General features: G+C 42.5%; 2 protein-coding genes and 1 pseudogene across 2 annotated transcripts in view; 2 read left to right on the top strand and 1 right to left on the bottom strand.

Moving 5' to 3' along the window:
* Positions 1–2,219, top strand: part of LOC130883791 (PRAME family member 8-like) — an 8,777-nt gene extending 6,558 nt beyond the window's left edge. Inside the window, exon 4 of the mRNA XM_057784567.1 lies at positions 421–2,219. Coding sequence (XP_057640550.1) covers positions 421–988 — 568 coding nt within the window. The 3' untranslated portion in view covers positions 989–2,219. The remainder of the gene's footprint in view (positions 1–420) is intronic.
* A 42,082-nt stretch (positions 2,220–44,301) lies between these two features.
* LOC130883575 (vomeronasal type-2 receptor 116-like) lies at positions 44,302–63,374 on the bottom strand. The gene is made up of 6 exons (XM_057784146.1): positions 63,178–63,374; positions 61,184–61,490; positions 60,111–60,908; positions 58,594–58,821; positions 54,309–54,432; positions 44,302–45,206 (listed from the first exon to the last, which is right to left on the bottom strand). The coding sequence occupies exons 1-6, from the start codon at positions 63,372–63,374 to the stop codon at positions 44,302–44,304; spliced, it is 2,559 nt and encodes an 852-aa protein (XP_057640129.1).
* Positions 51,920–52,629, top strand: LOC130883370 (40S ribosomal protein S5-like; annotated as a pseudogene).
* Positions 63,375–72,089: the final 8,715 nt, after the last annotated feature.

Here is a 72,089-nt window from a genome sequence, read left to right as displayed (position 1 = left end):
TTGTATATATAATAAATAAATAAATCTTTTAAAAAAAAAAAGAAAAAGAAAAAAGAAAAACTGAATAAGGGCAGAGACTGTTCCGGGGGAGGCAAAAGATGATTCAAGACTTCCAGATCTTTCATAGGTTAGTTTTTCCAGTGTGCGCCCTGGGCTAATGTGGCCAGCACAGGTTCTCTTATTCATAGTAATGGAAGCTGCTACCTATGGACTGAAGAAGTCCCATTACTGGTACTTGCAGGCCTCTCTGCGAAGAATGGTGAGACTCCCCAATAAGCAGCATCCTGGATCCTGGATATTGATCTCCGTTATATAATTGCATGACTTCTAAACAAGTGGTCACCTTTACCTCAGTGCTACCTCTAACAGCAGCTCTCTCCATCTCATTGTGCCAGAACTAATCTCTTGGTCTCTCCCTAGGTACCTGAAGACCCCTTTGGAGACCCTATCCATCACTGTGTGCAAGCTTTCACAGTTAGACTTGAATTCCTTGTCCCAGAGTCAGAGTCTCCATCAGCTGAAACACTTGAATTTGAGGCTTGTGAAATTAATTGACCTATATCCTACGCCTTTCCGTGATCTCCTAAACAGTGTTGCGGGCACTCTGCAGAGCCTAGAGTTGGAGGGCTGCTGGATGGTGGACTCTCAGCTCATTACCCTCCTGCCTGCCCTGAGCCAGTGCTCCCAACTCACTAGGGTCAATTTCTATGACAACGATATCTCGATGGCTGTCCTGAAAGACCTTCTGTATCACACAGCCAGCCTCAACCAGCTGATCCAAGAGCTGTACCCCGCCCCTCTAGAATGCTATGATGACAGGGGTGATGTCCGTGTGGGAAGATTTGCTCAACTTTGTCCTGAGCTCATGGATACACTGATTACTGTCAGGCAGCCCAAGAGAGTCTCCTTTGCTACACATGTGTGTCACAAATGTTGTCAGCGCTGTGTCTATGACCTGGAGACCAGACTTTGTCATTGTTGGCGGTAAGTGGGGAAGGTTGCTTCTTGATATTGAGAATTGAAAACCTAGCAATAGGTGTGAGTGGTTTCCTTGCACATATGCGTACTTGGTGCTTGTGGAGGTCAGACGAAGGATTGGATTCCCTGGAATTGGAGTTACAGGTGGCTGTGAACTACCGTGTGGGGCTGGGAAGCTAACCTGGGTCCTCTGTAGGAACAGAGCGCTGAGCTGCAGAGCTGTTTCCCCAGCCCCAATTTTGCATTTTCTAAAAGGGTTTTGCCAGGACATGATCGTAAGTGACTTTCTCCTACATGGTAGTTGTAGAGTAAGGGTCTGATTTTGACTGGATATTCTGGTGTCTTTCTGTGCCATTAACCTGGATTCAGTGCCACGGTTTTCCTTTGATTCTTGAGCTCGAAAGACCCTGTGTTCCCTGACCCCTTGTCCAAGATCTCTAGACGTCTCTGATGGCTAACCTGGTTTGTCAACATGGCTATGCCTGTAATCAACTAGAACCCATGCTGCTGAGCATTCCTGTGAGGTGAGATTCTTCATCACATTATTTGAGGAAACACACCCATCCTGTATTGAAACCATGCCTTCTCTTGGCAGCAGATATAAAAAGATACGGAAGAAGAAAACTGTAAGGGACTTCCAGCCTTGTGGATGGACGACTCCTACATCCTTGGTCTACTAAAGTTCATCTATTTCTACTATATATAGTTCTATCAGTTCTGTTCCTTTAACCTTGAGCGAACCCTGACTAATGAAAGGAAAGGCAGGCAGAGCTTGTCTTCTCTTCTGCCTGGGTGTCGGCTATGTCCCGCTGTGTGTCTGCTCAGTACCTCTGTGTGCAAAGTTTCCAGCCGAAAACGAGCACTGCACTCCTATGAGGTTTGGGGAATGGAATGGTCGAGGCATTCTGTCTAGTCCATTTGTACTGGGAGGTCACAGATAAGCCACAGAGCTTGCTCACTCTCCTTCTCTTTCATAGTTGTATATTGCGCAGGCTGGCCTTGAAATCCTCCTGCCTTAACCTACACGCAGAGATTTCTGAAGTATGTCACCATGGTAAATCGCATGTCTGTGGGGCACTATTTGATGCTTCCATCCCTCTGGCTGTCCCTAAACATAAAGGTCTCCAGCATATGGACAAATGTCCCTGTCTTGTCTTAAAGGATTGATAGACCTTAAGAACTGTATTGTATGTCTGGAGTAAACCTGTTTTGTTAATGAGTGCCTAAGTCTACCCATTGCACTCCCCCTGTGTTTGTATATTGTAGCAATAAAGATTTGTTTCATGCCCTCTTGTTTTCATTTCTATATGTGTTAATATATAAGGGAGGCCCGGAAGGTAGTGGCACAGGCCTATAATCCTTGCAGTCGGAGAGGCAGGTAAATCAGAGTTTGAAGCCAGCCTCATCTACAGAGCCAGTTCCAGGATATCCAGGACTGCATAAAGAAACTGTCTCAAAACACATATATGTGGAGAACTGGAGAGATGGCTTAGAAGTTAAGATCATGTCGTTTATACAACATTCTGCCTCTGGAAGAGCAACCAGCGCTCTCAACCACTGAGCATCTCTCCAGCTCTCAGTTACTTGTAGTCCCTGCCCACTACCAAGCCTAACGTGTAATCTAGAGGCTTCTCCTGAAAGTGCTGAGATAAACACACCGGCCAAGACAAGTGCTGTGTCATGCACACATATACCCAACACTAAATATTAAAAAATACTTATAACAATGCTCTCTTTATCTCAAGTTGACCTGGAACTCATGAGATTGTTTCTCTGCTGTCTCTGTGCTGGTATTAAAGGAATGTGCTAAGCACAGCCCAGTGCAAGTGGGATTCCAAAGGTCCTTCAAGCTTGTGTGAAGGCTGGGTGAGGGACAAGGCACTCCTCAGATTCCTGTACTAGGGAAGTAGAGGCAGGAGAGTCTGCAGCAAAAACAAAAGGCCTCAGGAGCCAGTGAAAAGGCCTGGAGTGGCAGCATGGAGGCTGCTGCCTGACCTGCTGGAGTCTGTTCTGCTAAGCTGGTTCCCATCTCTACAGTGACTCAATGAGAACACAATCAACCCAGCCTCAGGCAGTCTTGAAGATTGGTGTGCAGTCTGAGGTGATAGATTTTTTTTTCTGTTGATTCCCCCCATTTTTTTTTTAACTTCAAAAACTTTTAAATTTAAGTCATATTCTTTCTCTCCTACAAGTCCTTGCAGATCTTCTCCCCTCCACCCATCCAACTTTAAATTCTTTCTCAAAACACAAAAGCACCAGGGTATGGTGATGGCACACATGTTTAATTCCAGCACTCAGGAGGCAGAGAGGCGGTTCTGAGTTTGACATCAGCCTGGCCTACAGAGTGAGTTTCAGGAGGGCTCCAAAGCTACAGAGAAACCCTGTCTCTGTTTCAAAAATCAAAATCAATGGCGCACGTCTTTAATCGGGAGGCAGAGGCAGGCGAATCTCTGAGTTCGAGGCCAGCCTGGTCTACAAGAGCTAGTTCCAGGACAGGAACCAAAAAGCTATGGAGAAACCCTGTCTCAAAAATCAAAAAAATCAAAAAACAAAACCCAATACAACAAAACTCTAAAACCCAAGAAAAGAAAATATCCCTCCCCCAAACCCACCAAACTGTAACCAAATGAAAGCACTCTCTCACACACATGCACACACACACACACACACACACACACACACACACACACACGGAGGGGGCAGTTTGTACCATTTGTGTGCCTCTGGAGGTTACAAGGTTACAGAATCAAACTGGGGTTACAGGGTAAGAGAGGCCAGATTGGCTAAATAGCAAGCCTTAGCGACATACTGTGGGGTGGAGGGGTGGGGGGACTGTTGATCTCTGACCTAATTCACTGACCCCTGTATCAACAGAGCCTATGTCTCTCTGTTCATAATATTCTTCCTACCCTCACCTTCCAGGCCAGAGTCATGCACTTCCCGTTTACCTCACTCCTCAGAATAGGCCTTCACCCACAGCAGGAATTCCTTCCTGTTCACACAGATCTGAGCAAAATGCTCACTCAGGGGACCATGCAGTCGTGAGTCCTCATCTCCTTCAGTGTCTCTTATGCCTGTTCCCATCCCCTTAGCTCACAGCCCACTCTGTAGCTCTTACCCACCCAGTTAGTGTTATAGCATGATAGCCCTCTGTACGTCTGTACCTCAGTTCAGTCCTCTGATCCCTGGGTGGTCCTCTGAGACCCCAATTTAGGGAGACTGGAATTAAGACCATGCTCAGACATGCTGATGCCGCCCTCACTGTTAAATCTAGTGGCTGACCACACCTCAGGTGCACACTGCTCCCTAATGTAAAAGAGAATGGTTTGGTGTGGTAGCAAAAACAGCTTATCGGGACAGGCGGTGGTGGCCCACACCTTTAATCACAGCACTAGGGAGGCAGAAGCAGGTGGATCTCTGTGAGTTTGAGGCCAGACTGGTCTACAAGAGCTAGTTCCAAAACAGGCACCCAAACTATAGAGAAACCCTGTCTTGAAAATAAAAACAAAAAGAAACAAAAATCAGCTTCTTGGGCTGGAGAGATGACTCAGTGATGAAGAGCATTGCCTGCCCTTCCCAAAGGTCCTGAGTTCAATTCCCAGCAACCACATGGTGGCTCACAGCCATCTGTAATGAGATCTGGTGCCCTCTTCTGGCCTGCAGGCATACATGCAGACAGAATACTGAGAATACTGTACACATAATAAATAGATTTAAAAAAAAAACCAGCGTATCCCTGGGCTAACTGTGTCAGGAGGTGTACTGGAGAGTTGTATGTCAACATGACACAAGTTAGGGTCGTCAGAGAGGAGGGGCCTAAACTGAGAAAATGTCTCCATGAAATATGGCTGTAGGAAGCCAGGCTGAGGCAGTGCAGGCCTTTAATCCCAGCACTCGGGAGGCAGAGGCAGGTGGATCTCTGTGAGTTTAGACCAGTCTGGTCTACAAGAGCTAGTTTCCAGGACAGGCTCCATAGCTGCAGAGAAACCCTGTCTCAGACAAACAAAAAAACAAACAAACAAAAAAGTGGCTGTAGGCACCAGGCAGTGGTGGCACACACCTTTAGTCCTAGCACTCTAAGAGACAGAGGCAGGTGGATCTCTGAGATTGAGGTGAACCTGATCTACAGAGTGTGTTCCAGAAACTCATTATCATTGCTTACCTGGGATGAATCTTCCAGGTTAGGAGCACATCCAGTCCACCCAGCACAGCCTTGAAAGTCTCTAGGTGGGACGTCTTCATTGAAGACCCTGCAGTGAGGCAGGGAATGGGCCAAGCTGACATTGCCTCCTGGGTGTTAGTTTGTGTGTTAATGAAGGCCCCCTTGAACAGTGATGGAAAGAGCTTGTGGCAGGTACTCAGGACATAGATGGCCAAGGTTTTCATCCCTTTGTAGCACCTGCACTATGAGATCCAGCAGGGTAACTGGGGCCTGGGAGCCCACCCTCCTGGATCTTCCATCTGTAGCCTTCTTGGGAAGCATCGAGGAAGGACTTTGTTTTCTGACTGAGGCATTAGAAGCCGGTCCTCCCCATCATGGGACTCAAGTAAGCCAGAGTGACTGCTCAGGCGTTGGTGCAAACCTCGGTTTACCCCATTGCATTCTCTGTCTGTTAGTCTTGAAACCAAACTACGTTCACTAGTAGCATGGGGAACCTTTTACAAGTGGACACAAGTTTACCACCACTATGTTACTGGGCGATGGTGGCACACACCTTTAATACCAGCAATTGGGAGCCAGAGATAGGCAGTTCTTTGTGAGTTCGAGGCCAGCCTGGTTTACAAGTTCCAGGACAGGCTCCAAAGCTACAAACCCTGTCTAGAAAAAAAAAAAAAAAAGAAAAAAAAGAAAAAGAAAGAAAACAAGTTCACCATGTTCTGTCCAATTCCAACCACCACACCTATTAATCCTAGTGGTACCAATGAGCTGACCCCCATTTTTTCTGGCTAAAAGATTACAATCCTCTCCCTAGGCCCTGATAGGAAGACCATGAGAAGGTCACAAGTTCATCCTCCCCATGGAAAAGGCTGAAGAGAGTGTGCACACTGTATCCCCACTTATTGCTCTCAAAGCGTTGCTTCCTGTTTTGGTGACACTCACCCATTGCACCCTTTAAAGCCTAAAGAGGCAGAAGTGCCAGTTTAAGATGACAGGGCTACAGACCCTGTCTCAAGCCAGTGTGCAAAGACATAAACTTACATGCATGATAGAGCCATAAAATGCACTCAGCATCTGGAAAGCTTGGCCTCCGAGACAGGGATGCTCCTCTGACACCGAGGATTTCCTGTGCTTCCTTGGAGTCTAGAGGGGAAAAAAAGAGAGCACGAAGGAGAAATCTAGCTTCATTTTCATGTTTTGTCTTAAGACCTTTGGTCTTCCAGGTGGTTAAATGAACAAAGCAAGCAAAGGACAGCACTAATAGAATCCTCCCCACACCTTGAATCCCAGCACTGGGGACCCAGCACCAGGCAGATGTGTATGAGTTCAAGGCTCTCGTTGCTTTAATGGTCTGTTTGTTAAATGAAGGTTTTTATTTCACCATGATTTGGATCCACTTTCATTAATTTTACTTATTTATTTATTTATTTTTGTTTTTCGAGACAGGGTTTATAGGGTTTCTCTGTGGTTTTTTGGAGCCTGTCCTGGAACTAGCTCTTGTAGACCAGGCTGGTCTTGAACTCATAGAGGTCCACCTGCCTCTGCCTCCTGAGTGCTGGGATTAAAGTTGTACACTACCATGTCCCGGCCTCATTAATTGTTTTAAACTTTTACAAATAACAATATAAATTATATGTGAGTATAGATTATATGTACATTTTATTATCTGTGTATGAGTGTTTTGCTTGCATGTATGTAAGCTTATGTATCACATGTGTGCCTGGCACCCATGAAAGGCAGAAGAGGACACTGGAATCCCTGGAACTGGAGATACATATGGTTGTGAGCTACCATGTGGGTTTTGGGCATGAAATTTGCTTCTTCTTGAAGAGCTGTATGTACTTCCCCGCCCAGCAGTTCCCTTCCCCCATTCTCTCCCCTCTCCTCTCCTCTTCCTCAGCTCTATCTCCCATCTGTCTCCCTTCAGAAAGGAGCAGCCCTCTTAATCACTGGGCCATCTTTCCAGCACTTACATTTTTGACAAACTTTTCCAAAATCAAATTAACTTTAAGTTTTTTTTTTTTTTGACCTGGAAATTTGATGACCTGGGAAACATACGTGCAGGCAGAGCACTGTATACATAATAAATAAATAAAATTTATAAAAAAAGAAAAAGAAATAGGTGAGCTTGTAAAGGACAGAATAATTAAATGCCCTTGGTGTGCAAATTCATAATTACCAGAGAGATGTGTAACATGAGGGCCTGCTTGTGTCGGGGTTTCTGTCCTGCCCGGTTCCCACCATCATTCAGTTCCGAAGAAATCACACAGAGTTCTACATTAGTTATAAACTGATTGGCCCACTAGCTCAAGCTTCTTATTAACTCTTATAACTTATATTCACCCATTATTCTTGTCTATCTAGCCACATGGCTCGGTACCTTTTTCAGCGAGGCAGTCGCATTTTGCTTCTGTGGTGGGCTCACAACTGCCAAGGAATGGGCTTCCTCCTTCCCTGAATTCTCCCGTTCTCATTGACCCGCCTTTACCTCCTGTCCCGCCTATACTTTCTACCAGGCTACTGACCAATCAGTATTTATCTAAAATATAATTGACAGAATACAGAAAATTGTCTCATATCAGAGATGTCTGTATAAGTGACTCCTATTTGCTAGAATTTGGAACAAAAAACAAAACAGAAACTAGCATGCAAGCAGGCTCACACAGTTGCTGAGCAAGGGCACACCTGGAGACCCTGGAGATGTCAGCACCTTTCCATCTGGGCCTTCTTCCTGCTGGCTCCTTTCTCCTTAAGGGGAAATCCAAACCACCCTCTCCAGGTCTGGTCTCAGGCTGTAAACCACACCTGCTGGCGTTTTCCAGTCCATCCACAGCAGCCGGACCTGTTGGTTTGGCAGGGGTCATTCTGGCGGACTTTAGGACTGCGGTAGGTTCCCAGTCATCCATTCTGTCCCATTCCTGCACCCAAAGCACAACACATAGCGTCTCTATTTCCTGCAAGTCAGAAGGGCTTAGCTGTGGGTGGACAGCTCTCCATCCATGCCCCCTCGGTATCTTGTACAGTTTGTCTTTCTGATTGGGTCCCTGCAGGTGTCATACAGTTGTGGCGGGTCCCCTGCAGGTTTGAAGTGGCAAGAATAAACAGCCAGTGCAGATTTCCTTTGACAACTTGGATCAGAATTCTGAGAGTCTAATAACAGGTATATTGTTCCCAATTTATATACTGGGTGTTTAAACCCAGTACAGTTTTTTGTTGTTGTTGTTTAATTTTGTTTTTTCTTTCTTTCTTTCTTTCTTTCTTTCTTTCTTTCTTTCTTTCTTTCTTTCTTTCTTTCTTTCTTTTTTCTTTCTTTCTTTCTTTCTTTCTTTCTTTCTTTCTTTCTTTTTTTTTTTTTTTTTTTTTTGCCTGTCCTGGAACTAGCAATTGTAGACCAGGCTGGCCTCGAACTCACAAAGATCCCCTTTTCTCTGCTCCCGAGTGCTGGGATTAAAGTTGTGCACCACCACCGCCCAGCTGGTTTTTCTCACTTTCTTTTTTTTGTTGTTGTTTGTTTTGGTTTTTCGAGACAGGGTTTCTCTGTAGCATTGGAGCCTGTCCTGGAACTAGCTCTTGTAGACCAGGCAGGTCCACCTGCCTCTGCCTCCTGAGTGCTGGGATTAAAGGCGTGGATCTCTGTGAGTTTGAGGCCAGCCTGATCTAAAAGAGCTAGTTCCAGGACAGGCTCCAAAGCTACAGACAAACCCTATCTTGAAAAAAACAAAATAAAACAAAAAACACAATAAAAGAGAAAAGAGTTTACATCCTTCTACAGCTTACAAAAAAGACACCTCAACTTTAAGACAGACATTACCACAGAATAAGTAGTTGGGAAAAGCTTTTCTAATCAAATGGACCTAAGAAGTAAGCAGGTGTAGCTATCCTAATATTTTACAAATTAGATTTCTAACTAAAATTAATCAAAAAGATAGAAGTGACATTTCATATTCATCAAAGAAAAAATCCTACAAGATGATGCCGCAATTCTTCATCTATGCCTGCAATACAAGGGCACTCACATTTGTAAAAGAAATCTTAAATCTCATACAAATCTCATACGTTAATAGTGGGAGACTTCATTTTTACCAGTGGACAGGTCTGCCAAACAGAAACTTAATGGAGAAATAAGGGAACTAACAATGTGAGGACTCAAATGGACATAACAGATTTCTACAGAACATTTCAACTGAACACAGAAGTATATACCTACTTCTCAGCACCTGATGGAACCTTCTCTAAAACTGACCACTTACTTGGTCACAAAGCAAATCTCAACAGATTCAAAAGTATGGAATAAATAGCTGACAACTCAAGAAACTAGGCTTCAAAACACAAAATAATCTCATAAAAATTGGGGTACAGATTTAAATAGAAAATTCTCAACAGAAGAGTCTCAAATGGCCAAGATACATTTAAAGAACTGTTCAACATCTTTAGCTACCAGTGAAACGAAGATCAAAAAACCTTGAGATATCGTATCATACTTGTCAGACTGGCTAAGATAAAGCATGTTAATGACAGCCTATGTTGGAGAGGATGAGGGGTAAGAGAGACAATCCTTCAATGCTGGTGGTAGTGCAAACTTGTACAGGCACTTTGCAAATCAGTATGGCAGTTTCTCTGAAAATTGGAAATCAATCTACCTCAAGACCAAACGATTCCACTCTTGGGCATATAACCAAAGGATGTTCAACCATACCACAAGGTCACTTGCTCAGCTATGTTCATAGCAGCATTATTTGTAATAGCCAGGACCTGAAAACATCCTAGATGACCCTATGGAAGAATGGATAAAGAAAATGTGATTTATCTACACAATGGTGTATTATTCAGCAGAAAAACATTTATATCATTAAATTTGCAGGCAAATGAATGGAACTAAAAAAAAAATCCATCTTGAGTGAGGTAACCCAGACTCAGAAAGACAAATATGGTACGTATTCAATCATAGTGAACGATAGACGTAAAGCAAAGGATAACCACACTACAATCCTCAGCTCCAGAGAAGTTACATAGCAAGGAGGACCCTAATTGGGACACATGTATCTCCCTGGGAAGAGGAAACAGATGAGCTATCCTGGGTAAACTGGGGGAAGAGTAAAAGAGAGGGAATGAGGGGCTTGAAACATGAGGAATTAAGATGGTTAAGATGGGGGCGGGAAGGAGAGACAGAGTAAGGAAAGAGATGTTTTGATAGAAGAGACCATTATGGAATAGGGAGAATCCTGGTGCTAGGGAAATTTTCAAGGATCCAAAAGTCTCCTAGAAATTGTGGGGAGGGTGCCTGAACTGGCCTTCCCCTGTAATCAGATTGGTGACTACCCTAATTGTTATCATAGAACCTTCATTCAGTACCCAGTGGAAGTAGATGCAGAGATCCACAGCCAACCACTGGGCCGAGCTCTGGGAGACCAGTTGAAGAGTGGTTGGGGGATTATATGAGCAAGGGGGGGGGGTGGCAAGATCATGATGGGAAAACCCACAGAGACAGCTGACCTGAGCTTGTTGGAGGTCATGGACTTTCGATGGACCGCTAATGAGCAGGCAGAGGACCGGCCTAGGTCCTGTGCATGTGGGTGACAATTGTGTGGCTTGGTCTGTTTGTGGGGATATATGAAGGGAAAAGGGGGAGATGCAGGTAAGTTCTTGTTATGTAGTTTGTCTTCCCCAGTACTGGAAGGTGTTTTAGATATTTAGATATGTTCAGCTCAGCCCATGCTTGAAGATGTAAAATGTGAATTTAGGTTGAATTCCAGTGATAGTAGGTAGGCAGGTTGGCTGTTGGGTAGAAGGAGTCTTCTTGATTGGGACTTTTTGACATATGTAAGTGCAAAATCAATAGGGGCGTGAATAATGAAGCTTTCAGCATTGTAGGAGGGCAAGAAAGAAACAGAGGGAGGAGAATGGGGGAGGTCAACGAATAAGAGCAGAGTAAATTATGTGTATGTGTGAGAATGCCGTAGTGAAATTTCATCAGTTTGTGTGTTAACCTCAGTTGTTAAAGGAGGTTGTTCCAGTTCATGTAGGTTATGTGTGTAAGTGTGTGTATGTGTTAGGATTCACTTGTTTTTATTTTATGATTGTTTGCATTGGTGGCAGGTGAGAGTCAAGGCAAGTGAGGGACAGACAAAAGGGTTATGCAGAAAGAGTTTAAGTGATAAGTTGACTGACAGAAGGGGAGAGGGCAGGGAAGGGACCAGTCTCTGGGGACAGGATCTGCAGAAACAGGAGAGAGAGAGAGAGAGAGAGAGAGAGAGAGAGAGAGAGAGAGAGAGAGAGAGAGAGAGAGAGAGAGAAATAGGTGGAGATGCATCTTTTCAAGGGACATATCACTGTGTGCCAGGCGTACAGGCATGAAACAGGGTGTGACTCTGTCGAGAACCTAAAAAGCTGCAGCACCTGAGAGTGGGTTCAGATCTCAGCAGATGGATTGACGTTAGACTCCTATTGAATGGCCTTTGACATCTCTCTACCAGGGGATATGCTAAAGAAAGTGCTCTTCCTAGCCAGTATACAAACTCTCTGGGTGTATGAAGAAATACATATCTTGGGGTTCCAATGTGCCCGTCTCACTGTGAGATTAGGTCTCTGAATGTTGGTGTATTGTAAACAATGTCAACTTGAAATTCTAGCAAGGGTCTAATACAAGGACATTGTCCCTCTTGGTTATCACTTGGTACCCAATATTACTTGGGTGTGTAGTATCCTTGACCATTCCTTCAGTCATGGTTTAGGGAAATAAGCACATAACACCATGATGAAGGAGTGTAGGACTTCTATTCATCATTTTCTAACAACAATAAGTATGATTAAGAAAAATGTCGCACCAAATTATACAAAGGGAATAGGGTAGCATCAGGGACAGCAGCACCAAAATACAGAAAATATAGTTACAGGCCTAAAGGACACTTCTTAGAGACCAAGAAAATGAAACATGCCCAAGTAATGAATCTTTTTCAAGGATTATGATTACTATTATGTATATTATTATGATGCAGTGTTCTGCCTGTCACACAAGAAGAGGAGACCAGATCAGAGAGTTGAGCTACCATGTGGCTGCTGGGAACTGAACTCAGGTCCTCTGGAGGAGCAGTCAGTGCTCTTAACCACTGGGCCATCTCCTCAGCCCCTGTAAAGGAGGTTTTTATGTGAAAGTCACCAGCCACAACCACTGGGTAGGAGCTTTGAAGAATAAGGCCCCACTGCTATGAGGTTTACAAGCCGGGCCTACTGGTAATGATTAGCAATCTTAGAATTCAGACCAACTAGATTGAAGGGTCTGAAGTCATGTGCCCTGGGTCCCAAAGAATTTCATGGCCCATACAGCTTTGAGACATACAGGTGAGTAGGATGAAGAAAGAAAAAACAGAAACAGAGAATGCTGGGAATGAGTGGACTGTGTGCTGTGAAGCTGACACCAGCAAACCAGAATCACAGCACATTTATTTTGGGCAGTGGATAGAAGGGCACTGCTACTGATGGTAGCGGTCTCTGTGGGGAGCAGTCTAATAGTTAAATAATCCAAAGCTTTTCAACCATAGCTCATAAAAGTATTTCCTCGGCATCATGGGGCAACGTGCCGCCGCAGGATTTCCCCAGCAATGGCTGCCCTTCAGGTCATAGGCATAGCGCACATAACATGTAGGGCAGACGGCTGCGTTAAAACAGACTGCCTTGAGCTGTCTTTCAGACCTGAGTATATCCAGAAGCTCAGGACCAAGTTCATCAAATCTGTGTACAAGCACTCGGCATCCATCATAGTACTCCAGAGGGACAGGGTATGTCTCTTCGGTTAGCTTCTTCAGCTTGGCTGTGTGGTGAAGCAGTTGCTTCAGGACGGGTAGAGACAGTTCATTCATGTACAAATCGATCTTGAGGAGCTGGGAGCATTGACTCAGGGCAGGCATCAAAGCACTAAATTGAGAATCCTCTAGCCGACATCCGGCCAGGTCAAGAGTTTCCAAGGTGTCTTTCACTCTCTCAAGGAGATAGCCAAGTGGCTTAATACACCTGTCCAACATAGTGTAAGACAGGTAGAGATGTTTAAGTGAAGAAAGGTTCAGGCACCGGGGCAGGTAATCCAAGTCTCTCTGTATGATGTAACAGAGAGTGATGGACAGGGTCTCCAAGGGCTTCTTCAGGCACCTAGAGAGAGAATGAGATTTCTGTCAAATGGTGTTGACGAGGATGGTTAGAACTGACAATGTAGCAGATGGTACTTTTCCCACATTCATTTTGATGGAGGTCAACCTCCGTGACTCTCCCTTGTGGTCAGCTCACAAAAATCACAGAAATCTAGCATGGGCCAGGCTCAGGCCACAGGAGAAAAACCAGTGATTTTCCTATCAGGAGGAGGGAATATAGTGACTGTAAGGACTACCTACCCCAAGCGAGCTTCAGCGACACCATAGCGGTTTCCCTGTAGGGTCCCCTGACGTCCTTTCTCAACACCGCCATGTACTGGTCCCACAACTTCAATGCAGGTGTCACCCATTTCCCACTAACTCAGTCCCTTTCTATGCACCCAAAACCTTTCTCTAATAGGCAATTATCAGCATCCTGGTGCCTGGTCACAGGTGTCTTAGCACAGAGCTCATCTCCTTGGATGTACAAGGTTTATAGTGCATAGCCTGACATTTAAGGACGTCCTAACCTATAAGCAAAAGGTGGGTTGTTTGTCTGGAGAACCTCTCTTTATCCTTCCTTACCTGAGACAATCAGCCAGGCTGCCAACTAGAGCAGGAGAATAGTTGATATAGAGATGCTGGAGACAGTGGAATTTGGGTAATTGTGATACCAATTTGTTCATGCACTCCTCTTCCAGCTCTTCAGATCCACTGATGCTTGAATCCTTCTGAATGTACAGCAAATGGAGTGTGTGAAGGTTTCTCATCTGTCTCAGGTACGGTCCAAAAGGACCCATGGCTTTTATCCATATATATCTCATGTTCAGCTCCCTTACACAGTGGAGATCTACAGACTTTAAGAAGTCTATGGCAACTGGAAAGTATTGTGATGTCAAAATCTCAATCTTTGAACAGCACAAATGAACAGAATTTTGTCTCTGCTGGGTCCATCGCCACAAGTATGTGGTACATTCATCACACTTGCTCTCCATGATTTTTAGGTCAGTTATGACATTTAAATATTTCTTTACTCCTGAGTAAGGACACGTCTCCACTGTCTTCTTCTCTCTCGTGGACTGATGAAAGAATTCCCCTTCACAGGGTTGAGTCCGATTGACACAGGAATCCCTATTTGTCAAATCCAGCACTCTGATTTTCCCGCGGCTGTGGGAGACACAGGTAGCAATCTCAGCAAACAACACACATATTACAGTCTTCTTATCCACATCAGCTCTCCCTTCCAAAAGTTTTTCCCTTTGCTTTTTCCTGTGCATAGAATGAAGGCCAGGACCTCATGCTCAGTATAAAGAGAACTTTACCAGGGAGGCATCCTCAGCCCTGTCCCACGTCCTTCCATTCCCCTTAATCCCAGCCTCATTCCACCTGGAACTTTGAGTGACAGACACCCATGAGGGATTCCTCAGTGGCTGTTCTCGTGTTCTCCACATCATTATTGCCAAGATGGCTGAGACCAGGCCAAAGCCTCTAAAATCCTCTAAGCAGATGCTATTAGAATTCTCAACCCTCTTTGACCAAATAGTCCTTGGCACCACATGGTCTTGCTCTGTACACACAGAGCCTCCTCCAACTGAGCTGGATCTTGCTTACCCGGGGCAAGACTCCTCTGTAATCAGCACATCTAGTCCATCAAGCAGAGCTTTCAAAGTCTCCAGGTGTGGGGTCTTCATCAGGACTCCTACAGGAAGGCATGTGAATGGCCAGGCAGGCACCATGGCCCGCAGGATGTTGGTCTGATTGTTCCTGAAGGCCATCTCAAATGCTGCTGGGAACAGGAACCAGGGCCAGTCTGCCAGACCAGAAATGGCCAAGGCCTCCTTCTTCAGTAGGCTCTCGAACGCTACCTGCTGGAGTGTTGGTGGGGCTTGATCTCTCATTGTGACTGGTTTCAGGAATAATGATCCTGGGGAAGCAGGCAAAGAAAGAGACCATCAATGATTGCAAACTTAGGAAGTCCTTCTGCACACACAGGGAGCTGTCAGGGCAGTCCGTGCTGAGGGATTGTTGAGATCTCTGTTTACCAATTCTCATCTCCTTCTGCTGGATATAAAGCAATGATTCACCTCTCTGTGGTGTGCAGTCTCTCCAAAGAAAGAGGAGGACAACAGGCAAAAAAGAAAAAACTAAAAAGGAGAGGACTAGAGATGGAAACGATTATTCACATTCTGGAGGAAGGAAACTCACTAGAGCACTGCCACAGCTGTTTACTTCTAGAGCACCAGCATGGCTTCCTGAGTCCTTCTGAAACTCGTGAGACCGAAGGGGGTAGGGTTTCTAATGTCAGCTGGACACTGAATGGAAGCAGGCTGCTTTCTGCAAATTCGAGGACACTATAGGCTCCATGCATCAATCGACAGATACAATAACTTTAATTTTTTCATTTCCAATTTCAAAACAAGGTATTAACCCTGGCTGTTTGGAACTCACTGTGAACCCTGGCTGTCCTGGAAATCTCTGTAGACCAGGGTGGCCTCCAACTCGGACATCCACCTCCCTGTGACTGCTACCTGCTGGGGTGAAATAGCATTCTAACACCTCCTGGATTGGAACTCACTGTGAAGCCTAGGCTGATCTCAAACTCACAAGTAAGTATCAGCCTTCCTCTGCTTCCCTCCTGCTGGGATTTTAGGCATGCTCAAGAATATGTAGTCTCTCTCTCTCTCTCTCTCTCTCTCTCTCTCTCTCTCTCTCTCTCTCTCTTTCCCAGTCTCACTTCAGAAAATTGGCTCCTGCCTTTCTCTCCTTTCTTCTCTCTCTCTCTCTCCCTTCCCCTTTTTCCTTACATCACCCACTAATAAACTCTATATCCCCCACAACAAAGAAAAATACCTATCTTAAATTGACAAAAAGATCAGCATTGTCAATGGGAGGTTGGCGGGGTGGCACGCTCCTTTAATCCAACCTTCAGGAGGCAGAGGCAGGCAGATCTCTCAGATCAGGGCCAGCTTGGTCTACAGAGCTACTGCCAGGACAGCCTACAAAGCTCTGTAGGGAAACCTCGTCTCACAGAAACATTGAATCTAATCTCCTTTGTTCAGTTGTTTTCCTGGCCGTTATCCATAACTTGTAACCAACACACCAAACAAAGACAGACCTCCAGAATCCATTTTGGAAATGGGGGCATAGTTTTCTAGGGTGCTTCCTGCTGATTGGAGAAACTGATAATCTTATGGGGACACAAAGAACATTTAGGATTATGGTCAAGTCCTGAGGCTGGATCATCTCAGCAGCAGTCTTGAAGCTACTGTGGAGGTGGAACTCAGAGGAAATAGCAACAGAGGTGCTCTAAAACGTTGGATCATCTGGGCCATCTGTCCCTATGAGATATTTCTGTGGGTCTGTCTTGAACAATCCTTATTTTTTTTAAACACTGAATGAACCCACAGCCTCTCACTTCATGTGGAACCAAAAGCAAAACTTCTCCAAAGTAAAATATCCTTTGAATTAAAAATTTTGAACTCACGGCCTTTTTGAAATATCTAGGTTGGACCAATCCAGCAGACTTCTACTCAAATGTCTTTGAGCACTGATTTTGGCTTTTTGAGATAGGTTTTCTGTGTTTCTTTGGCTGTTCTGGATCTAACTCTAGACCAGGCTGGTCTTGAACTCAATTCTCCCTACCTCTGCTTCCCAAGTGCTAGGATTAAAGGCGTGTGCCACACCCATTTTTTTTTTAAGGACTTCATCCTTTTTCTCTCGCAAGCCTACATATATTTTTGAACCCATTGTAAACCATTTATAGCCTTCCCCCACCCACACACCTGAATCTGTCTTTCCTGCATCTCTATCTTGTTCTGACCACAGAGTCTCTAATCTGCTAGAGAGCACGGCTAGGATTAGAGCTGCGGCTTTGGCAGCTGGTTCTGCTCCGTTCCTTGGCTTCCTAATAATAGTCTAGCTTCATGGTGGCACTAGCGGTAGCCATGTTTTTGTTACAAGTCTGGCGTTAAGGTCCTAGCCACTACCAAGAAGCCCGTGTACTGCTCATTAGCACCATTACAGTGTAGGTGACAGAGAATCTCAAAAGAGCTGGGAGGAAACCAGAACATGAAAAAACCTAAATGTCCCTCAATTGAAGAATGGGTAAGGAAAATGTGGTACATTTACACAATGGAGTACTACACAGCAAAAAAAAAAAAAATAGAAGCACCTTGAATTTTGCAGGCAAATGAATGGATCTAGAAAACATTATTTTGAGTGAGGTAACACAGAAACAGAAAGACAATTATCACATGTACTTACTCATAGGTGTTTTTTAAGCATAAAACAAAGACAGCCAGCCTACAAACCACAAACCCAGAGAACCTTGACAACAGTGAGGACACCAAGAGAGTCTTACATAGATCTAATCTACATGGGAAGTAGAAAGTAGAAAAAGACAAGATCTCCTGAGTAAATTGGGAGCATGGGGACCTTGTGGGAGAATTAAAGGGAGAAGGGGAAAGGCAGGGAGGGGAGCAGAGAAAGATGTAGAGCTCAATAAATATCAATTAAAAACAAAACACCTCCAAAAGCAAAAGAAACAGAATTCCCCACAAACTAAAAGAACACACATAGTATTTGAAGCGCAGACAAGGCCAGCCTGTGCTGCATAGACGGTGGAGCTGAGAGACTTACCTGAGTCGACACTGGTGAGAGGCCTCCAAATCCAGGCAGGGAAACGTTGTGTCTCCAGGTTTCAGAGACTCTGAGGGTTTCTCTGGCTGCTCTGACTCTTTATAACCCTTTCCACTGAACCCGCCCCTTTGTAGTCACACCCTCCCAGACTAATTCCCTAGTCTGATTCTAAGCCTGAGTCTAATCTTACTCCATCTGGGATTTTGTTGCTGTTGGATCAGATCTAAACACAGGAAAAAACTTAGACTATAACTATGATTAACTTATTCACTGCAAACAGCCAGAAGTGGTACACACCTTTAATCTCAATCCTTAGGTGGCAGAGGCAGGCATGTTGGAGTTCAAGGCCACCCTAGACTAGAGTCTAGAGTCTAGAATACACAGAGAATCTTTCTTTCTTTTCCTTTCTTTCTTTCTTTCTTTCTTTCTTTCTTTCTTTCTTTCTTTCTTTCTTTCTGTTCTTTCCTTTTTTTCTGAGACAGTGTTTTTCTGTAGATTTGGAGCCTGTCCTAGAACTATATCTTGTAGACCATACTGGCTTCAAACTCACAGAGATCTGTCTGCCTCTGTCTCCCAAATGCTGAGATCAAAAACATGAGCCACTACTGCCCAGCTGAGGATCTGTTTTTTGAAGAACATGAACAAACACATAAATAAATAACTCATCCATTGTTCCAGTCCAGAAATACTGAACTGTTAATTTTGCATCTATATATCTGACATTTGAATTTTTTGAGACAGGATTTCATCATGAATCAAAGATTAACTGGCACTCTTTATTTTGCCCAAGACGGACTCCAACTGTCAACAATAGTCCTGTGTCACCCTTGTGTTAGAGTGTGAGAGCTGCCACACATGTCTGAGATCTCTTTTCACAGGAACAGTTAGTTCTGAGGCAAGGCTGGCCTTGAACTAGGAGATCCACCTGTCTCTACCTCCCCAGTGCTGGAGTTAAATTCTTGTGCTACCTTGCCTGGATGCAGGTGACTTTTTTCTTTCTTTTATTCTAGATATTTTAATATTTTGTCAAATATTGATTCCTTTCTTCTTTTGGATATTTTTTAAAAATAATTTTTTCAATTTACATTTCCACTACACGTCTCATTTCCACCGCTCTTCTCATCCCTCCCGTCGCTTCCCCTCCCACCCATTCCTCATTCACTTCATATGGGTGAGGCTCCTATGCGGAGTCAATGAAGGTCAGCACGCTAAATTGGGGCAGGATCGAAATTCTCCCAGCTGCGTTAGTGCTGAACATGGCATCCTACCATATGGAATAGACTCCAACAAGCTAGCTCAAGCACCAGGGATAGATCCTGGTCTCACTGTCAGGGGCCCCTCAGATAGTTCAAGCTTCACCACTGTGTGGCCAAACGGAAGGCCTAGTTCAGTCCCATGGAGGAGGCACAACTGTTGGCCCAGAGTTCATGGAATTAAATGCAGGAGCCACCACTGACTGGCAGCTCCGTCATGATCTGGACCTCACTTGCCATTTATTCCTTCCTCCATCTTAACTGTATTTCTTTTATTTCTATTTTTTCAGTTTTTGGTTTCTTTGAGACAGGGTTACTCTGTACAGCCTTGGCCATCCTGGAATTTCTTTGTAACCAGACTGTCCTTGAAGTCACCAAGAAATGCCTTCCTGCTGGGCGTGGTGGCGCTCGGGAGGCAGAGGCAGGCGGATCTCTGTGAGTTCGAGACCAGCCTGGTCTACAGAGCTAGTTCCAGGACAGGCTCCAAAGCCACAGAGAAACCCTGTCTCAAAAAACCAAAAAAAAAAAAAAAAAAAAAAAAAGAAATGCCTTCCTCAGGCTCCCAGGTGCTGGGATTAAAGATGTGTGGGGTAACACCCAACTACTCTGTTTCTTTTATTAAGAACTTTAACCTTTTTCTTTTATCTCCTAAGTGTGTATATATATATTTAAAGATAATGTAAACTATTTAGAGGCTTTTTGTTCTCTGAATCTGTCTTTACTGTACATATCTCTCTTTTTCTGAGCACGTTAGATTTTAATCTGCTAAAAGATATGGCTAGGGTTAAAGCTGCAGCTATAGCAGCTGACTCCACCCCATTCCCTAGCTTCCTGGGAGTCTGACTTCCTAGCAGAAGTACAAGCAGTAGCCAGATTAATTACCACAACCCTGTGGAGTTTCTAGGTCCATGCCACTTAGAACAGATTCTCAGCTGGGCAGTAGTGGCTCATGTTTTTGATCTCAGCATTTGGGAGACAGAGGAAGACAGATCTCTGTGAGTTTGAAGCCAGTATGGTCTACAAGATATAGTTCTAGGACAGGCTCCAAATCTACAGAGAAACACTGTCTCAGAAAAAAAGGAAAGAACAGAAAGAAAGAAAGAAAGAAAGAAAGAAAGAAAGAAAGAAAGAAAGAAAGAAAGAAAGGAAAAGAAAGAAAGATTCTCTGTGTATTCTAGACTCTAGACTCTAGTCTAGGGTGGCCTTGAACTCCAACCTGCCTGCCTCTGCCTCAGCCACCTAAGGGTTGAGATTAAAGGTGTGTACCACTTCTGGCTGTTTGCAGTGAATAAGTTAATCATAGTTATAGTCTAAGTTTTTTCCTGTGTTTAGATCTGATCCAACAGCAACAAAATCCCAGATGGAGTAAGATTAGACTCAGGCTTAGAATCAGACTAGGGAATTAGTCTGGGAGGGTGTGACTACAAAGGGGCGGGTTCAGTGGAAAGGGTTATAAAGAGTCAGAGCAGCCAGAGAAACCCTCAGAGTCTCTGAAACCTGGAGACACAACGTTTCCCTGCCTGGATTTGGAGGCCTCTCACCAGTGTCGACTCAGGTAAGTCTCTCAGCTCCACCGTCTATGCAGCCCAGTCTAGCCTTGTCTGTGCTTCAAATACTATGTGTGTTCTTTTAGTTTGCAGGGAATTCTGTTTCTTTTGCTTTTGGAGGTGTTTTGTTTTTAATTGATATTTATTGAGCTCTACATCTTTCTCTGCTCCCCTCCCTGCCTTTCTCCTTCTCCCTTTAATTCTCCCACAAGGTCCCCATGCTCCCAATTTACTCAGGAGATCTTGTCTTTTTCTACTTTCTACTTCCCATGTAGATTAGATCTATGTAAGACTCTCTTGGTATCCTCACTGTTGTCAAGGTTCTCTGGGTTTGTGGTTTGTAGGCTGGCTTTCTTTGTTTTATGCTTAAAAAACACCTACGAGTGAGTACATGTGATAATTGTCTTTCTGTTTCTGTGTTACCTCACTCAAAATAATGTTTTTTAGATCCATTCAGTTGCCTGCAAAATTCAAGGTGCTATTTTTTTTTGGCTGTGTAGTACTCCATTGTGTAAATGTACCACATTTTCCTTATCCATTCTTCGATTGAGGGGCATTTAGGTTTTTTCCAGGTTTTGGCTATGATAAACAAAGCTGCTATGAACAGCGTTGAGCACATGTCCTTGTGGCATGATGGAGCATTCTTTTAATATATACCCCAAAATGGTATTATTTGGTCTTGAGGAAGGTTGTTTCCTAATTTTCTGAGAAATCACCACACTGACATCCAAAGGGGTTGTACAGCGTGCGTTCCTGCCAGCAATGCAGAAGTGTTCTCTTTCCCCTACAAGCTCTCCAGCATAAGTTGCCATTGGTGTTTTTGATCTTGGCCACTCTTTCAGGTGTAAGATAGTATATCAGAGTTTGGATTTGCATCTCTCTATTGACTAAGGGTGTTGAACGTTTCCTTAAGTGTCTTCCAGCCATTTCAGATTCCTCTGAAAGTTGTCTGTTTAGGTCTGTACTCTATTTTTTTTATTGTATTATGTGTTCTTTGGGTGACCAGTTTCTTGAGTTCTTTGTATATTTTGGAGATCAGACTTATCTGTGTGGTTAGTGAAGATCTTTTCCCATTCTGTAGGCTGTCGTTTCTTCTTGTTGACCTTTGTCTTGTTCTTGCTTTGCAGAAGTTTTCAGTTTCAGGAGGTCCTGTCTGTGCTGCTGGGATTATATTTAGGAAGTGGTCTCCTGTGCCAATGCTTCCAAGTGTGCTTCCCACTTTCTCTTTTTTCTTTTTCTTTTTGGTCTTTTCGAGACAGGGTTTCTCTGGTTTCTGGAGCCTGTTCTGGAACTAGCTCTTGTAGACCAGACTAGCCTGGAACTCACAGATCCGCCTGCCTCTGCCGCCTCCCAAGTGCTTGGATTAAAGGCGTGTGCCACCACAGCCCGGCTATAGAAAGGTGTGCAGGATTAAGGCCATGTGCCACTTCGGCCTCATAAGCCATGCATTCTTATTCATGCCTTAAATCCCAGTACAAGAAGTCAGAGGGAGGGTGATCTCTGAGTTTGAGATCAGCATAGTCAACACAGTGAGTTCCATTCCAGCAGGTGTTGGCATGCTATTTGAGCCCAGCATGGAACAGACAGAGGGAGGTGGAGGCTAACCTGGTCTCCAGAGGGATCTCCAGGAGAGCAAGGGTTCACAGTGAGTTCCACAATGGCAGGGTTACTACCTTGTATCTAAATAGAAAACGAAACAAAGTAATTTGCATCTGCTGATTGATGCAGAGACTCCTCTTTCTGGAGCCTATACTGTCCTCAGACTTGAGGAAAGCAGCCTGCTTCCATCTATTCGGTGTCCGAATGAAAAGGCTGAGCTATCCGCTGACATTTCATTAGAAATCCTGCCCCTTCCAGTCTTCCTAGTTTCAGAAACTCAGGAAGCTGCTCTGGTGCTCTAGAAGTATTAACAGTTGTGGTATTTATTGTTCTAGTGAGTTTCCTTCCTCTAGAATGTGAATTTTCCTTCCCATCTCTAGTCTTTTCTGTAGTGGCATTTTAGTTGGATTTTTTGTTTTTTTCGAGACAGGGTTTCTCTGGCTTTGGGTCCTGTTCTGGAACAAGCTCTTGTAGACCAGGCTGGCCTCGAACGCACAGATCCACCTGCCTCTGCCTCCCAAGTGCTTGGATTAAAGGCGTGCGCCACCACAGACCAGCTTCAATTGTATTTTAATAAATAAAACTTGCCTCTGGAGAGTAAAATTGCCACATTTGTCAGTCTTACAGCCAAGCAGGGGTAACACAGCCCTTTAATCCCAATAGCATCACTAGTTGCCATAGAAACCAGCAGTGCATGACTTTAATCCCAGCCCTAGAGAGGATTATAAAATGGAAGGAGACAGCTCTCACAGTCTCATTCTGAGATTCCTGGAGGCAAGATCACCATTTTCAGTTTGAGCTTTAGGTAAGAGACAGAGACTGGCTGCATTGCTATCCAGATCTTCAGGTTGAACTCCAATTTCTCTGAGTTTTTACTAATCCTGCTTCATTTAGCACCCAATTGTTTTGTATGCGAGTTTATTAAAAAGTTGCTTGCCTGAGTCTTTTTGGCCTCCATCCCAGGGAGATTGGGACTGGAATTCTAGCTCCAGGAATTTGAGCCCACCTGTTTTTTTTTTTTTTTTTTTTTTTTTAAAGGAGCTTCCTGACTAAGCCTTAGCAGCAATAAACTCCCAGAGGGTTTCTCTGTATTTTTGGCTGTCCACAAACTCAGTGACACCCTGGCTTCGAACTCACAGGGATCTGCCTGTCTATGCCTCCCTAGTGCTGGGATTTAAGGCTTGTGCCACTATGCCTGGTTTCCTCCCAGCTCTTTTGAGATTCTCTGTCACCTACACTGTAATGGTGCTAATGAGCAGTACACGGGCTTCTTGGTAGTGGCTAGGACCTTAACGCCAGACTTGTAACAAAAACATGGCTACCGCTAGTGCCACCATGAAGCTAGACTATTATTAGGAAGCCAAGGAACGGAGCAGAACCAGCTGCCAAAGCCGCAGCTCTAATCCTAGCCGTGCTCTCTAGCAGATTAGAGACTCTGTGGTCAGAACAAGATAGAGATGCAGGAAAGACAGATTCAGGTGTGGGGGGGAGGCTATAAATGGTTTACAATGGCTTCAAAAATATATGTAGGCTTGCGAGAGAAAAAGGATGAAGTCCTTAAAAAACATGGGTGTGGCACACGCCTTTAATCCTAGCACTTGGGAAGCAGAGGTAGGGAGAACTGAGTTCAAAACCAGCCTGGTCTAGAGTTAGATCCAGGACAGCCAAAGAAACACAGAAAACCTATCTCAAAAAGCCAAAATCAGTGCTCAAAGACATTTGAGTAGAAGTCTGCTGGATTGGTCCAACCTAGATATTTCAAAAAGGCCGTGAGTTCAAAATTTTTAATTCAAAGGATATTTTACTTTGGAGAAGTTTTGCTTTTGGTTCCACATGAAGTGAGAGGCTGTGGGTTCATTCAGTGTTTAAAAAAAATAAGGATTGTTCAAGACAGACACCCCTGAAATATCTCATAGGGACAGATGGCCCAGATGATCCAACGTTTTAGAGCACCTCTGTTGCTATTTCCTCTGAGTTCCACCTCCACAGTAGTTTCTAGACTGCTGCTGAGATGATCCAGCCTCAGGACTTGACCATAATCCTAAATGTTCTTTGTGTCCCCATAAGATTATCAGTTTCTCCAATCAGCAGGAAGCACCCTAGAAAACTATGCCCCCATTTCCAAAATGGATTCTGGAGGTCTGTCTTTGTTTGGTGTGTTGGTTACAAGTTATGGATAACGGCCAGGAAAACAACTGAACAAAGGAGATTAGATTCAATGTTTCTGTGAGACTAGGTTTCCCTACAGAGCTTTGTAGGCTGTCCTGGCAGTAGCTCTGTAGACCAAGCTGGCCCTGATCTGAGAGATCTGCCTGCCTCTGCCTCCTGAAGGTTGGATTAAAGGTGCGTGCCACCCCGCCAACCTCCCATTGACAATACTGATCTTTTTGTCAATATAAGATAGGTATTTTTCTTTGGTGTGGGGGATGTAGAGTTTATTAGTGGGTGATGTAAGGAAAAGGGAAGGGAGAGAGGGAGAGAGAAGAAAGGAGAGAGAGGCAGGAGCCAATTTTCTGAAGTGAGACTGGGAGAGAGAGAGAGAGAGAGAGAGAGAGAGAGACTACATATTCTTGAGCATGCCTAAAATCCCAGGAGTAGAGCAGCAGAGGAAGGCTGATACTTACTTGTGAGTTTGAGATCAGCCTAGGCTTCACAGTGAGTTCCAATCCAGGAGGTGTTAGAATGCTATTTCATCCCAGGAGACACAGGGAGGTGGATGTCTGAGTTTTAGGCCACCCTGGTCTACAGAGATTTCCAGGAAAGCCAGGGTTCACAGTGAGTTCCAAATAGCCAGGGTTAATACCTTGATTTGAAATTGAAAATGAAAAAAAAAAAGTTTTTGAATCTGTCGATTGATGCATGGAGCCTATAGTGTCCTCGAATTTGCAGAAAGCAGCCTGCTTCCATTCTGTGTCCAGCTGACATTAGAAACCCTACCCCCTTCGGTCTCACGAGTTTCAGAAGGACTCAGGAAGCCATGCTGGTGCTCTAGAAGTAAACAGCTGTGGCAGTGCTCTAGTGAGTTTCCTTCCTCCAGAATGTGAATAATCGTTTCCATCTCTAGTCCTCTCCTTTTTAGTTTTTTCTTTTTTGCCTGTTGTCCTCCTCTTTCTTTGGGGAGACTGCACACCACAGAGAGGTGAATCATTGCTTTATATCCAGCAGAAGGAGATGAGAATTGGTAAACAGAGATCTCAACAATCCCTCAGCACGGACTGCCCTGACAGCTCCCTGTGTGTGCAGAAGGACTTCCTAAGTTTGCAATCATTGATGGTCTCTTTCTTTGCCTGCTTCCCCAGGATCATTATTCCTGAAACCAGTCACAATGAGAGATCAAGCCCCACCAACACTCCAGCAGGTAGCGTTCGAGAGCCTACTGAAGAAGGAGGCCTTGGCCATTTCTGGTCTGGCAGACTGGCCCTGGTTCCTGTTCCCAGCAGCATTTGAGATGGCCTTCAGGAACAATCAGACCAACATCCTGCGGGCCATGGTGCCTGCCTGGCCATTCACATGCCTTCCTGTAGGAGTCCTGATGAAGACCCCACACCTGGAGACTTTGAAAGCTCTGCTTGATGGACTAGATGTGCTGATTACAGAGGAGCCTTGCCCCGGGTAAGCAAGATCCAGCTCAGTTGGAGGAGGCTCTGTGTGTACAGAGCAAGACCATGTGGTGCCAAGGACTATTTGGTCAAAGAGGGTTGAGAATTCTAATAGCATCTGCTTAGAGGATTTTAGAGGCTTTGGCCTGGTCTCAGCCATCTTGGCAATAATGATGTGGAGAACACGAGAACAGCCACTGAGGAATCCCTCATGGGTGTCTGTCACTCAAAGTTCCAGGTGGAATGAGGCTGGGATTAAGGGGAATGGAAGGACGTGGGACAGGGCTGAGGATGCCTCCCTGGTAAAGTTCTCTTTATACTGAGCATGAGGTCCTGGCCTTCATTCTATGCACAGGAAAAAGCAAAGGGAAAAACTTTTGGAAGGGAGAGCTGATGTGGATAAGAAGACTGTAATATGTGTGTTGTTTGCTGAGATTGCTACCTGTGTCTCCCACAGCCGCGGGAAAATCAGAGTGCTGGATTTGACAAATAGGGATTCCTGTGTCAATCGGACTCAACCCTGTGAAGGGGAATTCTTTCATCAGTCCACGAGAGAGAAGAAGACAGTGGAGACGTGTCCTTACTCAGGAGTAAAGAAATATTTAAATGTCATAACTGACCTAAAAATCATGGAGCGCAAGTGTGATGAATGTACCACATACTTGTGGCGATGGGCCCAGCAGAGACAAAATTCTGTTCATTTGTGCTGTTCAAAGATTGAGATTTTGACATCACAATACTTTCCAGTTGCCATAGACTTCTTAAAGTCTGTAGATCTCCACTGTGTAAGGGAGCTGAACATGAGATATATATGGATAAAAGCCATGGGTCCTTTTGGACCGTACCTGAGACAGATGAGAAACCTTCACACACTCCATTTGCTGTACATTCAGAAGGATTCAAGCATCAGTGGATCTGAAGAGCTGGAAGAGGAGTGCATGAACAAATTGGTATCACAATTACCCAAATTCCACTGTCTCCAGCATCTCTATATCAACTATTCTCCTGCTCTAGTTGGCAGCCTGGCTGATTGTCTCAGGTAAGGAAGGATAAAGAGAGGTTCTCCAGACAAACAACCCACCTTTTGCTTATAGGTTAGGACGTCCTTAAATGTCAGGCTATGCACTATAAACCTTGTACATCCAAGGAGATGAGCTCTGTGCTAAGACACCTGTGACCAGGCACCAGGATGCTGATAATTGCCTATTAGAGAAAGGTTTTGGGTGCATAGAAAGGGACTGAGTTAGTGGGAAATGGGTGACACCTGCATTGAAGTTGTGGGACCAGTACATGGCGGTGTTGAGAAAGGACGTCAGGGGACCCTACAGGGAAACCGCTATGGTGTCGCTGAAGCTCGCTTGGGGTAGGTAGTCCTTACAGTCACTATATTCCCTCCTCCTGATAGGAAAATCACTGGTTTTTCTCCTGTGGCCTGAGCCTGGCCCATGCTAGATTTCTGTGATTTTTGTGAGCTGACCACAAGGGAGAGTCACGGAGGTTGACCTCCATCAAAATGAATGTGGGAAAAGTACCATCTGCTACATTGTCAGTTCTAACCATCCTCGTCAACACCATTTGACAGAAATCTCATTCTCTCTCTAGGTGCCTGAAGAAGCCCTTGGAGACCCTGTCCATCACTCTCTGTTACATCATACAGAGAGACTTGGATTACCTGCCCCGGTGCCTGAACCTTTCTTCACTTAAACATCTCTACCTGTCTTACACTATGTTGGACAGGTGTATTAAGCCACTTGGCTATCTCCTTGAGAGAGTGAAAGACACCTTGGAAACTCTTGACCTGGCCGGATGTCGGCTAGAGGATTCTCAATTTAGTGCTTTGATGCCTGCCCTGAGTCAATGCTCCCAGCTCCTCAAGATCGATTTGTACATGAATGAACTGTCTCTACCCGTCCTGAAGCAACTGCTTCACCACACAGCCAAGCTGAAGAAGCTAACCGAAGAGACATACCCTGTCCCTCTGGAGTACTATGATGGATGCCGAGTGCTTGTACACAGATTTGATGAACTTGGTCCTGAGCTTCTGGATATACTCAGGTCTGAAAGACAGCTCAAGGCAGTCTGTTTTAACGCAGCCGTCTGCCCTACATGTTATGTGCGCTATGCCTATGACCTGAAGGGCAGCCATTGCTGGGGAAATCCTGCGGCGGCACGTTGCCCCATGATGCCGAGGAAATACTTTTATGAGCTATGGTTGAAAAGCTTTGGATTATTTAACTATTAGACTGCTCCCCACAGAGACCCCTACCATCAGTAGCAGTGCCCTTCTATCCACTGCCCAAAATAAATGTGCTGTGATTCTGGTTTGCTGGTGTCAGCTTCACAGCACACAGTCCACTCATTCCCAGCATTCTCTGTTTCTGTTTTTTCTTTCTTCATCCTACTCACCTGTATGTCTCAAAGCTGTATGGGCCATGAAATTCTTTGGGACCCAGGGCACATGACTTCAGACCCTTCAATCTAGTTGGTCTGAATTCTAAGATTGCTAATCATTACCAGTAGGCCCGGCTTGTAAACCTCATAGCAGTGGGGCCTTATTCTTCAAAGCTCCTACCCAGTGGTTGTGGCTGGTGACTTTCACATAAAAACCTCCTTTACAGGGGCTGAGGAGATGGCCCAGTGGTTAAGAGCACTGACTGCTCCTCCAGAGGACCTGAGTTCAGTTCCCAGCAGCCACATGGTAGCTCAACTCTCTGATCTGGTCTCCTCTTCTTGTGTGACAGGCAGAACACTGCATCATAATAATATACATAATAGTAATCATAATCCTTGAAAAAGATTCATTACTTGGGCATGTTTCATTTTCTTGGTCTCTAAGAAGTGTCCTTTAGGCCTGTAACTATATTTTCTGTATTTTGGTGCTGCTGTCCCTGATGCTACCCTATTCCCTTTGTATAATTTGGTGCGACATTTTTCTTAATCATACTTATTGTTGTTAGAAAATGATGAATAGAAGTCCTACACTCCTTCATCATGGTGTTATGTGCTTATTTCCCTAAACCATGACTGAAGGAATGGTCAAGGATACTACACACCCAAGTAATATTGGGTACCAAGTGATAACCAAGAGGGACAATGTCCTTGTATTAGACCCTTGCTAGAATTTCAAGTTGACATTGTTTACAATACACCAACATTCAGAGACCTAATCTCACAGTGAGACGGGCACATTGGAACCCCAAGATATGTATTTCTTCATACACCCAGAGAGTTTGTATACTGGCTAGGAAGAGCACTTTCTTTAGCATATCCCCTGGTAGAGAGATGTCAAAGGCCATTCAATAGGAGTCTAACGTCAATCCATCTGCTGAGATCTGAACCCACTCTCAGGTGCTGCAGCTTTTTAGGTTCTCGACAGAGTCACACCCTGTTTCATGCCTGTACGCCTGGCACACAGTGATATGTCCCTTGAAAAGATGCATCTCCACCTATTTCTCTCTCTCTCTCTCTCTCTCTCTCTCTCTCTCTCTCTCTCTCTCTCTCTCTCTCTCTCCTGTTTCTGCAGATCCTGTCCCCAGAGACTGGTCCCTTCCCTGCCCTCTCCCCTTCTGTCAGTCAACTTATCACTTAAACTCTTTCTGCATAACCCTTTTGTCTGTCCCTCACTTGCCTTGACTCTCACCTGCCACCAATGCAAACAATCATAAAATAAAAACAAGTGAATCCTAACACATACACACACTTACACACATAACCTACATGAACTGGAACAACCTCCTTTAACAACTGAGGTTAACACACAAACTGATGAAATTTCACTACGGCATTCTCACACATACACATAATTTACTCTGCTCTTATTCGTTGACCTCCCCCATTCTCCTCCCTCTGTTTCTTTCTTGCCCTCCTACAATGCTGAAAGCTTCATTATTCACGCCCCTATTGATTTTGCACTTACATATGTCAAAAAGTCCCAATCAAGAAGACTCCTTCTACCCAACAGCCAACCTGCCTACCTACTATCACTGGAATTCAACCTAAATTCACATTTTACATCTTCAAGCATGGGCTGAGCTGAACATATCTAAATATCTAAAACACCTTCCAGTACTGGGGAAGACAAACTACATAACAAGAACTTACCTGCATCTCCCCCTTTTCCCTTCATATATCCCCACAAACAGACCAAGCCACACAATTGTCACCCACATGCACAGGACCTAGGCCGGTCCTCTGCCTGCTCATTAGCGGTCCATCGAAAGTCCATGACCTCCAACAAGCTCAGGTCAGCTGTCTCTGTGGGTTTTCCCATCATGATCTTGCCACCCCCCCCCCTTGCTCATATAATCCCCCAACCACTCTTCAACTGGTCTCCCAGAGCTCGGCCCAGTGGTTGGCTGTGGATCTCTGCATCTACTTCCACTGGGTACTGAATGAAGGTTCTATGATAACAATTAGGGTAGTCACCAATCTGATTACAGGGGAAGGCCAGTTCAGGCACCCTCCCCACAATTTCTAGGAGACTTTTGGATCCTTGAAAATTTCCCTAGCACCAGGATTCTCCCTATTCCATAATGGTCTCTTCTATCAAAACATCTCTTTCCTTACTCTGTCTCTCCTTCCCGCCCCCATCTTAACCATCTTAATTCCTCATGTTTCAAGCCCCTCATTCCCTCTCTTTTACTCTTCCCCCAGTTTACCCAGGATAGCTCATCTGTTTCCTCTTCCCAGGGAGATACATGTGTCCCAATTAGGGTCCTCCTTGCTATGTAACTTCTCTGGAGCTGAGGATTGTAGTGTGGTTATCCTTTGCTTTACGTCTATCGTTCACTATGATTGAATACGTACCATATTTGTCTTTCTGAGTCTGGGTTACCTCACTCAAGATGGATTTTTTTTTTAGTTCCATTCATTTGCCTGCAAATTTAATGATATAAATGTTTTTCTGCTGAATAATACACCATTGTGTAGATAAATCACATTTTCTTTATCCATTCTTCCATAGGGTCATCTAGGATGTTTTCAGGTCCTGGCTATTACAAATAATGCTGCTATGAACATAGCTGAGCAAGTGACCTTGTGGTATGGTTGAACATCCTTTGGTTATATGCCCAAGAGTGGAATCGTTTGGTCTTGAGGTAGATTGATTTCCAATTTTCAGAGAAACTGCCATACTGATTTGCAAAGTGCCTGTACAAGTTTGCACTACCACCAGCATTGAAGGATTGTCTCTCTTACCCCTCATCCTCTCCAACATAGGCTGTCATTAACATGCTTTATCTTAGCCAGTCTGACAAGTATGATACGATATCTCAAGGTTTTTTGATCTTCGTTTCACTGGTAGCTAAAGATGTTGAACAGTTCTTTAAATGTATCTTGGCCATTTGAGACTCTTCTGTTGAGAATTTTCTATTTAAATCTGTACCCCAATTTTTATGAGATTATTTTGTGTTTTGAAGCCTAGTTTCTTGAGTTGTCAGCTATTTATTCCATACTTTTGAATCTGTTGAGATTTGCTTTGTGACCAAGTAAGTGGTCAGTTTTAGAGAAGGTTCCATCAGGTGCTGAGAAGTAGGTATATACTTCTGTGTTCAGTTGAAATGTTCTGTAGAAATCTGTTATGTCCATTTGAGTCCTCACATTGTTAGTTCCCTTATTTCTCCATTAAGTTTCTGTTTGGCAGACCTGTCCACTGGTAAAAATGAAGTCTCCCACTATTAACGTATGAGATTTGTATGAGATTTAAGATTTCTTTTACAAATGTGAGTGCCCTTGTATTGCAGGCATAGATGAAGAATTGCGGCATCATCTTGTAGGATTTTTTCTTTGATGAATATGAAATGTCACTTCTATCTTTTTGATTAATTTTAGTTAGAAATCTAATTTGTAAAATATTAGGATAGCTACACCTGCTTACTTCTTAGGTCCATTTGATTAGAAAAGCTTTTCCCAACTACTTATTCTGTGGTAATGTCTGTCTTAAAGTTGAGGTGTCTTTTTTGTAAGCTGTAGAAGGATGTAAACTCTTTTCTCTTTTATTGTGTTTTTTGTTTTATTTTGTTTTTTTCAAGATAGGGTTTGTCTGTAGCTTTGGAGCCTGTCCTGGAACTAGCTCTTTTAGATCAGGCTGGCCTCAAACTCACAGAGATCCACGCCTTTAATCCCAGCACTCAGGAGGCAGAGGCAGGTGGACCTGCCTGGTCTACAAGAGCTAGTTCCAGGACAGGCTCCAATGCTACAGAGAAACCCTGTCTCGAAAAACCAAAACAAACAACAACAAAAAAAAGAAAGTGAGAAAAACCAGCTGGGCGGTGGTGGTGCACAACTTTAATCCCAGCACTCGGGAGCAGAGAAAAGGGGATCTTTGTGAGTTCGAGGCCAGCCTGGTCTACAATTGCTAGTTCCAGGACAGGCTCAAAAAAAAAAAAAAAAAAAAAAAGAAAGAAAGAAAGAAAGAAAGAAAGAACAAAATTAAACAACAACAACAACAAAAAACTGTACTGGGTTTAAACACCCAGTATATAAATTGGGAACAATATACCTGTTATTAGACTCTCAGAATTCTGATCCAAGTTGTCAAAGGAAATCTGCACTGGCTGTTTATTCTTGCCACTTCAAACCTGCAGGGGACCCGCCACAACTGTATGACACCTGCAGGGACCCAATCAGAAAGACAAACTGTACAAGATACCGAGGGGGCATGGATGGAGAGCTGTCCACCCACAGCTAAGCCCTTCTGACTTGCAGGAAATAGAGACGCTATGTGTTGTGCTTTGGGTGCAGGAATGGGACAGAATGGATGACTGGGAACCTACCGCAGTCCTAAAGTCCGCCAGAATGACCCCTGCCAAACCAACAGGTCCGGCTGCTGTGGATGGACTGGAAAACGCCAGCAGGTGTGGTTTACAGCCTGAGACCAGACCTGGAGAGGGTGGTTTGGATTTCCCCTTAAGGAGAAAGGAGCCAGCAGGAAGAAGGCCCAGATGGAAAGGTGCTGACATCTCCAGGGTCTCCAGGTGTGCCCTTGCTCAGCAACTGTGTGAGCCTGCTTGCATGCTAGTTTCTGTTTTGTTTTTTGTTCCAAATTCTAGCAAATAGGAGTCACTTATACAGACATCTCTGATATGAGACAATTTTCTGTATTCTGTCAATTATATTTTAGATAAATGCTGATTGGTCAGTAGCCTGGTAGAAAGTATAGGCGGGACAGGAGGTAAAGGCGGGTCGATGAGAACGGGAGAATTCAGGGAAGGAGGAAGCCCATTCCTTGGCAGTTGTGAGCCCACCACAGAAGCAAAATGCGACTGCCTCGCTGAAAAAGGTACCGAGCCATGTGGCTAGATAGACAAGAATAATGGGTGAATATAAGTTATAAGAGTTAATAAGAAGCTTGAGCTAATGGGCCAATCAGTTTATAACTAATGTAGAACTCTGTGTGATTTCTTCGGAACTGAATGATGGTGGGAACCGGGCAGGACAGAAACCCCGACACAAGCAGGCCCTCATGTTACACATCTCTCTGGTAATTATGAATTTGCACACCAAGGGCATTTAATTATTCTGTCCTTTACAAGCTCACCTATTTCTTTTTCTTTTTTTATAAATTTTATTTATTTATTATGTATACAGTGCTCTGCCTGCACGTATGTTTCCCAGGTCATCAAATTTCCAGGTCAAAAAAAAACTTAAAGTTAATTTGATTTTGGAAAAGTTTGTCAAAAATGTAAGTGCTGGAAAGATGGCCCAGTGATTAAGAGGGCTGCTCCTTTCTGAAGGGAGACAGATGGGAGATAGAGCTGAGGAAGAGGAGAGGAGAGGGGAGAGAATGGGGGAAGGGAACTGCTGGGCGGGGAAGTACATACAGCTCTTCAAGAAGAAGCAAATTTCATGCCCAAAACCCACATGGTAGCTCACAACCATATGTATCTCCAGTTCCAGGGATTCCAGTGTCGTCCTCTTCTGCCTTTCATTGGTGCCAGGCACACATGTGATACATAAGCTTACATACATGCAAGCAAAACACTCATACACAGATAATAAAATGTACATATAATCTATACTCACATATAATTTATATTGTTATTTGTAAAAGTTTAAAACAATTAATGAGGCCGGGACATGGTAGTGCATAACTTTAATCCCAGCACTCAGGAGGCAGAGGCAGGTGGACCTCTATGAGTTCAAGACCAGCCTGGTCTACAAGAGCTAGTTCCAGGACAGGCTCCAAAAAACCACAGAGAAACCCTATAAACCCTGTCTCGAAAAACAAAAATAAATAAATAAATAAGTAAAATTAATGAAAGTGGATCCAAATCATGGTGAAATAAAAACCTTCATTTAACAAACAGACCATTAAAGCAATGAGAGCCTTGAACTCATACACATCTGCCTGGTGCTGGGTCCCCAGTGCTGGGATTCAAGGTGTGGGGAGGATTCTATTAGTGCTGTCCTTTGCTTGCTTTGTTCATTTAACCACCTGGAAGACCAAAGGTCTTAAGACAAAACATGAAAATGAAGCTAGATTTCTCCTTCGTGCTCTCTTTTTTTTCCCTCTAGACTCCAAGGAAGCACAGGAAATCCTCGGTGTCAGAGGAGCATCCCTGTCTCGGAGGCCAAGCTTTCCAGATGCTGAGTGCATTTTATGGCTCTATCATGCATGTAAGTTTATGTCTTTGCACACTGGCTTGAGACAGGGTCTGTAGCCCTGTCATCTTAAACTGGCACTTCTGCCTCTTTAGGCTTTAAAGGGTGCAATGGGTGAGTGTCACCAAAACAGGAAGCAACGCTTTGAGAGCAATAAGTGGGGATACAGTGTGCACACTCTCTTCAGCCTTTTCCATGGGGAGGATGAACTTGTGACCTTCTCATGGTCTTCCTATCAGGGCCTAGGGAGAGGATTGTAATCCTTTAGCCAGAAAATATGGGGGTCAGCTTTCAGACTCATTGGTACCACTAGGATTAATAGGTGTAGTGATTGGAATTGGACAGAACATGGTGAACTTGTTTTCTTTCTTTTTCTTTTCTTTTCTTTTCTTTTTTTTCTAGACAGGGTTTTCTGTAGCTTTGGAGCCTGTCCTGGAACTTGTAAACCAGGCTGGCCTCGAACTCACAAAGATCTGCCTATCTCTGGCTCCCAATTGCTGGTATTAAAGGCGTGTGCCACCATCGCCCAGTAACATAGTGGTGGTAAACTTGTGTCCACTTGTAAAAGGTTCCCCATGCTACTAGTGAACGTAGTTTGGTTTCAAGACTAACAGACAGAGAATGCAATGGGGTAAACCGAGGTTTACACCAATGCCTGAGCAGTCACTCTGGCTGACTTGAGTCCCATGATGGGGAGGACCGGCTTCTAATGCCTCAGTCAGAAAACAAAGTCTTTCCTTGATGCTTCCTAAGAAGGCTGCAGATGGAAGATCCAGGAAGATGGGCTCCCAGGCCCCAGTTACCCTGCTGGATCTCATAGTGCAGGTGCTACAAAGGGATGAAAACCTTGGCCATCTATGTCCTGAGTACCTGCCACAAGCTCTTTCCATCACTGTTCAAGGGGGCCTTCATTAACACACAAACTAACACCCAGGAGGCAATGTCAGCTTGGCCCATCCCCTGCCTCACTGCGGGGTCTTCAATGAAGACGTCCCACCTAGAGACTTTCAAGGCTGTGCTGGGTGGACTGGATGTGCTCCTAACCTGGAAGATTCATCCCAGGTAAGCAATGATAATGAGTTTCTGGAACACACTCTGTAGATCAGGTTCACCTCAATCTCAGAGATCCACCTGCCTCTGTCTCTTAGAGTGCTAGGACTAAAGGTGTGTGCCACCACTGCCTGGTGCCTACAGCCACTTTTTTGTTTGTTTGTTTTTTTGTTTGTCTGAGACAGGGTTTCTCTGCAGCTATGGAGCCTGTCCTGGAAACTAGCTCTTGTAGACCAGACTGGTCTAAACTCACAGAGATCCACCTGCCTCTGCCTCCCGAGTGCTGGGATTAAAGGCCTGCACTGCCTCAGCCTGGCTTCCTACAGCCATATTTCATGGAGACATTTTCTCAGTTTAGGCCCCTCCTCTCTGACGACCCTAACTTGTGTCATGTTGACATACAACTCTCCAGTACACCTCCTGACACAGTTAGCCCAGGGATACGCTGATTTTTTTTAAATCTATTTATTATGTGTACAGTTTTCTCAGTATTCTGTCTGCATGCCTGCCCGCAGGCCAGAAGAGGGCACCAGATCTCATTACAGATGGTTGTGAGCCACCATGTGGTTGCTGGGAATTGAACTCAGGACCTTTGAAAGGGCAGGCAATGCTCTTCATCACTGAGTCATCTCTCCAGCCCAAGAAGCTGATTTTTGTTTCTTTTTGTTTTTATTTTCAAGACAGGGTTTCTCTATAGTTTGGGTGCCTGTTTTGGAACTAGCTCTTGTAGACCAGTCTGGCCTCAAACTCACGGAGATCCACCTGCCTCTGCCTCCCTAGTGCTGTGATTAAAGGTGTGGGCCACCACTGCCTGTCCCGATAAGCTGTTTTTGCTACCACACCAAACCATTCTCTTTTACATTAGGGAGCAGTGTGCACCTGAGGTGTGGTCAGCCACTAGATTTAACAGTGAGGGCGGCATCAGCATGTCTGAGCATGGTCTTAATTCCAGTCTCCCTAAATTGGGGTCTCAGAGGACCACCCAGGGATCAGAGGACTGAACTGAGGTACAGACGTACAGAGGGCTATCATGCTATAACACTAACTGGGTGGGTAAGAGCTACAGAGTGGGCTGTGAGCTAAGGGGATGGGAACAGGCATAAGAGACACTGAAGGAGATGAGGACTCACGACTGCATGGTCCCCTGAGTGAGCATTTTGCTCAGATCTGTGTGAACAGGAAGGAATTCCTGCTGTGGGTGAAGGCCTATTCTGAGGAGTGAGGTAAACGGGAAGTGCATGACTCTGGCCTGGAAGGTGAGGGTAGGAAGAATATTATGAACAGAGACATAGGCTCTGTTGATACAGGGGTCAGTGAGTTAGGTCAGAGATCAGCAGCCCCCGCCTCCAACCCGCTGTATGTCGCTAAGGCTTGGTATTTAGCCAGTCTGGTCTCTCTTACCCTGTAACCCCAGTTTGATTCTGTAACCTTGTAACCTCCAGAGGCACACAAATGGTACAAACTGCCCCCTCCCTGTGTGTGTGTATGTGCATGTGTGTGAGAGAGTGCTTTCATTTGGTTACAGTTTGGTGGGTTTGGGGGAGGGATATTTTCTTTTCTTGGGTTTTAGAGTTTTGTTGTATTGGGTTTTGTTTTTTGATTTTTGAGACAGGGTTTTTACATAGCTTTTTGGTTCCTGTCCTGGAACTAGCTCTTATAGACCAGGCTGGCCTCGAACTCAGAGATTCGCCTGCCTCTGTCTCCCGAGTGCTGTGATTAAAGATGTGCGCCATTGTTTTTTGATTTTTGAAACAGAGACAGGGTTTCTTTGTAGCTTTGGAGCCCTCCTGAAACTCACTCTGTAGGCCAGGGTGATGTCAAACTCAGATCTGCCTCCTGAGTGCTGGAATTAAACATGTGTGCCATCACCATACCCTGGTGCTTTTGTTTTTTGAGAAAGAATTTAAAGTTGGATGGGTGGAGGGGAGAAGATCTGGAAGGACTTGTAGGAGAGAAAGAATATGATTTAAAGTTAAAAGTTTTTGAAGTTAAAAAAAATGGGGGGAATGGACAGAAAAAAAAAATCTATCACCTCAGACTGCACACCAACCTTCAAGACTGCCTGAGGCTGGGTTGATTGTGTTCTCATTGAGTCACTGTAGAGATGGGAACCAGCTTAGCAGAACAGACTCCAGCAGGTCAGGCAGCAGCCTCCATGCTGCCACTCCAGGCCTTTTCACTGGCTCCTGAGGCCTTTTGTTTTTGCTGCAGACTCTCCTGCCTCTACTTCCCAAGTACAGGAATCTGAGGAGTGCCTTGTCTCTCACTCAGCCTTCACAGAAGCTTGAAGGACCTTTGGAATCCCACTTGCACTGGGCTGTGGTAGCACATTCCTTTAATACCGGCACAGAGACAGCAGAGAAACAATCTCATGAGTTCCAGGTTAACGTGAGATAAAGAGAGCATTGTTATAAGTATTTTTTAATATTTAGTGTTGGGTATATGTGTGCATGACACAGCACTTGTCTTGGCCGGTGTGTTTATCTCAGCACTTTCAGGAGAAGCCTCTAGATTACACTACATAAGACCTATGTTTTCCATCAATGGAGATGTCACAAATGCAGAATTTCCATGGACAGCATCATCTAAACTTCATAATACTGCAAGAGAGCAAGTTAATTAGCTGTTCTTCCCTTATCAATTCCTCAACTGTGTCTATATAGTACACTTAGTGTTGTAGAGTCTTATGTCATATACATGAACAGAGCCTCAGTCATCTCTTCTCACACCTCATTTCTCTCCTGTAGATTGTTGAAATTCTCACACATTAAGATCACAATGAAACTCAGAATCACAGTGCCCAAGGCTATTAATGACACAGCCACCCCATACGGTTCTTCCTAGTTCATAAAGGTTGCAGCATTGTGAATGCACTTGTTCTGCCATGTTGGCTCACTGCTCCTCTGGATGCTTCACAACCTGGTGCACATCGTATGGAGAAAGGAAAATATGATTAGTGCTGCTTCAGCATTTTTTACTTGCAGGACATTTTAATTAAATATGTTGAAGAAGCATTGCAATATCTGCAGTTTGTTGCTGAGAATGTAATTGAAGAACATGGTTGCACAGAAATGCTTCAGTTCATTATCATTATGGGGAACAAAAGCAAACCACCATTTCGTTGCCTTTTAAACTGTATTAATGAGATCATTTATAATGTTTTCAGAAAACACAGATTTCACAGTACATTCTAGATGCTCTGACAAAATGACTTAGATTGGTGAATGCACAGAAGTTGAATTCATTAATCACAGTTCATCTGAATGTTTTGAAAATCAGATCACATGGACCAGTGCCCCCTGAGGTCATTGTCTCTTTTATGAATGAAGCCCTCAAGAGAGATGAAGACTGTTTCTTCTACTTGGAGAAGGTATGTTGTAAGTTTTCTAGTTTGAATTTGCCAGGCAATATAATTTATCATAGACACAATACTAAATGTAATAAATAGATTGTTGTGGAATATTATTTTAACTACACAAAGATGTGTTACATTTGGTTATTCTGCAGAATATTGCTGCGACTATGTAAGATGTGTTACTTTTGTTTGTGCTGTGTTTGATTAACGATAAAAAGATGTGCTGCGTTTGTTTCACATTGCCTGTCTACAGCATCTGATTGGTCCGATAGAGAACTGAACAGCCAGTAGCTAGGTAGAGCAAAGATAGGTAAGGCTGGTGGGCAGACAGAATAAATAAAAGAAGGCTAGGCTGAAAAGGCAAAGACAGGAAGAATGAGAGAAGAAGGTGGAGAGAGCATAGGACATGCCCAGGGCAAGAAGCCTGGCAGTCGACAGCCAGCCCGAGATAAGGGAGCAGCGAAAGGAAGAGGGACAGAAGGGAGAAAGATAATGAGCCCCGAGGCAAAGGGAGATAGAAGAAAACAGGTCCCCAATCACCACTGGACCCAGCCTCTGATTTGGGCTATGGTATTCTACCAAGCCTTTGGCTAAAACAGGGCAGACAGGTATCAACAATCTGATATGCTAATTGTAACATTTCAAGGGCTATGCAAATAACCTTTGAGCTGTTTCACCACATAAGAGGCATTAGCAATATTAACATGTCACACAAATGGAATGATAAAAGTGTGAACAAGACATTTGTTCTACTAGCCACAAGTCCTCCTGCTCCTTCGGGAAATCCTACCAGCGTGCGCCACAAGAACTGGCCCAGGCAGCATGCAGGCTCAGAGACCTTCTGCAGCTACTACACGGATTTCTCGGTGCTGCCAGAAAGCCTAACACTAGCCCTGCAGACTCTTGAGCTTGCAGAGCCTGGAACGGCCACCGCCTTCTTCTTTCCCTGCTGCTGCCTTCTCAGTCAGCCCAACCCAGTCAGTGCTCCAGCTTGTCTCGGCTCCAGCACTTGTTGCCACATTTGCTGATACTCCTGGCACCGCTGTGGCATCCTACAGGCTGGGCACTGACTGGGCAGAGGCAACGAGCCTTCTGCCACAGCCGCCTAGCAAAGCTCCGCTCCAGCTGCCTTCCAGCCCCAGCTGCATTGTTAGGTAGGGCCTTCCAAGCTTTAGTGGTAGCTGCAGGTATTTGGGCGAATACTCCTGGATCATACAGAATTTGTTGCTGCAAATCAGCATAAGCCCCAGCCTCCAATTGCAATGCCTGCATGGCCTGGAACCGAAACCCGGGCAAAGAACTTCAGGATTAACACATACTCCAATCCACCCTCACCTTCTGAGGGCAACCTCTCAGCATTCCCTAGTTTCTAATATCTCAGCAGAACCTCCGATTACAGTGCACTGCGCCCCCTTCTGCACTCTATGCACTACAATACAGTTTGCGAGCTTCCGGCAAGGGCCTGGAGGTTAAGAAAACACATACAGAAACAGACAGACAAAAGACGTCTCATCACTGGTAAGAAGCCCTTTATTTCATAGCCCCATGGAGGCTCATATACCCAGCAGTCAAGTGGGCCAACAGGTGAGAACCCATCCTCTGATCTTTTAGGCAAGGCACAGCTTTTTGTAACTCCGATCAGAAGGCTCTAACAGGGAAGAGCAGCTGAAGGCCAGGAGTCCAATTGGTCTCAATATTTTATCTTTGTCATAATTTGTATTTCCTAATTCTTATTCCTGTTATTACGTTTTGTCATCTTGTGTTCAACCTGAAAGAATCTCTAGGTGAGACTTTTCACTGATATTTGTATTCATTTGGATTTACTGTTTCTTTAGATATTTTAGTTTGAAATTATTCGGTATTTATCTTTATTGTTATTGAATTCCTTTGTTACATGCTCACTCAGTATTTTTCTGCATGATCTCATTTTATTATCAGTGCATATTTTTGTCCTCTGATTTTTTTTAGTACATTCTTATAATTATTGTTTGAATTTTTTTTAGTATGTCATTAAACATACTCTTATTTAAGGCCATAACTGTGACATTAGAATTCATTTAGCTTTAATATATTCTGTTTTTAATTCTGTGAAATCTTTCAGTGGATGTTTTTTCTCTGCTCACCCAAGATGTAGGTAGAACAGATACAAGATTTCATTGCTGCACTCTGAATAGATATTCAGCTCAGTACCTAGAGCTTACACAATACATTCTTTCACACGAAAATCACTCTGCTCATCACTCTGAGGAAGAATATTAACTCTACATTTCGTACTATTTGAGTAACCTGAGATAACTTCAGATCAAGCTTGAAGACTTTCCTGAAGTTAACTACCTTAAAATCCACTCACTTTGTATTTGTAGTTCATCAGTCCCCCCCCCCCCCCCCCCACTATCTTTTTGTGCAAATCACTGCTGTAGCAATGGTGGAGGGCTCAGGTCACATGTATTTTTTAAGATTTATTTATTTATTTATTTATTTATTTATTTATTTTACCCTCCCCATAAAAACCTTTTCTTTTCTTGTTTTTTGAGACAGGGTTTCTCTGTAGCTTTGGAGCCTATCATAGAACTAGCTCTTGTAGACCAGGCTGGCCTCAGACTCACAAAGATCCGCCTGCCTCTGCCTCCTAAGTGCTGGGATTAAAGACATGCACCACCACTGCCTGGCAAGACTTCTTTATTTATTATATATACAGTGTTCTCCTGCATGCATGACTGCCGGAAGAGGGCACCAGCTCTCACTACACATGGTTTTGAAACATTTTGTCGTTACTGGAAATTGAACTTAGGACCTCTTAAAGAACAGTCAGTGCTCTTAATCTCTTAACTCTGAATCATCTCTCTTGTCCCATGTCATACATTTATAATCACAATCTTTTATTTTCAAATTTATATTTTTCCCTCTCTGGTGTCTGAAACTCCTCTAACACGTCCTTATTTATTTATTTATTTATTTATTTATTTATTTTGGTTGTCTAAGACAGGGTTCCTCTGTAACTTTGGAGCATGATGTCCTGGAACCTGCTCTGTAGGCCAGGCTGGCCTCAAACTCACAGAAATCTGCCTCCCACTGCCCCACTAGTGCTGGGATTAATCGGCCTGCACCACCACCACCCAGCAAAAACATGTTAATTTTTAAATAGCCCATCCAATTCCAAACATGATTCATGTCAATTCATCCCACTGAGAAGGGGTCACCAGGAAGCCTGGAGGTTAAAGCCTGTCATTTGATGGTGAATAAAGTGTGTCGAGCTCTCCTGGACCTCAAAGAAAGTGGAGGAAACACCTTATTCCCAAATTCCTCCAATCTGCATTCTCTCGCTGACCCTGGCTAGAAGAACTGAAGGAATCTGTGAAATGGGCATCATGAGTTATTGACTTCAATTGATAATTATTTTCTGCAAAGGCATTTGGGAAAAGGAGGTAGGATGGGTTTAAGCTCATGCCATTCAAGCTACAGAGATAAACAGCATGGAAAACAAACACTAAACAGAGTCAACAAATCTTCGAAAGCCATTGCCAATGTCTGTATCTCTATATAAACCATCAGAAAGAGGAGACCATGAGGTTGGAGATGATAGTTCACACGTTGGGAGCAAGAATCTCACTACAGTGCCATCCTAGATTCCTCCTAGAGATCCTGAATAGCCTTCCAGAGGACTCCCAATATTAATTGAAGACTCACATGCCCTCCATAAAAAGCAAGAAATTTCAATCTTACTATCATATACAGGTTCATACTTTTATTTGAACATTAAATAAATGGAAGTAGGCTGCCTTCGCCAAGTTTAAAGACATCCTGGGCTCCATGGCTAGACCTTGTTTCAATCAGCAGAGAAAAAATAAATTTTATTTTGTTTTGTAAGAAAGGGTCTCAGGGGGGGGCTGGATAAATGGCTCAGTGTTTTAAGAGCACCGACTGTTCTTCCTGAGGACCTAGGCTCCATTCCTAGCACCCTCATGGCAGCTCACAACTGGATCTCATAGCTTCAAAATAATACACATAAAAGAAAGATAAATAAATTATTAAAAATGAATGGTCTTAGTTCTAGTTGTCCTTGAGCTCACTATGTAAACCAGGCTGGTCTCAAACTCTAATCACTTTGCCTGTGCTTCTGAAGTGCTGGGATTAAAGGTGTGCACAAGCATACCCTGACAAATTAAGATCACAATAGTAAAGACATTTGTGTGTTTCTCCTGTTGTTTGTACAAGGATAACTTCAGGTCATGGTTATTCTGGGGTTCAGAATGAGACTCTGCCTCACAAAATGAACACAGAAACCACAGAAGCTGTTAAAGAAAAAATATTTGGTATTAAAAATACACAATGAAATTTCTGGTTGCCCAAGCCTCAGGTAGCTAAGAGGAGTATGTCTGTGAGTTCCAGGGCAGGCTAGGATCTGTAGAGAGACCTAGTTTTGAAAAAAATAGACTCCTCAAAGTAAAGAACTATTTAAGTTACATTGAGATGACAAGGCTAGAGAAGGCTGAATGAGATGGGGTGTCCTGGTAGTGCTGAGGGACTTACCTGATCTGGACCTTGACAACAGGTCTTCACATCCCAGCAGTGGCATGCAGTTGCTCCAGACTCCAAAACTCTGAGCAGTTCTCTGGCTTAGTTCTTTCTATAACTTTCCACTGATCCCTCCCCTTTGTAGCCACACCAACTCCAACAAAATCTACAGTCTGATTCAAGAAGTGAATCTCTGCCCTCTTCCTTCTTCTGGTTTTAGCGAGTATCTAGGTAGTCTGGATCAGATTGAGACCCAATAAAAGAGTTTAGAATAGAGTAATAGTTACAAACACACTCATTAAAGCAACCACAATCACTGAGTTCTTAGTTATGGGTCTATGTGCTGAGTGTTTTAATATTTTGAGCTGGGATTTCACAATGTACCTAAGGCTAGCTGGAACTCATGATGTCCCCCACACTTAGCTTAATTTTTCTGTATCAATTGGTCATGTGCTGTGATGTGAGCTGCCACGTTTAAGCAAGTTTTCTTCCTTTTTTTAAAGATCAGAAACTCTGCTTTTTAATTAAATTAGCAATCCAATAAATGTTATTGATTTACATCCGTTCTCACTGGCAGTTAAAGACACAAATTCACTCAGACATCAGTAGATGGACTTTTAGTTTATTTTAAATCTGTTTGTATATTAACGAAAGAAAACGTCTTCTACAATGCAGCAATGTCCAATAGGCAGGTCTTGTAAATTAAGTGGTTAAATGGAAGATTACAAGAGATTACATTCAGAACAGTAGTATATATGTCAGTTCTTGGCTTCTTCATTAGAAGAAACAGTGAGAATCACTAGCTAATGCATACATCTTCATTGTATCATAACAGGTGGTTTTGTACCAAAACTACAGCTTTCACTTTCAAATTAGGAAATGGTAGTTTAGGAAGATGCTTTCTCCTTTAACTTTTTAAGAGAATTTCTTTCTGGTCTTAACAAAATTATATAGCACTTGGGGATAAAGATACACCCCAGCAAGCCTGCACTGGAGGCCAAGATGGAGAAGACCTCCACAGCCACCATGACCTTGCCCTTGGTGCTATGGTAGACAGGAAGAAAGGTGACCCAGACACTAAAGAATATCAGCATACTGAATGTCAACAACTTGGCTTCATTGAATGTGTCAGGGAGATTCCTGGCCAAGAAAGCCACAATGAAGCTCCCTAATGCAAGGGAGCCATGGTATCCTAAGACACAATAAAATGCAATCATTGAGCCCTTGCTACATACAATGATGATGTGGCCTTGTTCACTCTTGGCATCAATTTCAATAAATGGAGGAGAAACTCCCAGCCAAATTGCACAGAGAATAATCTGGATGAGGGTACAGATGACAATGATGAAGTTGGATGCCCTTGGAATCAGGTAGTACCTCATCCTTCTTCCAGGGGTTGTGACTTTGAAAGCCAGAAGCACAGTCACTGTTTTTGCTAACACAGTAGAAACAGCCACACTGAATACTACTCCAAATGTGATTTGCTGCAGCATGCACGTAGCTGCATTGGGATGACCAATAAAGAGCAAGGGACACAGGAAACAAAAGATGAGTGAGACAAGCAAGGTGTAGCTGAGATTCCGGTTATTGGCCTTCACAAGTGGAGTGTCATGGTGCTTTATGAAGATTCCAAGAACCACAGCTGTGAACACAGTGAAGCAAAAGGCCATTAAGGTCAGAGCCATTCCCAAGGGGTCTTCATAGGTCAGAGAGATCACAGTTTTGTCAATGCAATGGATGTGTTCTGCATTGGCATACTGATCCTCTGGACACTTTACACACTGATCCACATCTGATGGAGAAAAAAAAAAACCTAAGATTAGTGAATCTTTTCTTGTTTTTGTTTTTTTTTTTTTTTTTTGTTTTTTGTTTTTCAAGACAGGGTTTCTCTGTAGCTTTGGTGCCTGTCCAGGCTGGCCTCGAACTCCTAGAGATCCGCCTGCCTCTGCTTCCCGAGTGCTGGGATTAAAGGCGTGCGCCACCACCGCCCGGCAAGATTAGTGAATCTTGAGCATTTTTCTTGACAAGACATTTCATTTATGAGTGTTGAAATTAGCATTGCAATATCTGCACTTGTGTTGAGGATGACATTGAAAGATAATGCTGCATGGCAATACTTCCATTTCACAATACTCGTTCATTATCCTTTAGTGGAATGAATCCAAACAATCACTAGTTTGTCTATTAAATGTGTGTTAATGTCATAATTTGTCACATTATAAGGAAAGATTTTTTTTAGTAGAAAGACAGGAGATAGGGAATGAGGGAGAAGGGAACAGAACAAAGAGTAAAGGAGTGGATATTTGGGCCAAGATGACAAAGCTTTCTCTGATACAGTTGAAATAGGTATCACCTGTGGGAAAATGGCAATTTATAAAGGTAAAAGGGTTACCCCATTTTAGGATGAAGTGTTAAATTGGATTATCAGGATAATTAGGACAGTCATGAGGAAGTTTTGCTAGCTTGACCTCACATTTTGATATCTGGACAATGATAGTCAATCTCAGGTGGAGGAAGTGGATGACTAAGGCAATAGATCTTGGTGGCTAGCTTTGAGAATGATACTGTCTTAGGTTTTATATTGCTTTGAAGAGAAATGATGACCATGGCAACTCTTTTAAAGAAAAACATTTAATCGGGTGTCTTATAGTTAGAAGTTCAGTTTATTATCATCATGTTGGGATATGGTTGTATGCAGATGGACCTGGAATTATAGAAGGGGCTTTGAATTCTGTTCTTATCCATTGGCAACAGGAAGTAAACAGACTCACTGTGTGTTTCTTGAGCATATATGAACCCTCATACTCTGCTGCCACAGTGAAACACTTCATCCAATATGACCATATCTTCTACAAAAAGACCAAATATCCTAATAGGATCACTCCTCATGATGTCATGGGAGCAAATTTTATTCAAGCTACCATAGTAATCTAATGGTTTATAGTAAGGCAAATGGAATGTGAGAAAAGGACAGAGTTTTTTAGAGAGATATTTAACATGCTTGGGATCACTACAGTCCTGTCAGAATCACTAATTTGTATGTGTTTACATGTAAAGTCTCAAAAGAGATGGTGAAAATGATGTCAGTTGGGTTTATATGGGATAAGTAGGAGGGGAAAATGAGAAAGGAAGGTTATGTAAATATAATTTTGATGTTGGAAAATGCAAACATAATGAAATAAATAAGTATGCCCTTAGCTGTGTCCTCATCTGATAGTAAGGATGCTCTACTCCTCAGTATTGTTCATAACAAGCAGCAACATGGCAGTTCGCATGAGTGGCAAGCAGTTGAGAGACCTGCCTCCAGGCTGCGTCCCCACTCCTGGTATGAAACAATGGTTTGTATTCTGTCAATTATATTTTAAATAAATGCTGATTGGCCAGTAGCCAGGCAGAAAGTATAGGTGGGACAACCAGACAGGAAGTAGAGGCAGGTCAATGAGAACAGGATAATTCTGGGAAGAAAAAATCCCTTCCTCTGCAGTCCTGGCCCAGCCACAGGCAGCAAGCAGACACCTGAACATCCTCTCCATGGCCAGTAATCCCATGTAACCTTAGAAGACTACATAGGAACAAGTGCAAACTCAGCAGTTGAAGATCATGCATAGACAAGAGCCATACTAGATGGAAGCACAGACTACTTAGACACTGCCATGACCCACACCTGTTAAAAAAACAGACGAGTAAATGCCAGCACAAGAATACATTCAACACGTGAAAGAGCATTATGGGGCTGATAGTGATCCTACAACAGTAAGACCTGAGCATTCCAATACAGCTGAAACCCCCCCAAAAACAGTCTTAATAAGAACTTAAGGAAAATGGTAGTGGCTATTAAAGAGGAAATAAAAAATTCCCTTAAGAAATCAAAAAAAGGATAAAGAAAGTCTTGGAAAATATCAATAAATCCCTTAAAGAAACAAAGAAAGTCAAGAACAAACAGTCAAATAGGTAAAGGAAACCGTTCAAGACTTGAAAATTGAAATAGAAACTATATACAAAACATAAACTGATGGAATTCAGGAAATGAAAAATATGACTAAGTGAACAGGAACTACTGATTCAATCATTATGGACAGAATACAAGAGATGGAAGAGACAATCACAGATGTTAAAGATACAATGGAGGAAATAGATTCATAAGTCAAAGGAAATGTTAAATCCAATCAATTCCAATCATAATATATCCAGGAAATCTGTGGGACAATGAAAAGACCAACCCTAAGGATAATCAGGGTAGAAGGAGAAGAATCTCAGCTCAGAGACACAGAAAATATATTTAACAAAATCAAAACAAAATCCCAACGAAGGACATGTGTATGAAAGCACAAGAAGCTTACATAATACCAAATAGGCTACACCAAAGACAGTCCCCTCACCCCACAATAATCAATCACTAGGTAAACAGAATGAAGAAAGAATTTTTTTCTGACTTAAATAAGTTTATTTTAAAAAAGGAAAATGTGGTTATGGAGATAAAGCTGCCTCTTTATCCTACAACCATGAAGAAAGAATTTTAAGAGCTACAGATGAGCTGGGCAGTGGTGGCGCACACCTTTAATCCCAGCACTCAGAGGCAGAGGCAGAGGCAGGCAGATCTCTGTGAGTTCGAGGCCAGCCCGGTCTACAAAGGGAATTCCAGGACAGGCTCCAAAGCTACAGAGAAACCCTGTCTCGAACCGCCCCCACAAAAAAAAAAAAAACAAGAGCTACAGATGAAAAAGGCCAATAAACATATAAAGACAGATCTATCAGAATAACACCTGACTTCTCAAAGGAGGCCCTACAAACTAGACAGTCCTGGACTGATGTTTTACAGACAATAAAGGACCACAGATGCTAGCGCAGAATACTATGCCCAGAAAAACACTCAATCACCATAGACAAGATAAGCAATGTATTTCAAGACAAAACGAGTTTTAAACAATACCCATCCACAAACCCAGCAACACAGAAATGCTATAAGAAAAATTCCAACCCATGGAAGCTTGCTAAATCCATGAAAACACAGATAATAAATAACTTACAACCGCAAAACTCAAAAGAAGGGAAACTCAAACACTAACACCACCAAGTCCAAAAAAACGCCAAGAATTAATCATTTTTGATCATTAACATTTCATAATATCAATGGATTCAATTTGCCAATAAAAAGAGAGAGGCTAAGAGAATGGATTTGAAACCAGAATTTATCCTTCTGTGGGTTACAAGAAACACACCTCAACCTCAAAGACAGACATTACCTCAGAATAAAAGGTTGGGAACAAAATTTCCAATCAAATGAATCTAAGAAGCAAGGTGATAAAACTATCATAATATCTACAAAAAAACCTTCACAGTAAAATTATTAAAAAGAGATGGAGAAGAACAGTTTATATTCATCACAGGAAAATCCATCAAGATGAAGTCTTAATTCTGAACATCTATTCCCTAAACACAAGAGCGCCAACTTTTTTTTTTTTTTTTTTTTGGTTTTTCGAGACAGGGTTTCTCTGTGGTTTTGGTTCCTGTCCTGGAACTAGCTCTTGTAGACCAGGCTGGTCTCGAACTCACAGAGATCCGCCTACCTCTGCCTCCCGAGTGCTGGGATTAAAGGCGTTCGCCACCACCGCCCGGCAAGAGCGCCAACATTTTAAAAGAAACATTACTAAAGCTTAAAGCACACATCAGACTCAAATGGATTTATGAGACTACTATGAAATATATTTACCAAAACACAAAAGAACGTACTTTTTTCAGCACCTCATGGAACCTTATCTAAAACTGACACACACTTGGTCACAAATAGAATCTCACCAGATATAAAGAAATTTGAATAACTCCTTGTATTATATGGAACCAGTATGGGTTAGAGTTCAGCAGCAACACAAACAAAAAAATGGACAAACTCATGGAAATGCTCTCAACTGAACCACCACTGGGTCAAGGAAAAAATATAGAAAGAAATTAAAGACATCCTAGCATTCAATGAAAATAAATCCACAACATACCCAAACTAATGGAACACTAGGAAAGTATAAACTTAGAGGAAAGTTCATAGCACTAAGTGGCTACAGAAAGAATTTGGAAAACCTTGTGCTGTGGTGAAGATTCTACTGCAGGAAGATGATGAACTGAGAGCTTTGGCAAGCTGGGAAACCACAACATTACGCAGTAAAAGGAGTTATTTTTTGCATGTGACTCCTTTTTTGATGAAGAACTCCCCAGAGTCAGAAACTCAGTGAAGATCCTGTGAGAGTTCACTGAATGCATCTGTGAAGATGAAGTCACATTTGTATTTTGAGATGATAGGATGTGGAGATTCCCAAGCTGTGAGATATATGCCATGGAAAGCTGCATACAGGGAGTGGAGCTAGCAAAAGAGAGACATGAATAAAAATTTTCAGGAATAGAACTAAGTAAGCTCAGCTTAGTTTATGGTGTCCCAGCCTTGGTAGAGGAATTGATCTAGACCAGGGACATTTGCAGAGGCAGAACTGAGCCAGCAACTTGGTTCTGAGCAGAGCTGAGACAGCAAACTCCACAGGAGCAGGTACAGGGGAACAACCACGAGCGAGTGGGCCAGAGCCAGAGACCACTGCATATCCGGGCATAAATCTGGGACCTTCCAGGGAGTAGACATAACCCAGAACCCCTACAGGTCTGTGTGTGAGTCTGGGACCTCTGAGGGAGTAGGCCTGAGACAGGTCCTCTGTGGGTCCAGGCAGACCCAAGTCTGGTATCTCTGAAGGGGTAGAAAGAAACCAGAGACCTTTGCAGGACGAACCCTGAGCCAGGGTCATTTGCAGAAGCAGATCCAGACCAGGAGCATTTACAGAAACAGGTCTGAGTTGGCAGCCTAGGCCTGAACAAGGCTGAGACAGCAAAAATCCATGGGAGAGGGGATAACCCCAGAAGCGCTAGTGACCTCCAGGAACACTGAGTGACCAATGGGGTAACTAGATCCATGGTAATGACTGTCCCACAAGGAACAACCATCCTAGCCTTGGATCCACTGGCACCTAGATTAATAACCAGAGTCACAGGCAGCCCAAACCATACCATTTAGAATAAAAGATGAGTAGACAAGGTGAGAACACACGCAACACCACAAAGCACAATACACCAGTAAAATCTAAAAACCCTTCAACAGCAAGACTTGATCTACCAAATATAGATGAAACAGAAGAAAAGGACATAAAAAATAACTTCATTGGAATGTTTGAGACTCTTAAAGAGGACATGAGATATTCCCTCAAAAAATGGAGGAAAAGACAGATAAAAATTTGGAAGACATTAGCAAATCCCTTAAGAAAACCAGGAAAAAACAATAAAAAATATGTAAGAAACTATTCAAGACTTAATAACTGAAATATATACAATAAATAAAAGCACTCAGATTCAAACTACCTCTGTGTTTGCTTCTGTTTGTCACCGCCAAATCATATCCCACCTGGTCTTACAGCAACCATGTCCCACAAGAACCCCATCCCAGGCTGGGTTGGTTGGTGCAGGAGACTGCCAATAAGATAAAATGGCAGTGTACAGAAACCAGGTGAAGATAGGGAGGCGAGATTATATGAGCAAGGGAAGTGTTGTGGGGCAATGGTCTGTACCCTGTCAATTATATTTTAAATAAACACTGATTGGCCAGTAGCCAGGCAGGAAGTGTAGGTGGGGTGCAGAAAGTAGAGGCACAGCAACAAGAATTCAGGGAAGAAGGAATTCTCAGTCTGCAGTCATAACATGATGCAGAGCAAGCAAGATGGGACTGTCTTGCCAAAAAAGGCACTAAGCCATATGGTTAACATAGAAAAGAATAATGGGTTAATATAAGTTATAAGAGTTAGTTAATAAGAAGAGCATTAGACACTGAGACAATAGGTTAAGAACTAATGTAGACCTCTGTGTATTTCTTTAGGAATTAATGACCAAGGGAACTTGTCAGGACAGAAACCTCAGTCAACAGGGGATGATGAAGATCATGACAGGGAAACCCAGAGAAATAGCTGACCTGAGCTCGAGGGAGTTCATGGAATCTGTACCAACACCTAGGGAGCTAGCATAGGACTCTCCTGGCACTCTGCATGTCTAACAGTTGTGTAGGCTGGTCTGTTTACGGGATTCCTAGCAGTGGAGCCAGGGTCTATTCATGCACATGAACTGGCCTTTTGGAACACATTCCCTGTAGTGGGATGGATTGTCCAATAAAAAAGGAAGGGTCTAGTTTCATGCCATGCTTTGTTGGCTCCCATGGAAGGCCTTATCATTTCTGAATGGAGACAGGAATGAATGTGGGGGAAAGAAGGGATTGCAAAGAGAGGAGGAAGGAGAAACTATGGTTGCTGTATGAAATAAATAAATGAAAAATGCCCACCATCCTATGAGCTTACTTAAAACAGGCTAACAAATAAATAACAATGAAAACAAATGCAGAAAAGGAGCAGTAAGTCTATCACTGAAGGTAGAAACCTCTCTACATATTTAGCATTAAAAAGCCCTACATCGCTTCCTGTCTGTGCTAGGACGGCGCGTGGTCCACGCCGAGCGACCGAGAAGCCAGGTCTGCGCCCTCAGAATGACTGAGTGGGAGACAGCCACACCTGCCGTGGCAGAGACCCCAGACATCAAGCTCTTCGGGAAATGGAGCACTGATGATGTGCAAATCAACGATATTTCTCTGCAGGATTACATTGCTATGAAGGAGAAGTATGCCAAGTACCTGCCCCACAGTGCCGGACGGTATGCCGCCAAGCGCTTCCGCAAAGCCCAGTGCCCCATTGTGGAGCGCCTTACTAACTCCATGATGATGCACGGCCGCAACAACGGCAAGAAGCTCATGACTGTACGAATTGTGAAGCATGCCTTTGAGATCATCCACCTGCTCACTGGTGAGAACCCTCTGCAGGTCCTGGTGAATGCCATCATCAACAGTGGCCCCCGGGAAGACTCAACACGCATTGGGTGAGCCGGGACAGTGAGACAGCAGGCTGTGGATGTGTCGCCACTGCGCAGAGTGAATCAGGCCATCTGGCTGCTGTGCACAGGAGCTCGTGAGGCTGCTTTCCGCAACATCAAGACCATTGCTGAGTGCCTTGCAGATGAGCTCATCAATGCTGCCAAGGGCTCCTCCAACTCCTATGCCATCAAGAAGAAGGATGAACTGGAGCGTGTGGCCAAGTCTAACCGCTGATTTCCCAGCTGCTGCCTAATAAACTGTGTGCCCTTTGGGAAAGTTTCAAGAAAAAAAAAAAAGCCCTACATCTTGATGTCATCAATTTGTGAACAGATAAGCTCCTTCCTTCTTCCTTTTCTGTGAGATACAAACCCAGAGTTTACTCAAGGGGTAAAAATAGATACAGATATAGCACCATATAGGACAATAACAGAAGAATACTCAAGTAAGGGTGATAGCACAGTCAATGCCATTTAGTCTTATAAATCTTTTCATTTAAAGCCATTTCATTAGATGCTGTTTATTACTTTGGTGTATCTTGTATGTCTGAGTGCATAGAGGCCAGATGGTTTGGGAGGTCCTTCTGTTGTGTGTTGCTTTTATTAGATAATGAATGAAGGACTGCTTTGGGCCTGCGCAGGGAATAGAGGTAGGCAGGTAAAGTGAGGCAGAATGCTGGGAGAAAGGAAGTAGAAGGAGAGAGAAGCAATGGAGCTGCTGCTAGGGACAGATGGTTGAAAACTTTACCCAGTAAGCCACAGCCATATAAATATGGCTTTATATTTATAATAATAGTATTTATATTCTACATACAAATAGAAATAGGTTAAATTATTATGTAAGAGTCACTCAATTAGAAGCTAAACGTAATGGACCAAATAGTGATTGAATGAATACAGTTTCTATGAAATTATTTCAATTCTGAGCAGTTGGGATGAACATGCAGTCTCCCCCAACAGTCAGAAGACAATCTCTAGGAGTTCATTACCTCTATTTATTACATGAGTCCTGGGGTTGAACTCATAATTAGCTGTAGTAGCAAGGGAATTAATTACTTTGCCATATTATTGGCCATTAATATGCTTTAAAGACTTTTATTTTATTACATGGGGTGAGAACCATAGAGAAAAACAATGTCTGTCATCTGTATATACCCAACACTAAACAAATATCATTTGACTAATAAGAGCTTGTACGTGACAACACCATTCAGATAATTGTGACTAAGGTACTTTCATACCAAACTGTTTTAATATGATATTTGTGACATTATTAAATGGGTGCTATACATAAAAATATTGAATGTAGGACTACTCATATGTTCTATATCATGTGTCAGTACTTATCAATATTCCGTAGAGTTCAAATCACATTGATCCTTTGAAAAGGGGGGTCTTTTGCTATTGCTTAAAGTCTTCTGCCTCATATTTAACTGTTTCTGATTTAACTGTACAAGTAATTATTCCTGTTCTCATTAACCATACAGAGAACTTGCAATTGGTTCCTAACATCCAAATAACAGAGTTCTGTAGTGAGAGGCTGTTAGAAGAACTTCCCAGACCAGAGGTTAGTGGATCTGATATCCTATTCTGATCCTCATTGATTCTTCAACGTACATGGTGCCTATAAGTGTCAGTAGGAACACATACATGCATGCAGTTAGATTAAACAATCACTAGGAAAGACCTTGTTCAAATTTCTCTTACACTGCAGTTTGAATATCAAAACTGTTTCTTTGAGAAACTGACATATGCCATGAATTTTCAGTGAATCAAAGATCTATGTCATAGCAAACAGTGTCACTTAAAGGGAGATTGGTATTGATCACATTCCAATAAATCTAACTTAGGAAAGGGGTATATTCTATCTGTGTAGCAGCTTTTAGACCCTTTGATCATCCGTGTCTATGTTAGAGAGGATGATCAATGTGAAGGGTTTATCTTGGCAGTGAATACTCACTTGTCTCATTAGAAATTTCATTTTCTGGGCAAGGACTGCAATCAAAACAGCAGGCTGCCATTCCCTCCTGCCTGAACTTTCTGAATCCAGGACCACAATCAGCACTGCACACAGAGGGCGGCATCTGAGGAAAATTAGACACATGTTGATATGAGGAGACCTGCCTGTTCATTCCATAACTACTTTAAATTACCTCAATAAAATATCAATAAGTTTATTTTATATACACCAAAGAGTGACCATATCTCACTTAGCATATTATAGAATGACAATTTATGTGAAAGTGTAGAAACAATTTAAATATAAAATTGATAGCGTTACATTGCTGGAAATTTAGGAAGAAGAATGAGTTGTTCACTCTGGACAAATAAACATGACAGAGCATGCAAAGGGTTTTTTTCTAATTAATTTTTGCAACTTGACACAAAGTACATTTAAAATATAGAGGGAACCTTAACCAAAAAATCATTCCATTGGATTAACCTGTCATCGTAACTGGAAAACATTTTACTCATTGGTATTTGATGTAGGAGTGCTCAGTCCACTGTGGGCAGTGCTGTCCCCTAGGCAGGCTGTATGAGAATTCAAGCAGAAGAAGCCAGTAAGAGGTATTCCTTCAGGATCTGTACTTTAGTTGCAGTCTTCAGATTCCTGCCCTGTCTTCCCTCAACTATAACCCATGAGTCAAACCAACCTCCCCTTCTCACTTTGCTTATGGTCTGTTTAATCACAGCAATAGCATAGCAAGCTAGGATGAATGGAGAAATCAACTCTGAGATAGCACACATGAATTTCACTAAAATCACCCTGCAAAACATGACATAGTGTAAAAACAATAGATAAATAGGCAGAGCCTGGCACATTTCTAGTGATGAATTGCTGCGTTGATATTCACTGAGCTGGAAGGTGAAGTGTTTCCTGAGAATAAAGTGCCTGACACAGGCTGCAAGACACTGCAGAACATGGATAAAAGTTAAATAACTTGAGGTTAATTGAATGATTTCTTAAAGTTTAAAATAAAAAAATCTTCGTATCATTAAAACCCTTGATAGGGCTCTTTATGCTGCTTCGGAAAGCTGCTAATACTGCAGCCTCACATTGCATGTTCTGTTCAGTGCTGAGTTCAGTGTTGAAACTGCAGTGTCTCCTATGCACAGGCTCTTTCATATTCTCCACAATATGGTTAGGGACAAACATTCCTTTGTTTTCTGCCTCCTTGAATGAGGGTTTCACAGTGTACTGGTGATAGACCTCCCTCACTCCTTCTATAGACTAGGCTGACTTAGATCCTACAAGGATATGCCTCTTCCTTACAGGGTTGGTGAAGATCTTCTCCCAGTCAGTGGGTTGCCTTTTTGTCTTAGTGACAGTGTCCTTTGATTTACAGAAGCTTCTCAGTTTCAGGAGGTTCCATTTATTCAATGATGCCCTTAATATCTGTACTGCTGGGGTTATACGTAGGAAGTGATCTCCTGTGCCCATGTGTTGTAAAGTAGTTCTCACTTTCTCTTCTATCAGGTTCAGTGTGTTTGGACTGATACTGAGGTCTTTAATCCATTTGGACTTGAGTTTTGTGCATGGTGATAGATACGGATCTATTTTCATTTTTCTACAGATTGACATCCAGTTATGCCAGCACTATTTGTTGAAGATGCTCTATTTTTTCCATTGTATACTTTTAGCTCCTTTATCGAAAATCAGGTGTTCATAGGTTTACAACTGCATATGTTGAACCAAACTTGTATCTCTGAAATGCAGTCATCTTTACCAGAGGAGCAGATATTTCTGTTGTCCTGTTGAGCTTTTGTCCTTTTTTTGTTTAATTTTCTTTTTTGCAGAATGAGATTGGATATTTGTTTAGTGGGTTATGGAAGGGTTATTGCCATTCTTGATGTTTATGTATTTTGACTAGAGAATGGGAAGATTAACAGTAAATTGGTATTGAAAATTATTAACTAATTGTTATTGCTCATTGTTGTTATTACAATATTTGATACTTTTAATAGTTGTTTATCTGTGTGGTGTTCTAGTGCTGTCTTTATATACTTTGATCACTTGTATTTATCTTATTTTTGAGGTTCTATTCGTTCTTCAGGCATCTTCCATAATAGTGTTAGAATGGTTGTGAATTACAATAATTTATGTTCATCATTGAATTTTGCTCTATGTCTGTATTAGTTATGGTTTTTAGGAATAACAAACTTACAGAACAAAACTGTCTCTGTTTCTGTCTCTATCTCTGGCTCTCTCCTCTATATATACACATATGCAATTTATTAGAATGTCGTGTGGTCTAGCTAGCCCAATAATTGCTGGATATGAATGGAAAGTTCAAGAATCCTACAACTTCTCAGTCCATGAAGCTTAATGCCATTATACACTGGAATAGCAAAGAAATACCCTTAATTCCAGTGAAATAATGAACTTGGGAACAAGTTCTGGAGAGTCACTGTTACATACTATTGGATGTACTGTGGATGCTTATGGTGTGTCCTTCTTCTCTTCTGGCATAAGTTCAAAATTGGATCCTTGAATTTTATCCTCTTGGTCTCACACATCTTTTATTTTTCTTCTTTTTATCTTCATCATCGTTTCAGATCTATTTTCAGCCTGGTCTTCGAGTCTTGCCACCCTGTCATCATCTTGAAGTATTCTGTTAGTGAGACTTTTCACTGATATTTCTAAATGATTTCATTTGTCTTTCCTTTCCATCTTTTAATTTGAATTTTTTCATTATTTTGTACCTTTTGGGATGTATCTGTCACATGCTCACACAGTTCCATATTGTGTGCAAGTTTTTGTGAAATCCTTGCTTTCTTCTGGAGGTTGTTTGACTTTCAAGGTCATCTTTGAATTCTTTGTTCAGTACATCATGAACACAGTCTTGTTTAAACTTCTGACTCTAATATTCGTTGCATGGATGTCTTCATAGTTTCTTCACTTGTTTGTGTATTGAAATTTGCATATCTAGGAGTATAGATTGCATTGTTTGTAATCCTCTGGATTTCTGCAGTGGATCTTTTCATAATGCTCAAGGGAGGCTAGCTTACAACACATGTGAAATTCCATTGCTGCTCTGTGGATGGACCTGTAGTTCAGTAGTTAAACCTTCAGATCAAATGTCCTTTTCCCTGAGAATGACTCTCGTCATCACTCTGAGAAAGGATAGTAACTGTAGATCTCATACTGCCTGGGCAACCTGAGATATAACTTCAGATACAGCTTGAAGTCTCTCTTGAAGTCAACTCCTTTAAAATTCTAGCCACTTTGTAGTTTGGGAGTTTGAATGAGATATCTTAAAATCACCTTCATGAGAATTCTTATTGATAATGTACATAAAACCCATAGTGGAATATATCATTTATAAATTTTCAAAAGCAATTTTTTTTACTACCAATACCTCCACACAAAGAGATAAGAAAACTAGATACACACTTGTTTGTTTTGGGTGAACTATGAAAGAATTCATGAGATCAAGCAATGTTCCTCTAGTGAGAAATTTCTTTCACAGTATAAGCTACAGTGCTAGAGACATGGCTCAGCTGTCAATAACAATTGCTCTTCATGAGCAGATGCAAGATTCATTTATAGTTCACCCTGTGTGGAACAAAGTTGTCTCCAGTTTCATGGAAATCAAAAACATTTTTCTGACATGCATATGCACCACAAATTCCAGTATTGCACAGAAAAATGCGAAAACACTCATACCAACAGAAAAGAAAAAGGCAGAAAGATAAAACAAGATTACAATTCACAAGGTTTCTAAATGGGTCAAAAAATGTTATGTCAATGCATGCCTAAAGATATTGGCAATTTAGAATCTGTTGGCAAAAATTCTTAAAGAAAATTATATAATAAAAGTGAATGATTGGCATATGTTTAGTTTACTCCTCCCTTACAATTAGCCTCAGACTTTCAGCATCTGTGTCAGAGGTGCAGCAGAAAAGAGGAAAACCACTATGTAGTAATTAAAATGGGAACAACAAAATATTTCTGAATTGCAGGAAATAATATTAAATAGTGGTAACCACCAGTTTGCTATTTATTTTAAAAGCTTGAAACATGTTCTTGTCTGATAAAAATCACAGTATGCATGTATGAAATCCTGAAACAATTCATAAAATATCACATCAAAAAAGTGAAAAGAAGAAACATTTTGTAGGAGGCTCGAAAATGGCACCTAATGTGACAACCTACTTTTCCTAAGTTACATGGAAACACAAGTGGACCCACGTGACAGTGTTACTGCTGTGTAATGTGAATCAGCACATCAGGTCAGACCTACCTGTCTACTTCCTGTGGCCCACTCTAGAATGTCTTCAGATATTTGGAGCTGTTGGCCATGTGGAAAATACGGGCTAAACATTCCTATCTTCACCCTCAGTCCAAGACCATTTGGGAAATTCCAAATCTGGAAAATGTCATACTCTGGCTGCAGTTTTTCTTTCTGGTTCATATTCACTCTGTCCCCACCTGGATTAGTGAAGTGGGTCTTCCTAAGTAAGGAGTACATCTGAAAGACAGGCAGCATTCTTTAGTGAGTGTGCCCTTCCTTGAAGTCAGAAAATATATTCTGATTTCATCTTCAACACAACTTTCCTGAATGTGCCCATGTGAGAAATCTCAATGAAAGCAAGTAGGTAAATGGAAATATAATAACAGTCCTAAAATTTTATTTTTTTCAGAGGAACTAGCAAACATAAGCACAGCCATATATGACAACACCAATTGTAAGTATTAAATATTCATAAACACATACACACAGACTCATATTCATACATAGATACATACATAATATAGACACATACTATATACACATACATACACCTGAAGCCAAGAAAGGATATGAACATACAGAGACAGACTTATGCACTCAGACACAGAGAAAGAGAAACTCACAAAAACATACACAGGCCCATACACATGCTCACAAATTTGTGGATAAATATGCACAAGGAGACATACACAGATATAAACAGCCATGCAGGGAGACATTGACGGAGACAAATTTATCCTCAAATGCAAAGACAGATACACATACAGAGGAGCAGAAACACAGATATACATATGTACAACACATTCACCATACACACCCATACACAGTAACACAAATATGCATAAGTGCAAGCACAACCACAAAAACAGACAAATCACACACATGGACACTTGTAGACACATGCACTGACAAATACATATAGGGAGAGACACACAGAAACACACCCATAGAGAAAGACATTGGCAAAAGGCCAATTTATTCCCACTTATACACACAGGTAAATATGCAGATAGATGGGAACACATATTTAACATCTAAACAGATATATCCAGAAGTACAGAGAAACACATAAGCATCCACCCTTACACAAAAAGAACCATCCATTCACACACACGTGAGTTTTCCAGAGCCCAGAGTTGGGGCAGATTCAGTTTAGAACACCTGTGCAAAATATCCCCTACACTGATTACCACATATCTGACAATTAATGAACAAAAGCTCATGTTTTAATCATGGAGAGGATTAATGAAGAAGACTCCTATGTTCCCAGTATCACAACAGGGGTGAAGATATTCAGGTGCTCTATAACAGAATCACTGATTTTCATTGAGAAATTGTGTCTCCCACCCCACAACATTTGCATTTGAGATTTTCCCAACCTCTAAATTTAATTCCTTAAGAGGAAAAAAATGTTCAAAAATCTTTCTATTTGGGGAAATATATCCTAACCCACTAGAATGGGATAGCTGAGACTCTAATAAAGACTGATATAGAAAACAATGAATATCATCAAATAGAAATATCACCTTCATGCACTTAGACAGGCGTACTTCCTCATTGTCCATTGGCTGAAGAAGTACCTCATGGGTAACATGGGCCATAGTATACACAGCATTGTATATGTCATAGCTGTCATCACTAAAAGCCATGTCGAATGTCTGTGCAATCAGCTGTTCCAATGAGCTGTTGGATGAGCAGTTCCTCAGTGTCTTACACATAGAAGCCGAGATTCCACAGTTAAAGTTCATCCACTCCACCCCTGCCAGGTATTCATCTGAGTATTTGAGAGGGTTTACTGTCTGGATAAAATTTTTAAAACCAGAAATCTCAGCATGGTGGTGTGCAAATACTAGAGTCCCATGGAACAATTCAGGCAAGGAGTCACTCTTACTTGTAGTGACATCGAACTGTGAGGTGGTGACCCAGATTCTCTGTAAACCTTGAGATGTCCACATTCTAAAGATTAAAGAGAGAGTGCTATCTGTTTCACCATAAATGATAACAACATTTGAGGATGACGTCAAGATTTGGTTATAATACACTAGAATTCTTGACAGGAACAAATCAAAGTTGTGTGGAATCATGTTTACAAAGGCAAAGCAGAGTATATTTTTTTCCATCTCTGTTCTCAAATATGAGAGAATTTGCATACCCTGATCATTGTCTGAGATGGTCAGTCCAACCCAATTCCAGCTGAAGTGAAGTATGAGGGAGACCATGGCCAGAGGTAGAGATGTGTCCTCAGGGGCCATTTGATACAGAAAAGGAAACTGTTCACTATCATTCAGAGTAGGATGGAAGGGTCCATAGGTAAGCTGAAAAAACTAGGAAACAGGGAACGGCGTGTGGTAGCATGCACTCCTAAGGACTCGTTAAAGACACTTTTCTGCCAAGAGTTCTAAATCACACCCTTGCCTGTTAGTCTTCCCTCACCTCTATTTCAAAAAGGTAAATACAGAAGTCCCCTGAATAGTACCCATGGACTAAACAGTTTGAAATAAGTGTAGGCCAGTCTCCTCCTCACACTTTTCTTAGCCCCTGAGAGTGGCACCAATGGAGACAGGATTTCTTGCCAACCCATGACCACACAAAATCTCACCTGATAAGGATAGAGGCTGTGCATGGCTGTTGCATCCATAGAAGATACTACCCAGCTTGGTCCTGAAAGCATAACTGTACACGTGTTCCAGTTTTTACAGTGATAATTAGGATACGCACCACCAGTATGTTTAGTACGTATAGTATAATAATAATGCTCGCAAATATGTAATTGTAGCACAGTCCTACACCCACTTGGCAAAATTTCAAATAGTAAAGTCATATTTGGTAAAAGATCAGGGTTCCTGTTGACTTCATTCACGGAAAAAATTAAGGCCAATACAAAGCGATAGTTTTCATTACGTTTTCTGTAAAATGATACAGTGTTTAATAAGACAAATACCTACAGAATCATGTGCTATGAATACAAGGAGTACTGAATGGTATTTCCAACCACACCCAATGTTTGAAATGAATCTTTTGTGCTGTGATGTTCAGATGATATAAGAAGCTGGAAGCTTGAAAAAACTTTAATATTTCATGAGAGTGCGTCTCCAATGAAAAAAGTTGTGCCATCGTCATCTTTCATAGAGAACCTTGTCCGCCTCTGGTTTTTGAGTGCCTTATCTTTACCTTTTGAACAAGCATTCAAAAACCAGAGGTGGAAGAATAATTGCTGTTTCTTCCTAACTCATTGTATATAATCTAACCATTAAATATGAAACATACATTATAATTTTGAATAATTCATTCAAGTTAAATACAATCACTTTACCACTTAGAAATTGTACCACTGTGTTGTTTTATGTATGAAAATAAGTATTTATCTATATTTTTATGAAATAAAAAATTTAGAATATTATTTATTACCACACAGAAAATATAACATTGAAAATTTTGGTAATTTCAACGGGAATCTGAGATTAGAACTTGGGAAACTCAAACACTAAATCCTTTTATCTAAGTATTAAGAAACATCTATGATTTGAGACAATAGAGTGACCTAGTGGATGAAAGTTCTGTGTTTGAAACCAGCTCTCAACAATTGATAAAATCAAAATATGTATATTTCAAAAGTTGGTAAAACGGGCAGAAATATTTAATAAAGTAACTTACGAAAAACAAGAGAGGTCAATGCGATATGAGGGTCAGAGAATAAACAACTTAGACATGGAAAGAAAGGACACATGCCTCTTATATAAGGACAGAGGTGAACCTGGTAGGTACCTCCTCTATCCCTGTTATCAGGTAGTAACAACTATCAAATGCCACAGCTGTCACTAAAGCAAGTGACAGCAGAAGTGAGCAGTCACCACTATTAGTGTCAGTTTCATTTTTCAAAGAATGCAAACCTATCATTTACATTCTATAATTCCTTCTTTACGCTAATGTTTCAGTGAAGAAATGGACTTTGAAATTGAAGCCCAGTGGTTGTCCATGTATATATGTGAATTATCGAGATCAGGAACTCATAGGAAGTTCAGAGTGGACTGACTTCCTACTTCCTGTCCTGATGAATCTTTAAAAGTTTTAGTGTGACCACAGGCAGAGCATCTGAGAGAGTAACTGAAAATCTATGTGAAAGCTCTCCACAGCTAGCAGGACCACAAATGTTAGTTGTCCTAGCATTGAACATAGGACCCACACATTGATGGAATGTCCATCAGGAGACTCCATTGCCATTTACTTATATCCAGTTAGGATGACACTAATTGAAACAGAATGGGCTTTCTTTAGATGAGGCATCCCCTGCTACTGTGCTGTGGAAACTGAGAAGAGGCAGGCTCTATGTGATGGAGAAGGTATAGAGTCCTTCTTCACACAGCACCCAGTCTGGTAATATGGAGGGTGTCTGGGAGAAAAATAGAACATTCTCTGGAAATTTAAACATAGAAAAATAACATGTAGTCTCTAAAAGAATATGGTGTTTTTTTATTTGGGTGCAGGTTGGGAGAAGAGGGCAGCAGATTCAAGGCATTGTTCAGGTGTTCATCCTCCTGACCCCTCATGAAATATCCATGATGACATTTACATAGAAAATACAAAGGCACTTACTCTTTATGCAAATGGCCTTCCAAATACTCCACAGCATCTATTTTATTTATTGGAAAAACATAGAAGGTATAATATCTCAATATGTCGTCATAATTCTCTTCATTCTGCTTCTTTCTCCAGAAGCACCTGGGATGAATGAAACTGGGCTCCTGAGGTAAAATGTTCAGGAACAAGAAGAACAAAACCAAAGTAAGCATGTTTGTCTGCTCTAAGCCTGGGCAGTTGAATTATGAACTTCCATGCAGCTAGCACATCCAGTCGGCACCTGGTTATCATCACTTGCTTTTATTTCTGTGGCCATATGAGAAGCTACTTATGCGTTAACAAATCCTTTCTTTTTGTGTGTGCAGATGTTTTCTTATTCATTGAGAAAACTTTGGCACTCTCTTCCCTGAGGCTCTGCATCTGATTTCCAGAAAACATGTGATGAAATTTGGTTTATAAATAGATACAAGGTCAGTTATGCTGGTTTCATGACATCACTCATTTTGTGGAAATTATGCCCCTGGGAAGATGCCAATTGAGAAAATTTGTTCCCATGGCTACGGTATCAATGTGTTTATGTTAACAACTTTAGAAATGATGTCAGTGGATTTCGTTAGATGATCCACAGTGAGACGCATCATTAGTTCAGGAGGACTCACAAAGTCAGAATTCATGGCTCCACACTGGGAATTGTTTCACCAAGTCCATGTCAAGGAAAAGCAGCTTCATGTTTAGAGCAATTGAGCACCACACAGCACACACAGTGGGGCCTATTCTACTCAAGAGACAGGTTCAAAATAGCTAACCAAAGACTATGCTTCCATTGTCTTGAAATCCATTAATCAGGCCTAACCCAGAAATTTTCTGACCTACTGCTCCAACACCACCCAGCTCATCATAGAACCACAGTTCATTTCCATGTTGAATGCTGATTTTAAGTATTCAAAAGATTCAGAGAGAAAACCAGACCTCTGTACCTCATTACTAATACTACACAAGACCTATCACCCCTCCTCCAAGCCAATCATTATTAATGAGAAGCTGAGTATTAGATTTCTAAACATGATCTTGCTCTGTGGTCCTCCGTTCAAGCAGATCAATACTGTGTTTTGACCCATTTCTTCTGGTTTATCTCTGATTTCCTACATTATTTTACTCATTTTATAATCTCAATGAGCCTATAAAGAAGTCTTGTTCAGTATCTTTTTTTTTTTTTTTTTTTTTGGTTTTTCGAGACAGGGTTTCTCTGTGGTTTTGGAGCCTGTCCTGGAACTAGCTCTTGTAGACCAGGCTGGTCTCGAACTCACAGAGATCCGCCTGCCTCTGCCTCCCAAGTGCTGGGATTAAAGGCGTGCGCCACCACCGCCCGGCTTGTTCAGTATCTTTGAAGTAAAAAGAAACTGGGAATTGACGCTGTGTTTATGTGTAAATTCTTTTACCATTTTCCTAGTATTCGATTTAGTTTGCACTTGAAACCTGTACTGTCAGTGTGGGAGTGTTCTCCTGAGTGCGGGCTGGAAAGCATAATTTAGAGGAAATGGACTACAGAGAAAGTAAGACAAACCTAGGGCAAGTGTTTTGTTGTGGGTTATGACATGACTAATCTAGTATTTGAGATGAGGCAAAACAGAACTAGTGTTCTCCTCAGATCTCAATGTATATTTCAACATAAACATGGACTGGGCAGTAGTGGCGCACGCCTTTAATTCCAGCAATCGGGAGGCAGAGGCAGGCGGATCTCTGTGAGTTTGAGGCCAGCCTGGTCTACAGAGTGAGTTCCACGACAGCTAGAGCTGTTACACAGAGAAACTCTGTCTCACCCTTCCCCCACGAAATCCCCCCAAACCAAAACAACAACAACAAAAGAAAAAATAGAAAGGCTAGAAGCGAAGAATAGTGGTACATACCTTTAAGGCTAACACTTGGGTGTCAGAGGCAGGTCAATCTCTTTGAGTTCCCGGCTAACCAGGGCTACACAGCGAGTCCCTGTGAAAATCAATTTAAAATAAAAATAATCGTAAAAACGAACACACTAGAGAGGCAGTCTAGTTGTAAGGTGATAGTCTATACTGATAGGTTCAATCCCCAGCACTAAGAAAACCAATAATAGAGAAACTTCTCATTAGCCACTTTAGGAGCCTGGTGAGCCTAACTCACTGCACCTGGAAAATGGCTCTGCAATGGAGACGCTGTCAAGAGGCTCTTTCGGCTTCATTGTCAGTAGGACCCCTGCACCAGAATTGGCCCCGCTAGGGGAAGAAAAGGATGAGAAGCAGGGACCACTTTCACCACTGTTCAGTGAGTGAGCATAGATCAGGGACACCGTTTTATAGAACCCTAGAGACACTGCCTTGAGTAGTAGGAAAGCAGAACTAAAAGAGTACATCGCGGAGGCAGAGGCAGGGGGATCTCTGTGAGTTCAAGGCCAGCCTGGTCTACAGAGTGAGTTCCAGGACAGGCTCCAAAGCTACACAGAGAGACCCTGACTCAGAAAATCAACAAAGAAAATGTAGAAGTTGGGTGGGGCATCGTGCTGCCTTAGTCCTAACACTGAGGCCTGAGTGTGCTACACAAAAAGGCCCTGTGTCCAAAAAATAAAAATCTTGAACAGTACTCAGGGGTTCTTTTCTTTAATCCTAGTACTCAGGTGACAGGGTCTTGGGGATCTTTATGAGATACCGGTCACCTACAAATCAAAAATCTAGTGACCAACTACCCATTAGAATTGCTTCATAAATAAGAAAAACAAAAGCTGGCATGGGAAATATTGTGCAGAAAGCATTTGCTTGTCTTTGACAGGCTTTCCTGTAGCTTGGAGGACACTTAGCAGATCCAGGTGCATGAAACCCGGGCTCCCACATTCAGTTTTATGCTGTGTTAAGAATTCAACATGCCTCCTAGGCAGGCATTCTCCAAAGTGAAAAACCAGGCCCAGCCCAGTAAGCTTGTATTTTTTACACTGTAGACATTTATTGTCAAGTCCAATTTATGCCTCCAAGTACTGTGTTTTCCTTGAGACAGATTTATGTATCAAGATGGGATTGCATCATGTATCCTTTGACCTCACATCATGCCATGATTGTCAATGCTTATCACAGTGCCCAGTCCCAATTCAGCTTTTAAGCTTTGACTGAAAAGAAAGTCATAAGGCCATGTAATAAGGCCTGTGTTCCCAGTACTTCAGAGGCAGTGCCAAGGGGATCAGGAGTTCAAGGCCAGGCGTGCCAGCCCATTGAGTTTGAGGCTAGTGGGTTTCATTAGGCCTTTCCTCAAAACACCAGACCAAAACAACAACAGGAACCAAAAGGCTAAGCGAACATCTCTGGGTTGAACATGAAGCTGAATTTGAGTAAAATTGATTGTGAGAGGTAGAAGGCAATCTCCCCCGATCCAGATGCGTCAGACAGTAGCCGACTCCCAGCAGATCCAGGCAGTGCCTCTTGGCCCCAAAGACCCCAGCTCTCAGCTGGGGTCCTCTGCAACTTTTAGTGACCTTCACTGCTCCCCATGTCAAATCCAGAAGCAGGAACCGGTAAGATTTTGGAATCCCACCAACTTTATCATGATTGCGCTTTAGCTTTCTCCTGTTTGATGGAATTGGACATCTGATTTGGAAGGAAAGAAATGAGAGAGTGTGAAGATCAAGCCCTGCTCAACCGCTGCAGAGCTGTGAGTGTCCCTCAGGAGGGACTGTCAGAGTTCTGTGTATAAGAAGAGCAAGGTTTAACATGATGCCTACATTAGAAAAGCCATCCCTGAAGATGTAAGGGGGATATTTCAACACATCGAGATATGAATGAAGCCTGGTGGGTGGATGCACCTGTAATCTCAACACTGATGGCAGAGGCAGGGGCATCAACACAAGTTTGCTGGCAGCCTGGTCTGCATAGTGAGTTCTAGGCCAACTGGACTATAATTAGCCCCTGTTTACGAAAATGCACACAGAGTCTGGACATCATTCATGGCTTAGTTTTTTTTATCTTTTGAGTCTTGCTTGTCCAATTTGGACAGCATACTGTCAGCAGCTGACTATTAAAGCAAACTCCATATGGAATATCTTCAATGCCCATTATCCTTTTTTGAAATAATTTGGTGCTCCAATGAGTAGACCTGTCTCACTTTTATGAAATGTCTCATGTGACTTAAACATCTTAAATGCCATATTTTGTAAGTCTCTGAAGTGTTTGTACACCAGCCATTTAAAATATATCTCAGTCTGATCTTAAGAAACAAGGCTAACAAGGCCACACATTTGTCTGTTACATGACTAACTACTAACCTGTGTTTTTTAATTATCCAAAATAGTTTTACTAATAACTTTCAAGGACTAGAAATTTACATCACATCATTAAATGAGCTGCATAGGTATAATACCTTAAACATGAGTACAAACATAATACAGTATAATAAAAATAAACTTAAAATTGTGTCAATATACAAAAATATCTTAGACAAGAGTAGAAACATAATAGAGTATAACAAAATAAACCTAAATTTGTATCCATAAACAAAAATCCATACCGTTGTAAAACATTTAATACTCATAGTTGCTTTTTTAGTTTCAAGGTAGATTTAATAATCTACCTTTTTCTACGATTCTCCCTATTTACCTCTGTTTTCTTTTCAGAATGAGTTTCGTGAATTTAATCCCCTTTTCTTAGTTTCTTCCTTGCCTATGACCAGTAAGAACTTATAACCAGCCCCGCTAAACAATCACCAACATACATAATCCACCAAAAGACTACTGGCTGCACCTCTTGCGAGTGTGGGCATCCTGTTCCTAAAATTACTTGCTATTGTCTGGGGGTGATGGAATCTTTAGGGTACCCTGAGAAAATCAAGATAATGGTCAAGTCCTGGGAGAACTAGCTGAAGTCTAGTCTCAGTGTGATGGGGAGTGGAGCGTATCTTAAGTCCTGACTGGAGTAGTCTATGAGGTTGAACCTTCTTTGCTAACCATTTTGAAGTTGTCATGAGAAGTTTGTCATCTAAAGTGATCTTTGCGTGATGTTTGGCAGCTTATTGTCATTGCCACAATCCAGGTGGAATCATCATTGTGGGGCCCCTTCATCTTCTTAGAGACTTCAAACGTCATTGCCAGGAATGGTCATGGGTCACTCACTGCAGAAAACTCAAACATTTTAAATGTCATATGCAATAGATCTCAGAGATATTAAAGGACCAACATTTACTAAATACATCTGGGGTACATGAGCTTAATTCCCAGTTATCTGCTTCAGAATCAGCCCAAAATCATGCATAGGAAGCTAGATGAAACCTATTTGTAAAATTAGTACCCAGGCTAGCCAGTGGTGGCGCATGCCTTTAATCCCAGCACTTGGGAGGCAGAGGCAGGCGGATCTCTGAATTCGAGGCCAGCCTGGTCTATAAGAACTAGTTCCAGAGCAGGTTTGAACGCTACAGAGAAACCCTGTCTCGAAAAGCCAAAAAAAAAAAAAAAAATTGGGGTACAGATTTAAATAGAAAATTCTCAACAGAACAGTCTCAAATGGCCAGGCTGGCCTCGAACTCACAGAGTTCCGCCTGCCTCTGCCTCCGCGTCCTGAGAGTAAAGGTGTGCGCCGCCAGTGCCCAGCTGCAGGTGTCATTTCTTTTGGTCATCTTTATAACAGACGTGTTTGTGGCACTGAAGCGAGCACTGGATGTGGGCTAGAGAAACGGAAGAAACAGGGAAATTGTGGCGGCTTGAAAGAAAATGGCTCCCAAAGGAAGTGGAAATATTAGGAGGAGAGGCCTTGTTGGAGGTGGTGTGGCCTTCCTGGAGGAATTGTACCACTGCTGAGTTGGGCTTTGAGGCTGCCTATGCTCAAGCTCCTCCCATTGTCACAGACCACTTCCTATTGCATGTAAGATGTAGGACCCTCAACTACCTCTCTAGCATTATGTCTGCCTGCACAGCACCATGTTCCACCATGGTGACCATGCACTGAACCTCTGAATTGTAAATGACCTGCTCAAATTAAATATTTTCCTTTATGATAGTTGTCACAGGAAAGGCACAGCCTAATAAACCAGTTGGGAGAAGAGATGAGTGACTGGCCTCCTAGCTGAACTACCCCAACCTCTAGGCCTCAAGACCCAGAAAACCATCCCTGCTTCTCCCACTCCTGTCTCAGAGGGAACAGGCAGCTTGGCCTTGTTCACAACTCCTGTGCAACTCCACTGGTCTCGTGCAGTCCCAAAAAGCCAGCCAGCAGGTGAGAGACCTGCCTGCAGGCTGCTGGACCCACTGGATTCAGTTACCTCAAGACCCTCTTTACTACCCAGTCCTACCTACCTCATCATCTCCCTATCACCAGCCCTCCCTGCGACTCCATCAGACTACATAGGCACAGGCACAACCTACATCATTTGGAAGAACAGACTCCACAGCCAAAGGTACAACTCACAGCAGGCAGAAAAACAGGATGATACGCTAGATCCCGGCATCCAAACCCTCGCAAAGCTCAGCTGAGAAAACCCTACTGGACATGAAGACTTGCCAATCACCAGAACCCCTGGCAATTCAGGTCAGAAGTCAAGAAAGAAAACAGATAGAAAAGGAACAAAACATCCATCCAAAAAGGCAACATGAGAATCAACAGCCATAACTATAATCATCCCAAACCCACATGCATAAACACCCAAGTAAGAATACACTCAACAACAGAAATGATAATATGGCACCACCAGAAGCCAGGGATTCTACAACAGCAAGACCTGCACATTCTGATGTAGTTGAAGCACAGGACAATAATCTTAAAAACAACTTTATGAAGACTATAGAAGCCCTTTAAAAATGAAGAATTCCATTAAAGAAATCTGGGAAAAATAAAAATCACAAGAAATCTCTAAATCCCTTAAAGAAAGCCAAGACAAAAGCAATCAAACTGGTAGAAGAGACAGCTTAAGATGTGAAAACTGAAATAGAAGTAATAAAGGAAACACAAACCAAGGGTATTCTGGGAAAGGAAAATCTGGGTAAGCGAACAGGAACTATAGATGCCAGCATCAACAACAGAATGCAAGAGATGGAAGAGATAATCTCAGGCATTGAAGATATGCTAGCGGAAATAGATTCATTGGTCAAAGAAAATGTGAAGTCCAAAAGAATTCCTAACACAAAACATCCAGGAGATGTTGGACACCGTGAAAATACCAAACCTAAGAATAATAGGGATAGAAGAATGAGAAGAATCCCAGCTCAAGGGCACAAAATTATAGAGGAAAACATTCCCAACCTAAAGAAGGACACACCTTTAAATGTTCAAGAAGTTTACAGAACACCAAATAGACTGCACCAAAAAGAAAATCCCATTGCCACAAAATAATAAAAACACTAAACATAGGGAATAAAAGAAGAATACTGGGAGCTTGAAGGAAAATGCCAAGTAAATAAAGACAGACTTATTGGAATCACACCTGACTTCACAATGGGGACCCTAAAAACCCAGAAGGTCTTGGACAGAAGTTTTGCGGCCACTAAGAGACCGCAGATGTCAGCCCACACTCCTTTAGCCAGTAAAACTTTCAGTCACCATAGATGGAGAAAACAAGATATTTCCTTACAAATCCAGATTTAAACAGAAAGTACTAGTAGAAAAACTCCAACCCAAGGAAGTTAACTGTTCCCAAAAAAACACAGGTATTAGATGATCTCACATCAGCAGAAACCATAGTAGGGATACACACACACTATCAATACTACTACGGCCAAAACCCAAACAAAACAGGAATTAACAATCACTGGACTTTAATATCTCTTAATATCAATGGACTGGATTTGCCTATATAAAAGACACAGGCTAGCAAAATGTATAACAGTATTTGGAGCTAGAGAGATGGCTCAGTGATTAAGAGCACTGGATGATATTCCAGAGTTCCTGAGATCAATTCCCATAAACCATATGGTGTCTCACAACCATCCGTAATGAGATCTGGACCCTTCTTCTGGCCTGTAGGCAGATAGAGAGGCAGAACACTGTATACAATATAAATAAATAAATCTTTTAAAAAAGAAAAGAGCTGGACAGTGGTGGCGCACACCTTTAATCCCAGCACTCGGAGGCAGAAGCAGGTGGATCTCTGTGAGTTCCAGGCCAGCCTCGTCTACAAGAGCTAGCTCCAAGACAGGCTCCAAAGCTACAGAGAAACCCTGTTTTGAAACAAAACAAAATAAAACAAAAACCACAATAAAAAAGAAAAGAGTTTACATCCTTCTACTGCTTACAGGTAACACACCTCAACTTTAAAACAGAAATTACCACAAAATAAATGGTTGGGAAAAGCTTTTCTAATCAAATGGACCTAAGAAGTAAGCAGGTGTAGCTATCCTAATAATTTACAAATTAGACTTCAAACTAAAATTAATCAAAAAGATAAAAGGGACATTTCATATTCATCAAAGAGAAAATCCTTCAAGATGAAGCCTCAATTCTTCATGTATGCCCCCAATACAAGGGCACTCACATTTTTTAAAATATTTTTTTATTATTATTTATTTATTAAAGATTTCTGTCTCTTCCCCGCCACCCCCTGCAATATACCTCCCCCTCCCCCAGTCAACCCCCCCCCTCTCATCAGCCCAAAGAGCAGACCAGGTTCCCTACCCTGTGGGGAGTCCAAGGACCTTCCACCACCTTCCAGGTCTAGTAAGGTGAGCATCCAAACAGCCTAGGCTCCCACAAAGCCAGTATGTGCAGTAGGATCAAAACCCAGTGCCATTGTTCTTGACTTCTCAGCAGTCCTCCTTGTCCGCTATGCTCAGCGAGTCCAGTTTTATCCCATGCTTTTTCAGACCCAGTCCAGCTGGCCTTGGTGAGTTCCCGAAAGAACATCCCCATTGTCTCAGTGTATGGGAGAACCTCGCGGTCCTGAGTTCCTTGCTCGGGGCACTCACATGTGTAAAAGAAATCTTGAATCTCCTA

The sequence above is a fragment of the Chionomys nivalis genome, chromosome 11 (assembly GCF_950005125.1).
Source record: "Chionomys nivalis chromosome 11, mChiNiv1.1, whole genome shotgun sequence".
NCBI lineage: Eukaryota > Metazoa > Chordata > Mammalia > Rodentia > Cricetidae > Chionomys > Chionomys nivalis.
Note: the sequence above shows the minus strand (reverse complement) of the source record. Positions and strands in the feature narration are given on the sequence as shown.

Bases quoted from the DNA above. Each gene is read 5' to 3' on its own strand.
- LOC130883575 (XM_057784146.1), bottom strand. From the start codon at position 63,374: ATGCTTACTTTGGTTTTGTTCTTCTTGTTCCTGAACATTTTACCTCAG. The intron at 58,822-60,110 runs GTGATATTTCTA...CCTGTCTTTCAG, and splicing joins GCCTGTCTAAGTGCATGAAG to ATGTACTCCTTACTTAGGAA. The intron at 45,207-54,308 runs GTGAGTATTCAC...TTTCTCCATCAG, and splicing joins TGAAATTTCTAATGAGACAA to ATGTGGATCAGTGTGTAAAG.